The sequence below is a fragment of the Tachysurus fulvidraco genome, chromosome 18, assembly GCF_022655615.1.
Source record: "Tachysurus fulvidraco isolate hzauxx_2018 chromosome 18, HZAU_PFXX_2.0, whole genome shotgun sequence".
Classification (NCBI taxonomy): domain Eukaryota; kingdom Metazoa; phylum Chordata; class Actinopteri; order Siluriformes; family Bagridae; genus Tachysurus; species Tachysurus fulvidraco.
This window is the reverse complement of record NC_062535.1, coordinates 4,023,130-4,084,077: the sequence shown is the minus strand read 5'-3', so window position 1 is coordinate 4,084,077 and position 60,948 is coordinate 4,023,130. Positions and strand designations below refer to the sequence as shown.

The 60,948-nt window shown below is 37.7% G+C and overlaps 3 protein-coding genes across 3 annotated transcripts; all 3 read left to right on the top strand.

Annotated features, from left to right (window-relative positions):
- Positions 1-540: 540 nt before the first annotated feature.
- Positions 541-24,292, top strand: LOC113648957 (mitoguardin 1-like). Its single transcript, XM_047802934.1, has 14 exons — positions 541-1,016; positions 20,327-20,395; positions 20,773-20,862; positions 20,961-21,059; positions 21,152-21,199; positions 21,275-21,355; positions 21,444-21,572; positions 21,683-21,732; positions 21,826-21,895; positions 21,996-22,082; positions 22,175-22,273; positions 22,364-22,444; positions 22,525-22,623; positions 22,742-24,292. The coding sequence occupies exons 7-13, from the start codon at positions 21,504-21,506 to the stop codon at positions 22,603-22,605; spliced, it is 537 nt and encodes a 178-aa protein (XP_047658890.1). The 5' UTR covers positions 541-1,016; positions 20,327-20,395; positions 20,773-20,862; positions 20,961-21,059; positions 21,152-21,199; positions 21,275-21,355; positions 21,444-21,503; the 3' UTR covers positions 22,606-22,623; positions 22,742-24,292.
- Positions 24,293-29,769: 5,477 nt separating this feature from the next.
- cpo (carboxypeptidase O) lies at positions 29,770-34,603 on the top strand. Its single transcript, XM_047803392.1, has 10 exons — positions 29,770-29,869; positions 30,130-30,190; positions 30,760-30,861; positions 30,962-31,066; positions 31,166-31,282; positions 31,970-31,992; positions 32,044-32,114; positions 32,409-32,611; positions 32,750-32,834; positions 33,470-34,603. The coding sequence occupies exons 1-10, from the start codon at positions 29,778-29,780 to the stop codon at positions 33,733-33,735; spliced, it is 1,125 nt and encodes a 374-aa protein (XP_047659348.1). The 5' UTR covers positions 29,770-29,777; the 3' UTR covers positions 33,736-34,603.
- Positions 34,604-37,707: 3,104 nt separating this feature from the next.
- efnb2b (ephrin-B2b) lies at positions 37,708-51,192 on the top strand. Its single transcript, XM_027155943.2, has 5 exons — positions 37,708-38,180; positions 41,627-41,916; positions 46,577-46,669; positions 47,861-47,959; positions 48,716-51,192. The coding sequence occupies exons 1-5, from the start codon at positions 38,071-38,073 to the stop codon at positions 49,081-49,083; spliced, it is 960 nt and encodes a 319-aa protein (XP_027011744.1). The 5' UTR covers positions 37,708-38,070; the 3' UTR covers positions 49,084-51,192.
- The last annotated feature ends 9,756 nt before the right edge of the window (positions 51,193-60,948 follow it).

The following is a 60,948-nucleotide window of genomic DNA, read 5'->3' as shown; positions in this document are numbered from 1 at the left end:
TACTATTTCCACCTCAAAGTTGACCATTTTCCAATAACAGCTTTATTATTTATTATTAACAGCTGTATACTTGTTTTATTCCTCTTATATTGCCAGTAATTCACATTTTTTATTTATTCCAAAGCCCTGACACTGGAGACTCTCTGTGTCTTCCATGAATGTTAAGTAATACATCCTTCCAGACTACGTCCTTATAGCAATTTTTTTAGATTACACAGAGACCATCGTACTTGTGGATGAGCTGTTACTCTCACGAAACGATCATGTATGTGAGAGTGCAAATTAATATGAACCTCTGACCTTCTGAACAATCAGAATCAAAAATACTACAAGAACTGCAGTGACCTTATTTTATTTACTGACGTTACAGTAAAGTTAGCTACTAGAAAATATACCTGCAAAAAGATTTTTTTTAACATTATTGATGACACATTTAACATTTTGCCTAAACTTCAAACTTTTTTTTTATACCTTTTATAAGAGAGTGAATTATGAGTAACTAACTTATGCACTTATAATTATTTCTTTTACTTTCACCTAATTGCTAATATTTTTGCCAATCTACTGTGGCGCTAAACCATGGTAGAGTTTTATTCAAAGGTAATTTCTTTTTTCCTCTCTCTTTCTCTTCTTTGCTATATACTTGCTAATCATTTAGAAAGACCAGCACTTTGATGCTTCACAGTCAGATTTTCAGAAAGCTGTTAGATTTCCCACAAAACCGCACTTCCTGTTAGCAGGAGATGGTAAACTAGGTGTCAGGCAGTGATGCTAGCTGGCCTTGCCAGCTCTGGATCAGTGGATTGGGTGATGTGTGTGTGTGTGTGAGCGAGGTCAAGGCAAGACAGTGACGTCCATTTAAATCACTGGACAGTGTCAGAGACGTGTTTTCAGACCATGCTGCGTTTGCGTCTGCTAGCGCTGAGGTGGTTCTTAGCTATATTTGTCCTGGAGTTTTAGGAACAAGAGCTTTCATTCTTATTGGCACATGACACACCATGACACACTGAACTCCAGTAAGTGGCTATTAATCAAATTTTGACAGAAAGTTTGAGAGATATATTAGTTCTTTTTTTGTGTTTATTTATTTATTTATTAAACCTTTAAGTATACCATGTGTAGTAGACATTTTCAGTTATTTAATTGTTGTTAATTGAATGGAATAAATACAGTTATTTAATAATTATCATTCATTTCACATTTTTATTTCTTATTGTTTATAACAAAAAAAAATCCTAACATTTTTTTCACTTTCATTTTTTAAAGGTTCAATTTACTTTATTAATTTTTTCTTGTTTACAGAAGGTGGTTCTTTGTTCAATACCTTAAAATGCAGTATGCACAAAGCTAGAGCTATTTAAATAAAAATAAATGATGAAATTACATAAAATTATTATATATAATAACATAATATAGATTAGAAATAATTAATTTTGTTTCCCCCCACGTTTAATTAACTAGTTATTTTGTACAGTTCTGCTTAATAGAGTAACAAAAGGAATTCTGGGAAATGCAACACCACCATTTGTTTTAACTACAGTTCCTTTTGTGTGTGTGTTTGTCTGTGTGTGCGTGTGTGTGACAGACAGAGCTGTGCACTTTGACCATATGAATTCGTGCCAGAACATCAGATAAACGTGTTATGATACATGTTTTATGGAATTAAATGAATGAAAAAAAAAAATTTAAAATGCTCATGAATAAAGTGGTGTACTTTCTGAGTCATGTCACTTATATGCATGAATGAATTACTTCTTTTTCTGTCTAGACGGTGGGTTCAGGCCACAAGGATTTTTCACAAGGATTTTTCCTTGCTAGCTATAATGTAGACAGTTAGTTCTCTTGCTACTTTGGCTACTATAAGCTACAAATCTTATGCCTTAATGTTAGGTAAACAATGGCACTAACAACTGATAGCTGCTCGTGGTGGCATGTAGAGGTGGAGCACCATTTTTGTCTTCAATTACAGGTAAACAAAGACTACATTGGAGTAAAAAGTTAAATATACTGTAAGAGCACATGTGACTCTCAAAACAGCAGCTGTATTATGAAACTTTCAATGAAGAGAGTCAATCACCTATTTAAAGTACCCATTCAAATGGAAGTCAAAATGAAATTAAAATGAAAATGCAAAATCGGACAAACTCCGACCTCATTTTAATGAATAAACCTCAACTTTTTCTTCTCCACTAATGGATCGCTGGCAAAGGGATTATCCAAAAACATCAATTATTATTCACTGTTTTTATTATTATTATTGGGGGCACGGTGGCTTAATGGTTAGCATGTTCACCACAAACCTCCAGGGTTGGGGGTTCGATTCCCGCCTCTGCCTTGTGTGTGTGTGGAGTTTGCATGTTCTCCCCGTGCCTCGGGGGTTTCCTCCGGGTCTAAAGACATGCATGGTAGGTTGATTGCCATCTCTGGAAAAATTGTCCGTAGTGTGTTATTGCGTAAGTGAATGAGAGTGTGTGTGTGCCCTGCGATGGGTTGGCACTCCATCCAGGGTGTATCCTGCCTAGATGCCCGATGACGCCTGAGATAGGCACAGGCTCCCCGTGACCCGAGAAGTTCGGATAAGCGGTAGAAAATTAATGAATGAATGAATTATTATTATTATTAAAACTTTTTCTTAATTTACTTAATTTATTTTATTCATTGCATCTTTAGATTCAAACTTTAATATTTTTTAATTGCTGCTTAACATGTTTTATTTAATATCGTACCATTATGTTAATTTTTACCGACTTTTAGTCATAAAAAGTAAATTTCGTTTGCATTTATTTAAGTTAATGTTCATTTCAATAGTTTTTCATTTTCAGCCAGAAAATGCAAGGAACCTCTTCACTGCTGCCTGCAGATACTCTCTCTACAGGCCTTTGGCAAACACCATGCCTCCTGCTACAGCCAAATATTTCAAACTTTGACTAATCAATCCAAAGCACCTGCTGCCATTTTTTCTAGTTTCTAGGTTTTTTTTTTGCATAGCTGAAATGCCTTGTCTACAATTCTTCCATGATGACCAGTTCCGGACAGTAGATGAGCGTACCTGGGTCCCACTGGTTTCTGCCAGTTCTTTGCTGATGGCACTGCTATACATCTTCCGATGTCGAAGGAAAATAAACATGAGTTGTTTCACATCATCTGCAGCTTGGCTGGCCACTGGACCTACACTCCACAACATTGCCCATTTCAGAATCAGAAAGGTCTTTATTGCCAAGTATGTTTTCACATACGAGGAATTTGTTCTAGTACAGGAGCTCCACAGTGTAAACAGAATGGCAATGATAAGAAATGAACACATATATAATAAAGACAGTTGTATGTACAGTGGAAAAATGTGCAAATTGAAATATAAATGTGCAAATTGAAATATAAATAAGTACGAGTAAACAATGTAAGAATAGGGTTTGTTCTGTGTATGTTAAGTGTTCATCAAATGTATGTTAAGTGTTCATCAGATGTATGTTAAGTGTTCATCAGATGTATGTTAAGTGTTCATCAGATGGATTGACCGAGGGAAGAAACTGTTCCTATGTCTGGTCGTTCTGGTGCTCAGGGCTCTGTAGCGTCGACCAGATGGCAACAGTTCAGATGGCAAGCCAGATGGCAAGAGTGAGTGTGCTGGATGTGAGGGGTCCAGAGTGATTTTCTTTGCCCATTTGCTCACTCTGGAGAAGTACAGATCTTTGTGCTACTTCAAAATAGTTTGAACAGCATACCTTGGAACCCTAGTCTGCTTTAAAATCTTTGCCTAGGAGAGGCTTTGCTGATGCAGTATAACTACCTTGTGTGCTGTGCTCAGTCTTGCCATGGTATATGACCTGTGATATGAAACTGACTTCCACAATCTCACCTTAGTAGCAAAGTTTGGCTGTTCCAGTTTTAAGCCTCCTACACAGCTGTTTCTTTTTCAGTGTCTTTCAACCTTGCTTGGTATACATGGTAAATCATACACCTGACTCTGATCCTACAAAAACCTTGACTTTGTGTAAATGTACAAAGTGTGCAAGATGGTGGTTTGAAGCCAAATGGTAGTCAAACCAAAAATTGATTTGATTTAGATTATTCTTGTTTGCTCACTTTACACACACACACACACACACACACACACACACACACACACACACACACACACACACACACACACACACACACACACACACACACATATATATATAGGCTTGCCTCAGTCATATATGTTTCTGTCTGGTACTACTACTGTATAATGCACAAATTTGACTGAATGTGTGATTTTCACCCAGCTGTCACAGAAATTATTTCATATCATTATCTGGTATGAATTATACATTAAAATAAAGAACATTTTATCTATGCATGTGACTAAGCTTCACTGAAAAAACTTTTTCAAAAAGGGAAATGGGAGCAGGTAGCAAACCAAAGTTGTTTACTTTAATCGTATAGTTCTTTGTTTAAGTATTTTGCGTGTGTGTGTGTGTGAGTGTTTGCGCGCATGTCTAAAAATGATGAGAAAGAATTTCTTAGAAGTTAAGAAAAAGAACAGTTTGCCTGTTTTCTCTGTGTAGCGTGTTTGTAGTATTTGTACGGCAACACCTGAGGAAAGTCTAAACAGTGTCTGGAAACATTCAAAGCATGCCCAACCCCCATCCAACACACACACACACACACACACACACACACACACACACACACACACACACACACACACACACACACACAGTGCCTATAATAGAGGGGGTTTGTCCAGAGAACTGTTTGTTGAGACATGCATATTTTCCCATGTTGTTTGGAGCCATTAAGAATTTTCTAGATTCTATTCCTTTATAAATTGCTTGTCACGCACCATCACACCCAAAATATCTAAAAATATATCCTAGTAAACCTCTTGTTTAGGGTATATTCCACAGTAAAATCTGTTTTCCAAATGTTTTGGTGGAAAGCCATGGATATGTATATGTCTTATCCAATATATATGGCTAGACAGTCAGTTTACGATCTTCAGTCATTAAAATAATGACAAATCTGGATGTGTTTCAAAAGTCCCTGTTGAAACCTGTCAAGATATAAAGAACAATAAAGAATATATGTGTGTGTGATGAGTCATGTAGTAACCACTAGTTAGTCAATTAGCTAATTTATAGCAAGATGTTAGCAACTTCCTTATAGAAAAATACCTCAGATTTGCCTGCTTTCTTCTTGTAAAGTTGTAGCTACATACACAGCCACAAACTACTTTTTTTTTTATCACTAACTTGATAGTTATCACACACTATTAGTTTTACGTGAGGACGTGGGGGTAAAGTAATTATTACCAGAGCTTCTCTGTGATTTTAGTCTCGTCTGAATGTGCCATCTCGGTAATCATTACGGACAATAGCACTATTCGGACTGGATTAGTTCTACGTGGGGACGTGGAGTAATGCAAATTTACCTTAGGACGTCTGTAATATTAATTGGCCAATTCGCATGGGACAAGACATCTCAGTAAAACTAGCAGAAGTGGGAGGGGTAGCTCACTTTACGTACCACAGTAACCTCCTTGTCGTCATGTGCGTATGATGTTACCCCTCCCACTTCTGCTAGTTTTACTGAGATGTCTTGTCCCGTGCGAATTGGCCAATTAATATTACAGACGTCCTAATGTAAAATTGCATTACTCCACATCCCCACGTAAAACTAATCCCGTCTGAATAGTGCTTTAGACTACAGCTAGCATCAAACTCAACCCCAGCTTTTATGAATCTAGCTACAGTATGTGATGATAGCTAAGGAGCATATTTGTTATTATCAGGCTTAAGTTGCAGTTAGCAGGCTGAAAGATAAGTCAGCAAGAATTTCCTATCTGGCTAGCCTACAGTACTGCCTTCTTAAAGAAATCGTCAGGTTTTTTTAAATCACACACACTGTCTTCTCTTGTATAGGCTCCAGGTGACTGTGGTCATCCTGTATTTGGCTATGTCCTCAAGTCCAGACATCCAGACCATAATGGTGAGTGTCTGTGCTCATTCAGAGTTGACTTAGAGGGTGAGGAAGCTCCTGTTGATAAAATGGAATTCTACTGAGAACTGTTCATATCAGGCCAAGTGTATAACCAATACTCAAGCCAACAAGGAAACACACACACACACACACACACACACACACACACACACACACACACACACACACACACACACACACACACACACACACACACACACACACACAGAGTTTCATTCTACGGGCATATTTTCCAGTGACAAAGATAATTCTGTGTCCTGGTTGTCCGTTCATCAAAGAAAAAGGTAATGCAGCCAAAAACAGTAAAACTTTTAAAAGATGTCTTAGCCTTGAACTAGAAATCAAAGCTAGTTCGCCTTACCAGTAGAATGTTAGTCATTTGAAAGACAAAAACAACTATTTAAATTATATATATATATATATATATACTATATTTTTTTATGTTGTGTAGGTTTTGACATGTTTTTTTTTCATCACACACATGATTTTTTTCACACTTTATATTTTATTTTGTTAATATCTAAGCACTAGCTTGCTAGAAAACTCTGGCACAGGGATAAGACATTTTTTCTTCTTTTTAAATAATTTAATTGAAAAACAACATGACTAGCATGCTAGCAGTTCATATGAAATAAGTTTGGTGAAACAGTCGTTCGTGAAATATTTAGCTGATTCAGCATGTACAAAAACTAGCTTGCAGTAAATTTTACTCTGTAATCAGTCATATTAACATGAGTTTTTTTAAGTGTTCCTTTAAGATGTGTTCATAGTTGCTGGCCATTTTAAACAGAGTCAGCATCAGGAAGCTCGTATTAAAAAGGCAAAAGCCACAAACCCAGCCAAGGAACAACAGTACGCGCTCTCATACTGTATGCTTACCAAAGCCTGGTTTCTCTAATCAGACTCAACCACATTTGGATGTCTCTTACATATTTGTGCATTTGAATACCGTACAAGGTGATGCTAAGCTCAAAGAGCTGCATTACTAAAACCCTAGCATTTCTTTCAGCCAGACAGACAGACAGACATTAATGTGAATGAAATGCAAGCTCACGCAAAACCCTCTGGAACGTTCTTTTTCAGTTTTCAAAAGGGTTGTAAAAGGTCAACACAGCCATACCAAACACAAACCCACCCACAAACCCACCCACACATTTACACACAATACAGCTGGATAAAGACCAGAAGTCCACAGCAACATCATTAAACTACAGACACAATTCAATGTTTTTATCTCCTCCTCTTCCTCCTCTAACTCCTCCTCCTTCTTCATGATTTCATTTCGTTCTTTTATGAGTGCTTTATATTTACTCATCTCTCAAAACAGCCCCTCCGACAACAGCCATTCCCTCATATGATCTCTTTCTCGTAGTCATAATAAAACAGTCTGCTGGCGGAGAGGGAGAAAAAGGAAATGAGCCTGCCTCACAGTATTTCTCAGGGCTCCTTAAATGGCGCTGCACTTTTCCACGAGAAATACCACACTCCATTAATGACAGAGCGAGCAAGGCTGTATAGACCATGACCAGGCTTAGCTCTCTGAGTCTCTTGGCTAATTTAGATAGCATGTTTTCCCACAGCACTTTCGGCAAACACTTGTGGAAATACAAAAATGCCACTGAGTTGCAGGGACCATTTAGCATGATTATCTTGAATTTCAAGGTGCAAGGAAAAGCCAGGTGAATGTCAATGGTGTTAGCAACCATGTAAGAAAAGGAGCAAATATGGTACTGGTATTTAGCCAACAAAAGCTACAAATTGGAAATTGTTGAATTGAATTCTCACACTAGTATAGTCCAAAAACGCCAATTAAACCAGTGTCATTCATTTCACTGGGAATTCTTCATTCAGTCTTTTTTTGTGTGTCAAACCTCTATGAAATGGTACACGCAAAATTTACCTCAGTATTAATTTCCCATATAGTTTCATAGATACAAAAAAATAAATAAATAAATAGCTGAAAAATAATAATCAAAATAAATAGTCATTAAAAATAATGAAAAATAAATTACTATTAAAAAATAATGAAAAAAACAATTAAAATAAATGAAAGCTGCAACTGCTATCCAGATTTGCATATAAGTTCAAAAAAGAGCATTTGTTGATATAATAACAGCTCTTTTGTAATGCTGTTTTCAAGGAAATAGCATCACAGTAACTGTCTTCCTGTACAAGTTCTGTTTATCTGAGTTAAAAAGTCCACAGTCACAATGAATCTATGCTTCAGGGAAACTACGGGGTCATCTAGCAAACTTCACCCATGCTAACAGACTGGAAATTAGTGTAGGGGTGTTAAAACAGCCTAGTTAGCATTGACCATGAGGCTTTGAAAGATCGAGGTGGTAGAAACACTGAGGTCACCAATTTGGATAGATTTCTAGATTGGAGTCATCTGTACTATCTTCTGACTCACTGTCTGGTCATGAAGTCATGGCTAATTAGTTGTTTGTTCAGCAGCTGTACCTTTTATACAGCCAATGTATCTGCACAGACTTGTTTGGGTGATGTTTCCATCATCTCATGTTAAGGTCCACTGATCATGTGTGGTAGGGTGTGGTTAGGAAATGTGTGTTAAATTTCTATTAAATTAACTAGCAAATTCTGCTAGTTAATGAGCAGTTATCATAGATATGCTAAATGTGTCACCTTTAGCTTTAAGCTAACCCTTTTAGCAAGTAAAATGTAATGATGGTGCATACAAGCCAAACAGACAAAGTCAGTGACTTTGTATCAATCAAAGCTTTCATATTCAAAATTTTTCAAAGCCAAAGTAACAATTTTCATACAACGCGCTTGCTTTCTTCTATCTTCTATCAACTGCTGCCTTCTGAAAAGTGGGAAAGCTTACTCGTGCTTCCTCTTAGACGCACTGAGAGCACATGTTTTTTCAATACTGCATCACTTTGAATTGCAGCTGTCTGTCCTCTTCCGCATACACAAGTTCACAGTTTACCTAGCGTCAGTGTCATTGACAGGGGAGAGGCAGTAAGACCCTGAATGCACAGCTAATTTGCTCCTAGCCACTGAAACATTAGTGTCTGTGGGAAAAGACCAGCAGTGTTTCAGTCCTGTGCTCAATTAATAAATCCGGTTTCTAGCAAACGTGTTTAAAACATCTGTGGCTCAAATCTGTTGCAAGTCCACATTTTCTGGTAATGAATGGATTCAGTGCCGGGATCTGGGAGTGAACAAATTCCATTTGCGTGGCCACACTTACAGCTGTGTGTGCGTATGTCTGTGTGTGTGTGTGTGTGTGTGTGTGTGTGCGTATGTCTCTCTGTGTGTGTGTGTGTGTGTGTGCACTGGTCAAGCTCAACTGGAATAACATCAGTCAAAATACCATACTGTGTCCCTAATGCGGCAACGTGTTGACAGGTCATTTCCTGGGTTCACACACAAACCTGTCACCACACTTACAGAAAGAGTGACATCATCCACCTGAAGTAAGAGTATAAAGCACTTACAGTCTCGTAAAAGTCAAAATGTTCTGTCTTCACGCACCTGCAACTCCCCCCCCCCAATGTTTAAACTACAGCCTGATACCTGAATTAAGTGATTTAATATACTACGATGTCACTGACTTACAGAGATATAGTCATTCAGACGTCCAGCTTTAAACACAAGGTTTGTGGCGACAGAACTGATAGAACTGATAATCACGTTCGCTGGCTCTGCAAGTCTTCATGGAGAGATGAAAATGAAAAGATAAAAAAAACAAATCTGAGCTTTGAAAAGTGTAAATATTTGGGATTTGAATAGTGGAAAAAAAAGACTGAAAGAAAGACTGAAAGACACCACCAAAGCAAAGCATTAAATAAAAAAAGTAAAATTATGAAAGATATGTATAGTGAAAAAAAAAAAGAATGCAAAAGAAATGTGTTAAAAATATGAAATTGAATTTGTTATAAACAAAAAAGAAAAATAAGGATAGATGAAAATAAAGAAACAACAAAGAAAAGTAAAATAAAAAGAAAGAAAGAAAGAAAGAAAGAAAGAAAGAAAGAAAGAAAGAAATCTAAAGGATTAAGAAAGTACATGGACTATTTAGGGAGTGTTTATATTGTCTAAAGTGTGTGTGTTTGTGCAAGCATGTATTCAGAAGTCCCAAACAAAATGTTTTCTAGATGACAAAGGTTATGAGGTAATCTCTCTCTCTCTCTCTCTCTCTCTCTCTCTCTCTCTCTCTCTCTCTCTCTCTCTCTCTCTCTCACTCTCTCTCACTCTCTCTCCTAGGCACACACACCCAGACCTAGGAGCACTGCCTCAAGCATATTGCCATAATTGCCCAAACAAACCGATCTCACCGCACACACACCACATTAAACACTTAGTCACAATGACAATGTCTCCAAAACTAGTCTGTGGAAGAACACCACACTGCCCCTGTGAGTCACTTTAATCATGATGGATTGCGTGCATGTATGTGTGACGGTACTTCTAAGGACAGTACTTATAAGGACAAGACACAAACTGTCCACACTATAATGGACAAGGAACATAAACACAATCTTTGAAGATAATGCCTATGTTTGTTCAGAAATCGCTTAGATCAGCAGTTCTAGTCTTGTCTTGCCTCAGGACCCACATTTATTTTTTATTGCTAACAATTTACTCCCAGCTGTAATAGCTGCTAACATGTTTTCTTACTTGTGACACAAACTGCACAACAATGTTTGTGAAAATTTCCAATAAAGTTGCAGCAGTTAATTTAGCTGTAGTTAGAACTGTACCTTCACAGACTGCAAACAAACAATAATGAAAGTAAAGACAAATAGAACAAAATTTATGGATTGAAATTGTTTTCTTAAGCAATGAAAACGTATTAACGTGATGAAGTTTTCTCTGAGCACATGCTTATCGAAGGAGGCTCCAGTGTCAGTGTTTTGTAACAGTCAGAAGTAAAAGCCAAACGTGTTAATGCTTTGCTGTTTCTCGATAAAGTAACAAGCTGAAAATTCCAAGAGAGAGAAAGAAGATTGGATGCTGAAGGAATGACTTAAAAACTCTCACTCAATCACTCATTTTCTACCCCTTATTTTAACTACGTCAGGTCACAGGGACATCTATGGCGTCATCGGGCATCAAGGCAGGATACACCCTGGACGGAGTGCAAACCCATCGCAGGGCACACACACACACACTCTCATTCACTCACACACTCACACACTACAGACAATTTTCCAGAGATGCCAATCAACCTACCATGCATGTCTTTGGAACAGGGGAGGAAACCGGAGTACCTGGAGGAAACCCCTGAAGCACGGGGAGAACATGCAAACTCCGCACACACAAGGCGTAGGAATCGAACCCCCAACCCTGGAGGTGTGAGGCGAACGTGCTAACCACTAAACCACCATGCCTCCCTGACTTAAAAACTCAAGGTCTTATATTCTTAGGACACTGTATATACAGGACCTCCTATTGCCTGAACCTTATATAATCAGGGTCCCATATTCCCACACCCTCATATACCAAGGGTTCACAAGACCTTGCATACACAAGGTCCAATATTTTCAAGACCTTATATAACCAGCATGCCTAGATTATAACATGCCCAGTATCCTATAAACCCAGGATCCCATATTCTCAGGAAATATATGTAAAGTCCTGTTAAACACACACCTTAAATTACCTGGGCCCCAAATTCCTAGGACATTTAAATATTCAGTGTCCCATATTTTTTAGAGCCATTTAAACCCAGGGTCCTGTATTTTTTAGGACCATATATACCCAGGATCACATATTCCTGAGACTTTCGATATTCAGGGTCCCATATTCCCAGGACCCAATATATATCCCATATGACCCAATATATCCTAGGACAAATGTATTCTTTGTATTTGTATTGTTTTGTATTCCTAGGACTCTATGCACTCAGGATCCAGTATTCCCAGGATGCAATATGCCCGAGGTTCATTATTCATACAATCTTATATTCCCAAGAACATATTTTCGCAGGACCTTTTTTCTGGATACTCACAGTCCCACATTCCATGGGCCTTATATATTTGAGTTCTCGTTTTCCCAGAATCTTATTTAACACAGTCTTACCTTCTTCTGACATTATATACTCAGAAGCTTATATTATTTATATCTAGGGACCCAATATCCCATTATATATCCAGCATTAATTATAGGATCAGAGGAGTAGGGGAACATGAAAATGTAATGTTCTGAGAATATATGTGTAGGGTCCTATTTACTAGGGCCTTATATACAGTGTATCCTATTTTCTGTTGCACGTATATACCCATAGTGCGATTTTATCCAGCCCATATATACCTAGATTTTTGTATACCCACAATAATGGCACAATATTCCTAGAGTCCTACAGTATATCACAATGGACCTAGATTCCAGGGACCTTATTTACCTAGCTTCCCATATTTTCAGAGTCGTATACAAACTTTAGTTGTCAGGGCCATAAATTTCCGGTGCATCCCTAATATATTAATACATACCTGAAACTGTGTTTATTATTAAGTAAGTCTTGAATTAGTTAATATTACTAGAAACATATATTTTAAATGGTCTTTTAAGAAATGACTTCTGATAACATCATGGTTTTTTAATGAATTATATGGAACAGACATAGTGTACTGAAAATACAGGCATGTGGTGTGTCTATGTACTTTAGCTATATTACTTGTACTTACCTGTGTTAGCTGCCTGTATCTCTGATTATCTCTGTCTAGGTCTGCTGTGTTTCAGCAACTGAAGCCTGTCTGAGTGGAAAATCTGTTTTTTGTAAAGCCTACTTCAGTATTTTATACTAAAACCTTTGACAGACAAGGAAGATAATGATTTTTACTATATTTCAGATTTCTATAATACAGTCGTATAATAGGTTGAAGATGTAGCAACAACAGGATTATATTATAGGAATATTTATTTTCATACAATTTGATAGATTTTGCTGTAGTTGCTAGCTAGTTTATTGGCTGCTAATCTTGATTTACAATAGCATGAGTGCTATAATTTCACAGTTGAGTTGGTGTAAATTGTATGTGTGATGAAAGACAAGGCCTGATTTACAAATACTTATTTTTTGCTAAATTGCTAAATTGGCAGCATTTTACACCCACATTTGCATGATAATACCTATGTGGACAACATAAAATAGCACAGGACAGAAACAAAAAAAAAAGTCTTTTGCAAATATATTGTTTATAATCATGCTTGAGAAGTTATTTTAGTCATGACTGGATGTTAGGAAAGTTAAAAGGGAGGGTGTGGGTTTACTTTGGCTAAGCTACACCTGTTATGTTTTGCTAAACAAAACAACAAAACAACGAAAAAAATAAACTCCTTAGATACTGTGGTCTTGTGTTTGGGTGTAAACATGCGTTCATGCTTGAATATTTTTATGTCTGGTAGAACAAAATATGACTCCTACAACCCTGGCTAATTCTACCCATTTGCTAATTCCCCCCATGTCCAGTGGGAGTTCGCCTACAACGCTTGCTAATACTGGAAAATGAGTGCAACACTGTCCTTATTGTGATTGTGAAAGAACCATGAAGAAAACTTTTAGCTGAAGTCTTGTGTTGTTATTGTCCAGCACTGGAAACAAAATGCTGTATGTAGAATGCTGTATAATGCTGTATAATGTAGAATCATTTTCAGGAAACTGTGTGAAGGAGATAAACATTCTGCCTGTTGCAATCCTGTTATAGGCATAAACAAGAGCCATAAAATTACAACTAGCATACACTTTGCTACTGCACATAACTGAACTAGCAGGTTTAAGTGCTGAATTTGCACTTTTCAATTAAAAAAATGTTGCCAGATTGTACTAATGACCAAATTGCTGCACCTTCACATCAATTAGCAAAGGGTTCATTCTTTTCATACCAATGGGATTAATAACATCACAATATGGTGACCCAGAAGTCATTCCAAGAAGACATCTAAACATGTTAGCTTCTGTAATTGGTGTGATTTGAGGCAAAAATCAATGTACAAACAATTTTAGATAAGATAGTTGTGTAATAGCAACATTAGCATTGAAACTTTGTGCACTTAGGATTTTTTTGCATGGTTACACTGAGTCATCACAGGAAGACTAGAAGACAGATAACATTTGTATTCACAAAGATAAAACAGTTGCTGTTTCTTGGCAAGATTATTGGATTGTAGATCTAGACATCACTGCGTCTTAGTACTTTGTGGATTTTGAGTGCAAAAAAACTTGTGTGATTCTTGTTTGACAAAAAGTGCTGAGTTTATATAAAAAGATCTCTTTGAAAAGATTTCTCTGAATAATCCTCTCTGCTACTAAACACTTTCTGGCTGTTAGATACAAAATCACGTTAATCTCTCTCATCGCTAACTAGCAGCATACAGTATTAGCTAGCTACCGAATAGGCAAAACAACTCAAATTTGTAATGTTCTTTTTTATAGACTCTTTCTGGTATATATTTACACTAGTATTTGGGATACTGCCAGACTACTGACTAATTTTATGGATGCCACGTTGATCCTTATATTGGCTAGATGACATTTGACTAGACAACATTTTTCTGAGGGCATGTTTGCCTGTTTTTTTTTACAGAACCCATTGTCTACTCATGTCGAGATATGTATTGTGCTTGGAGAACTTAGTGTGTCTGCACCTTGGGATGCATGGCTTGAACACGCCAGCCCTTTTGTATTCATCTACTACCTGATTAAAATCTCTCTGGAACTGCAGGAAGTGCTGAGAACAATGACCCTTATAAATCTGTGCAGCCTGAGAATAACGATTGCTGGATTAAAATACAGCAGGAAAGAAAGATCAGACATAACTGTAACACAAATAAGGACCAGAAAAAAAGTTTTTATGAAAAATGCTTTTGCTAACAAGTGCTGCAAATGAATCCCAGCTTTTTGGATTTAACAGTTCTATAGCATTGACTCATGATGTCTTTGGATTCTCTGGGGAAACCTTTAAAGAATTACTAAAATATTGCAGTGTTGTCTTCATGTCTTGCTGCCCATCTTCCTGTTTGTCTGGAAACTTCCACCGATTAAATCTGTCTGTACATCTGTCTGTCTGTCTGTCAGCAAACTTTTACCTATAAAATTGCGTATTCCATCTGACTGCCTCATTTTCTGTCCAACTGTCCGCTTGTCTTTTTGTTCAGCTGTCTGACTGTCTGTCTGTTTGTCTGTCTTTTTAGAACATTCTGCTTAGAATTGACCTGTTCCACTAATATGCTCATCTGCCCGCCCTTCTGTCAGTCTGTAACATTCCGCTTCCTAAAATTACCTGTCCATCTGTCTTTCATTCAGCTTCTTGTTCATCAAACTGTCTGTCTGTCTGTCTGCCTGTCTATTGGTCAAACATTCGACATACAAACTGATGTGTTCCACTAATCTGTTCCTATGTCTGTTTTGCCTAAAACATCCCACAAATGAAATGACCTGTTCCACCTGTCTGTCTGCCTGTCTGTCTTTCTAACCATTCATTTATTCCTCAGTCTGTTTGTCCATCTGTCTGTCTCACTGTTTTTTTTGACAGCCTGTTCCCCTGTCTGTCTGTCTGCCCATCTGCCCATTCCTCAGCCTACCAGTCTGTTCATCTGTGTATTCCTCTGCCTCTCTGTCTGTCTGTCTGTCTGTCTGTCTGTCTGTCTGTCAATTTCTGTCTACCAATCTGTCAGTTTGTAGAACAGTCTTTTCTTCTGTCTGCCTGTCTGTCTATCTATCTATTTCTCTCTGTCTGTACATCTGTCTGTCCCACTGTTTGTTTATCTGGCTGTCTGACTGTTAAAATTTTACCAGTAAAACAACCTGTTCCTGTCTGTCAATTGCTCTGTCTCTCTGTCTGTCTGTCTCTGTCTATAAACCATCTATTATCAGACAGAGCTTTTTATTACCACCATTCTATTGATTACATCATATCATATTGGTGTTACATCAGGTCAGAGTTGTATGGTGGTTACGGTGTTTATGACATTTACAGAATTGAGTAATGTGTTTGGTATTCACAGGCTGAGGCAGTAAATGCTGTCACATGCTGAGAAGGTAAAATGACCTTCTTTTGGCATCTAATGTCTCTTTTCCACCGAGGCAGTTTGAGTGCTGGTTCAGATTTTAATTTAAAATCAGTTCTTTCTTTTTCAACACCCAAAGTCCCGGCTCTGAACCAGGAAAAGTGGTTCTTAAGTAGCACCAAAACATTGCTGATCTAGACTTAAGAACCACTTGTGTCAGGGGCTGGTGGCAGGGTTACCGTGACCAACAAGACAAAAGAGAACGTCGTTAGCGCTTTTGGATGCCAATGTAGGTTCGCAAAGCCATGAGCATTAACAGTAAAGCAACATCCACCATTGTTGATGTTGTGTTTGCCGCTGCTGTGCTAACATTGCTGTATAACGTTGTATACAGTGATGTAAGACTTGGCTCTGTGATGGCTCTCTAGCCCATGGAAAGGCGAACCGGTTCTTAGAAGACTTGCCAGTGGAACCAGCACCCGGTTCTTTCTGGTGGAAAGGGGGCATAAGGAGATGGAACAATTTACTGTGTGTGTGTATGAGACTCAATTCTGTCAGCCTTTTTGTCTGTCTGCCCATTTATTTTTTGTTGTCTCTCTCAGATCATTTGTCTGTCTGTTTGTCTGTGTACTGCATGTTTTATAGCCTTTTTTTTAATTGGCAAAAGTTTTATGAAATTTTATGAGTGTGTGTGTGTGTGTGTGTGTGTGTGTGTGTGTGTGTGTGTGTGTGTGTGTGTGTGTGTGTGTGTGTGTGTGTGTGTGTGTGTGTGAAATAGCAATCGCATGTGGTAGCCTGCAGTTTTCTCTCTGTGCCATTAAGATAGAATTATTGTGAGAAATGAATTGTCTTCAATGAAAATGAGAAATGAATGTCTGGAGTTGTATGGAGTTACAAATATTCAGTTACACTATCTTTGATTCATTTTGTGACGTTTTTGAGTTAACTCACTGTACTAAATCTTATCTAAAACTTATCTGATTTAATATGAAATTTAAGGTTTGTTTTGTAATGAAAATTCATTAACTTCTTGATTTGTGTGTGTGTTTGTATTTGGTCAAACATGTTGCATAAGGTCAGAGGTCATTTACAGACACATAGCTTACCCACACCCACACACACACACACACCCACACACACACCCACACACACACACTTACTTTCTTTCCTGGTGACTCAGAGCAACAAGTTAAGACACAAACATTTGGCTTCCGGAACAAGGAGGCCAAAGTGAAAACACACACACACACACACACACACACACACACACACACACACACACACACACACACACACTTACACACTTTTTATGGGATGTGTAGAGCATTGGTAACAAATAATTATAAATAATTAATAATTTAATAATTATTTAAAATTATTAAAAAATAATAATTCATTTTATTCAAAGGCATGAGAAAAATAAATAGATAAAACATTCAGTTTCTGTTCAACGCCTAAATGTAAACTCACAAGTTTACTCACGCTTTGGAAAATAAGACCTAGGTGCGGGAATTCCGCATCTCTCCAGCGAGTCAGTTCATTCGACTCAGCTCACCAAAAAAAACTCGACTCTTTTATTTTATTGCAATTCTGTCGTCTAGTGGGGGAAAATTGAGATAGGTCGTACATAATTACGAAGGGGAATTATTTGCTATATCTACATAATAATAACATAATGAAGACAAACGGCTCGTATATATGACTCCAATCTTTTTAAAAAGCCGACTCTTCACCGAGAAACTGTTTATTGCCTCCATCTGCTGGTTAATAAAGGAAGTAAAATAATGTATTTATTTAATATACATTACTTATTATTTTTAATTATACGGAGCCTAAAACATTATTTTTGAAAATGTGTTCGTTTATAAGTACAGGCATCTTTAATTATTTTTATTAGCTTCTATTCTTAAACTTGACAGAATTTCTAAATGTATATATATATGCAAGAGTGACGCCTCTAACCCCCCAGCGACCCCCCAATAAACAAATAAATGATCAAATAAATAAATAAATGAACATAAAAATAAAAACACAATAATGAGGGTGTTGTTGTGTTTGGTAAGGATCACTGACCACAATTTAACCAAATACAAAGTATTTGTTTAATTTCCATTCATTAATTTGTGTTTGTGTGTGGTTTTTTTCATTGGTTGTTGCGTTAACTCTTACCCAGATAGTGCTATTTTCTGATTGGCTATTGTGTAGCCTCTATTTTTGATTAGCTGATAAGTGTCACGCTCGACTAAGAACTCCAGGGGAGACGCGCTTGATCTCTGCCCGGTTCCATAGAGACAGCGGTACGGACAGATACATTGTGGGCGCTGCGGCTTATTAAATATATGATAAAAAGTCAAAATGTTTTTCTGGGTGTTAAATACAATGTGTGGCGGGAGAGAGTGAGAAAAGACCGAAATGAGGAACAGACCTGTGGTAATGCATTACAATAGTCCAGTCTAGAGGTCATGAATGCATGAACTAGCTTCTCAGCATCAGATACAGATAGCTTGGCAATATTTCTAAGGTGGGAGAAGGCTGTTGCCGTCTAATATAACAACCAGGTCTTTCACTGAGTTAGTTGTAACAGTAGATCTCTCTAAATGGAAGTTGAATTTTGAGAGCTTCTGTTTACTGGCTTTTTGACAGTAGTTTTAAGTAGTATTTCAACATACATTTCAACAGCGGCTACTGCGCCCTCTACTGCTTCCTTATTCGGACAACGAAGGGTATTTATTAATTAGTAATTATCGCAAACATTTTATTTAAACACATTCTTAATACATCATTGTCTTAATTAATGCATATACAAAACATGAAGATAATTATGTTTGTGAATATAAATGTACAAAACGCTGTTGTTTTTTAAACGTACCGCGTCATCAATTTGGAACGCGCCGGAAACAGCGATAGTGTGGATTGTCTGGAGACAAGAGACAAAGCGAGGAGAAGCAACGAAGCAAAGCGAATAAGTTAGAACCGAGAGATGCTGCACATGAAGACTTTTCTTTCCGGCCAGAGTAGCGACACAGTCCGGGGCCTGGCTTGCGCCGCCGGGCTGATCGCGCTCACCACTGCAGGATACTACGCGTATCGCAGGCTGAAGAGGACCAGCGACCTTCGAGCTGCTGAACAGGAAGCTGCTCCAGGCAACAAAAGCTTACTTAGTGACGGTGTGTTAAAACCTAATGACTTAAGTCAGGTACAGCGGACAAACAGGAACAAATCCGGCGTGTAGTTTACCTAACAGAGCTAGCCGAAAGCTAACGCGCGTTGCCGAGCTAACATTAGCACTCGATGCTAAGTGGCTCATATCAGGAGGATTTTAATGTATAAAAGTGATTATTGTGATAAAAACACGCGTTCAGACTCAAAACATCATGATTTTTACACTTTAAATCATTTTAAATAATCAAGGAAAGGGCGGTGACACGAAGCCTGAAAATGAAACATGGTTAATGTTATAATTATTATAAATGTTGTTGTTTATTAGTTTTATTATTAATCACAGATCTTGTGTTGTCTTTTTATCTACACAACTTCAAATCATTTGGGTTCATGACCGTGTTTTCAATTGTTGTTGTTGTTATCTTTTGACTGTTGTTGGCGTTGTTATTTGCAGGGATTCTCATTATTTGTATTATTATTATCATTGGAGAGATCGAGCTGGTTAAAGTGAAGTGAATGTTTTGCTTTTTGCATAAGTTTTACTCACCAAAATCTATTTATGAACTATTGTTGTTGGCGTTGTTATTTGAAAACAATCAAGGAAAGGGCGGTGACACAAAGTCTGAAAAGTGGGGTAACTGTTATAATTATTTTAAATGTTGTTGTTGGTTTTATTATTAATCATAATAATAACAATATTATTATAACATATTTTTATTATTATGTCATCATTATTAATATTATCAGTATTATTATTCAAATTGTTTATTCCCCTTCCTCTTAAATAAGACTTGTTTCTCGTTAATCAGTGATATAACACTGTTTCAGTTGTCAGTGTTGTCAGAGCTGCTGTTACAGACTATTAAACCGGTTTGAGAATGAAACAGCGCTATGGTCTGCTAGAGATCATAAAGACATGAAGATGAAAGTGTGTCTCTTTCAGATCTCCATGACAACCTGGTTTATGCTCATCAGTAAATAAATTATGCTCATCATGTGTAAAATGTTTCACAGGATCTGTTGTAGGTGTTGATGTTGAGGAAGTTCTCGTATGCATTGAAGACCCTCAGACATCAGCTGTTGTCCTGGAAATTTTATATTTCCGTTATTTTTAGTGTTTTTTTTTGTTTTTTTTTAAGTTTCATTTGCACAAAACAGCTTTGATAAGAAGCAAACATAGAATACATTGTTGTGCTTTATTCAGGTCACTGAGACAAATCCCCAGCTCCTGAACACCTTGAGCCTTGACCCTGAGAAGTCAGCTGTCATACTGGTAATTTTATATTTCGATAATTTTTCAGTGTAACGTTTCCTAAACCTTTTTCCAGTTGAGTCCCTTCTACCTAAATTATCTAGCTTGCGTACTCCTGGAGATATGGTTAAAAGGAAGTAAAGGTTTTTGCTTTTTTTTTTTTTATTCCTCACTGGATAATCCTCCTCTTGGTGTTTTCTTTTACACGTGATGTATTGGACAGTTTTAAAGATGATGCTTGGAGCCACTGAGTGTTTGATTTAGGTTGCAGTAATTTACATTTAGCTCTCATATGCAAAGAACCCACTGAAGTCGTATCACATGACGTGACCCATTTAATCAACTCATAATGGTTTCAATTTCTTTGTAAGAGTCACAGTGTGATGTTTGTCCTGCAGCTCTCACATCACCATGGCACACGTCAGCTGCACTCTGCCTGGCAGAACATCCAGTTCCTTTCCTCACAGTCCTGCAGCTTCGTGTCTGAGGTATTGTTCTCATGTCTGTGCTCAGCATAGCAGCAGATAAATAAGTGTTCCCTCTTGTTCTCATGCTGTAGTCTGTGGTGTTGTGTTTCTGTCACTAGTCCCTGGAGGTACGCAGGTACATTGCGTGCTTGGTGAGAGGTCCAGAAGTCCTGCTGTGGTGGATCACCACCACCACCCAAATGTTCGACAATCATTGGGTAACCGCAGTCTCCATTTTGTTTTACGAAACTTTAATTGTGTACAGACGAACGATTGAGTAACAAGCAGTTGTTGGTGTCATTATTTGCAGGGAGCCTTTAACTCCACCACTCAGGAGACCTCGATCACCTGCATACAGGTAAGATCTTGATTGTTGTAGCACCATAAAGCTTTAGTAAGAACAAAGACTTAATTTCTGCATTTTCTCTCAAAGTGAGTCTGCGGGAGCTTGAGAACGCTGGTGTCCTGCCATCACGAGGAGACGACCATCCACGTGTCTTACGAGGATTGCGAGGTAAATTCATTATGCCACCCGGTTCTTTGTAAAGTTTGTCTCTGTTACGTTTGTTCACACTGGTCATGTTTTTCGTTTTTGTTCACAGCAAACCATTTACCAGGTGAGTCGCTCGTACCTTTGCGTGGACGTGGACGGTCAGGTGGACATGTCCCATGAGGAGGAAGGACGTTTCTTCACTCCTCATGCTGACTCTGACGTTCAGTCAGAATTTGAGGTAATTCAGTGTCTCGGGCTTGATGTACAGTACAGCTGCATTCGCTGGAGGCAGGATAAACGTATGTTCTCTGTGGTATTTGATGATCCAATGCTGGTTTCTCACTGCAGGAAAGTGACATGGAACGTCCACCTGAGGAGCAGGAGGTGCCCTTCATTGTGTAGGATCATCTTCAAGTTTTAACGGTGTGTCATGTAAATGTAACAAAGCAGTCTGGTTAAATTAATCACGGTGGTGGTTATTTTTTTTTTAGCTTGTACCTCACAGGCCGTGGCATAACAGACCTCGTCCTGAAGCTGCCTGCTGTCCGCGAGGTGTTCTCTGTGAGTCTTTACTCGTTTAGTTTCTCTGAAGACTCCAACTTACCCCACAAGCAAGTTCCAGACTGTCTCGACTCATGTGGTGTGTTTATGTCGTGTTTAGAGGATGATGGCGAGCATCCATAACAAGAGCTTCTTGTACGTGGCTGGCAAGCAGATCTTGATGCTTCTGGCAGCAGCCAACAAACAGGTGAGTGCCGATTTGTACCCAGTTACGTCTCATACTCGTGCAGAGTCAGCTGAGGAGACAAAGCAGTGACCTGGTGTCTCCTTCCCGGACAGGATCCCCGCGGTGTACAGAGGGCATACGACGAGATGATCCAATTCCTGAGAGAACCATCCTATCAGGAAATGATTGAGGCGGAGGTGCTCGATGCTCAGGTAAGCTTGGAAGTAACTGTCACCTAACTATAAAGCATTTTTAGTTTTAGTCTTTACTTGTAAATTTAATCTAAATTTTCCCCCGTCCAGCTGTACCACTTCAACCTGCTGGATGTGTTCTTCGAACTCGTCTTCTTCAGCTGCTTAATCAACGGCTTGGCGCCTGAAGCTGTAAGTCAATGAATGTTTCTCTCCTAGATGTGGGTGGAAATAACATCACGTAACGTCACGGTTGTTTTTCTTCTCTACAGTCGGACGGGGGATTCTTGCAGCATGTGTTCAATATGAACAGCCAGTGGGATGTGGACATCAGGGAGCCTGAAGCAGAGTAGCTCTTTTTGCTGCTTTCCGTAAGTGAAGTGTTTTTTTTTTTTTTCCAACACCATTATACACTTTAAAGAATCTGCTTTAAATTTCAGTGTTTCTGTGATCTGTTTCAATAACATAATTCTGTAAGTGTGTGTACAGTTAAAGCTGACAATGCTGCTTGAGGAACTGTTCTCGCAGCCTCTGGACCTGTACAGTGACCCAGCAGCTTTAGCCACCGCGGTGCTACGACTGGTGAAGGACCGTGTTCAGGAGATGCTAAAGGCCATGGCGGGAGTCTGAGCAACACCACACTCCTCTTGCACATACATACATACACACACGCATACACACACACACACCTGTCCCTGTTTTCTTTCCCTTTCTTTCTCTTTCTCTTCATTTTACCATCTTTACAGGTAAGTACTTATTACGCTGTCTTACTGTGTACACATTTAAACATGTCTTTCTTTTCTTCTCTCCCTGAGCAGCTACACAATACACACCATCGATGGCCTGGCCTGTAACAACAACAACATCTGTTAGTTTGCTCTCCGACTGCACGAACACCTGCAGCTCCAACGCCAGTATCTTTTTTTTTAGTTAATCTTGGTATAGATTTTATAAGATTTTTCTTAGTATAGTATAATATTTATTAACGATCTTGTATTCTATTTATTAAGATTTTAGTATTCCATTTATTAGATATTTAAGTTTTTTTGTATTTTTAATTGAATTTTTTAATGTTTTTATTACAGATTTTTGTAAGTGTATTTTATGTATTTAATTATATTCTAATAAAAATTTTAAGCATATATTTCAGGCTTCATTGTGATCATTTACAACCCTGCTTAAGCTCATGAGGCGCATGTGGAGGGGAACCAAGCGATCACGAACTACAAGACAGCTTCACCTGCCTGTGATAGTGACATCTCCCACCCAGATGCGCTGTACATTTTCTGCGCTCGGTTTGAGGTGCAGAACAACATTGTGTAAAGGAAGACCATCCCTCACCCCAACGATACGGTACTCTGTCTATCCATGGCCGAAGTGAGCAGAGTTAATCCATGGAAGGCTGCTGGACCAGACCACATTCCTGGCAGGATGCTCAAGGAATGTGCAAAACCGAGAGCATCGTGAGCAGCTGCATCACTGTCTGGTTTGGGAACTGCACCATCTCGGATCGCAAGACCCTGCAGCGGATAGTGAGGACAGCTGGGAAAATCTTTGGGAGTCTCTTTCCTCTCTAACGGACATTTACACCACGCGTTGCATCTGCAAAGCTAACAGCATTGTGGATGACCTCACACACTCTTCTCCCTCCTGCCGTCTGGGCATGCGGGCCCCTCACGACCAGACTGCGCAACAGTTTCTTACCACAAGCCATCAGACTCCTCAATGACTAAACTGAACTGTACTGAGCACCATACACACATGCACACGCACACGTATGGCCCGATCTGCACCAAATACACAGTCTTCCAATATACATCCATGTCTACAGCACCATCCATTTCACGCTGTTTACCTGCTGTTTTGCACATTTTCATTACAATACATCATACAACTGCTGATATTAAGTGTTCATTCCAGTATTTTTGCAAATGTACAGTAAAGTATACAGTATGTAATCTGGTCTGCACTGCTTTTGTCTTGCACCAGGTTGCACAGATTGCACTTTATGTGGCTAAGATAAACTTACTTAAGTCCTTAGCTCTGTTCTATGTAGCTCTGTCTTTGTTCTATGTAGCACCACGGTCCTGGAGAAACATTTTCTGATTTCACTACGTACTGTGTTGGCTAAATATGATTGAAATGAGAAAAACTTATTGACTTGATACTGTGTTATTTATATGGTTCTCCCGACCAAAATTCATTTCAGATGGTGTGAATTGATTGGTAACATCACCTGGTACATTGCAATCAAATGACACATTTAATGTAACAAAAAATGAAAAACACTCAACACGGTTTAGTTAGCATATCCTTTAGTGAGTAAAGCTTCCCAGATGGAAGAGCCTAAATCCTTCGGTTTGGTTCCCAGTCTGTCAGATGACCGTGTTGAACGTATAGTCAATGAAGGTGGAGCAAGTATGATTTTAGTTTCAAGCAGAATTCAATTCAAGTTTATTTGTATAGCGCTTTTTACAATTGAAATTGTTTCAAAGCAGCTTTACAGAACATAAATATAGAACAAAAGGTTATAAAGATTAATATAAAAACAACATTTAAGATTAATATAAGATATATTTAAATGTGTATTTATTTATCCCCTATGAGCAAGTCTGAGGTGACTCAGGCAGCAGTGTTAAGGAAAAACTCCCTTAGATGGTAAAGGAAGAAACCTTGAGAGGAATCAGACTCAAAGGGGAACCTCATCCTCATATGGGTGACACTGGAGGGTGTGATTATAAATATACAGTCTAACAAATGTTGTATTGATGCAAAAGATCACATGGAGTTCACATCTTCTCTTTAGTATCGCAGAGTCTAACGGGCTCAGTGGAAGTCCAAAATCTTCATGGGCCAGAAGAAAATCTGAGCTGGTACAATTTCTGGATGCCACGGGATGGGTAGAAAGAGAGAAGCAGTGGAGAGGGATTAACGTAGCTGCTGTTCCTAATATTAGCAAGCACTAGATGATAATGTGCATTTGGTCAGATGTAATAGAGCACAATATTATGGGATGTATTATGTGTACGACTGACTAAAGAGATAAGTTTTTAATCTACATTTAAACTGGGAAAGTGTGTCTAAGCCACGAAGACTATTCCAAAGCTTGGGAGCTAAATACGAAAACGCTCTACCGCCTTTAGTAGATTTTGATATTCTGGGAACTACCAGAAGTCCTGAGTTTTGTGATCCTAGAGAGCGTGAAGGATTGTAACGTGTTAGAAGACTAGTAAGATACATGGGAGCTAAACCATTAAGAGCTTTGTGTGTAAGTAGTAGCAGTTTGTAATCAATTCTAAACTTAACAGGTAGCCAGTGTAGAGATGATAAAATTGAGGTTATATGATCATATTTTCTTGTCCTGGTACAGTAAAAACTCTGGCAGCTGCATTTTGGACCAAACTGTAGCCTATTTATTAAAGATACAGGACAACCACCTAGTAACAGGGCTCTGAAGTTTTGAAGACAGGCAAGAGTGACATTTCCATTTTTTTTCATTGATTGTTGCATTAACTCTTACCCAGATGCTGCTATTTTCTGACTGGCTATTGTGTAGCCTCTTTTTTTGATTGGCTGAGGCTCGACTAAGAACTCCAGGGGAGACGCACTTGATTCCTGCCCGGTTCTATAGAGACAGCGGGGCCGACAGTGGTAGCCCTGTAAATTATATCTAAATTTAATTCATAAGCATTCATTATAGTCCATGCTAATGCTAGTTAGCTAACTTGATAGTATTCCTAAGAATAATTTTAAGTCTTCTTCATAAATGCAGATAAAATTTACCGCTAACACTAGCAACCCAGCTAATGCTATGTAGATCCTCATACTCTTTGGTGCTAGTGCTAACTGGCTACTGTCTATACACTTAGGTGGTTAGATTTCTCTAAGAATTTTAATAATTGGTAGTCATAAATGTTATGAATGTTATAAACTTCACTGATATCACTATCCAGATAGCTAATTTTAGATAACCTGACAGGAAAATTTCAAGTCAAATAAATAAACATTCAAATATTCAAGTCTACTAGTGCTAGCCAGCTATCTACTATAGGCATACTTTCAGGATTTCTGAAAGGATGTGAATTTATTTTCATAAATATTTATGATCTTCACTGCTAATGTAATTAACATAATCTGATATATAAACTGAGAAATAAAAAAAATATATATATAAAAAAGTAATATAATCTTTGCTGCTCATGCTAAGACACACTCTAAGCTAGCCCAACTGCATTATTTTTTTTAGGAAAGATTTGTCATATTCTTAAATATTCAATAATAATGCTTGCTAGATGTGAGCATTCCATATAAAATCTATTGTGACTCTCAAATGTAACACACAATTGTGTAATTGTGTTAAATATAAATGAAAAAAGGGTTATTAATAGAAGGTAAAGGGTGTGGTTAAATTTAATTCTGTAGCATTTATACCACCTGAACAAGCTACATCATCTAATCTCACCATGAGCTAAGTTTGGCCCACTAATAAATTCTGATAACTAAATCCCCACCCAGGTGCAGCGAGTGTCCTCTTTTTATCCTGGGTAATAAACCAATCCTGGAAAATTATTATGAGATGTTTGTGTAATAAAAGAGAAGCCAAAAGTGATGATGTTATCTCATTTGCAATCTAATCTCAACTGCATTCGCGTAATCATACCTGGAATTTATAGTATATGAGCTCATATCACCTTGATTTTTGAACGGATTGTGTACAAAATATGCTAATATGTTAACAAGCTAGCTAACTGGAGGGTGTTAAAATGGTTCATCTTCCATATTTGTTTGCTAGAAGGCAACAAAATCAATGTTATAATCACAGCTTTGAATTAAATATCGTACATTTTGTCACATCTTTATCAATACAAGCATCACTCAAAGATAACAAAAAACAAGTTTATCTTTGTTTATGATTTGCATACCAACAGTCATTTACAAAAATCATTGTAATTATTATTCTAATCATGTTTAATATAATAAATTCAGTGGTCTTCGTTCTTAAGTACCTTTTGAATATAAGATTTTCAACTGTTTTGCTGCTTGTTCTTCCTTTGACCACTTTTGTTAGGTACTAACCATTGCATACAAGGAACAGTTCTGGAGAAAGATTTCATATCTACCATTTTGGTGAAGCTCTGACCTCTAGAAGTCACCTAGCCATCACAATTTGGCTCTTGTTTAAGATTTCTTGCTTATTTTCCCTGCTTTCAACAAATCAATTTTGAAAACACATTTCACCTACCAATGGTTTTAATGTTAAAGATGACCATAATCAAGTTTCTTGGTGGCATAACAGTGATTGGCCTCATCACCAACAACGATGAGACAACCTACAGGGAAGGGATACCACATCTGGTGTGCCAAAAACAACCTGCTCCATAACACTAGCAAAACATCAGAGATCCCCATTGACTTCAGAAGAGGAAAGAGAAGGCACACACGCCCCATTGACATCAATTAGTTGCCGGTTGAATTTGTCTCCAGCTTCAAGTTCCTGGGGATCCTCATCTTGGAGGACCAGTCCTGGACCACTAACAACTCTAACCTGGTTAAGAAAGCTCAGCAGTGCCTGTCCTGCTTGAGGACACTGAAGAGACATCACCTGTTTTCAGCCATCCTGGTGAACTTTTACTGCTGTGCAATTGAGAGCATCCTGACCAGCAGTGTCACAGTCTGGTATGGAAACTGCACAGGCGCAGACCACAAGGCACTGCAACGGGTGGTGAAAACTTCACTTCCAGCAATTCAGGACGTCCAAAGGAAACATTTTCTGCATTGAGCTTGCAGCATTCTTTTAGACTCTTCTTACCCTGCCCATAGACTGTTTGTCCCCTTTCCCTCCGGTATGCACTTCAAGAGACTCCAGACAAAAACCAGTAGACAGAGGAAAAGCTTTTTCCAAAGGCATGTCTCCTTACTGAACTCTGCCTCTCGGGGATATTATGTCACTATAATATATAACACCCTGTTTATAATATAATATATAACACCCTGTTTACAATGTCTATTTGACATGTTATAAACACAAAGAAACATTTATTTTATTGGGATTTTATGAAATAAATATCTGAAAAGTGTGGTGTGCATTTGTATTCAGCCCCCTTTACTCTGACACCCCTAACTAAAATCCAGTGAAACCAACTGCCTTCAGAAGTCACCTAATTAGTAAATAGAGTGCACTTGTGAGTAATTTAATCTCAGTATAAATACAGCTGTTCTGTGAAGCCCTCAGAAGTGTGTTAGAGAACATTAGTGAACAAACAGCATCATGAAGACCAAAGAACACACCAGACAGGTCAGGGATAAAGTTGTGGAGAAGTTTAACGCAGGGTTATGTTATAAATTAATATACATTATACATAATAATTTCAGAGTTGATGGGAAGATGGATGGAGCCAAATGCAGGGATATCTTAGATGGAAACCTGTTAGAGACTGCAAAAGACTTGAGACTGGGGTGGAGGTTCACCTTCCAGCAAGACAATGACCCTAAACATACAGCCAGAGCTACAGTAGAGTGGTTTAGACCAAAGCATATTCATGTGATAGAATGGCCCAGTCAAAGTCCAAACCTAAATCCAATCGAGAATCTGTGGCGAGAAATTGAAATTTTAAATTGAAAAACGCTGTTCACAGACGCTCACCATTCCAATCTGACTGAGCTTAAGCTATTTTGCAAAGATGAATGGCAAAAATTTTACTCTCTAGATGTGCAAAGCTGGTAGAGACATACCCCAAAAGATTTAGCAGTTGTAATTACAGCAAAAGGTGGTTCTGCAAAGTATTTACTCAGTGGGGCTGAATAAAAATGCACGCCACACTTTTCAGATATTTATTTGTAAAAAAAATGTATCATTTTCCTTCCACTTCACAATTATGTGCCACTTTATGTTGGTCTATCACATAAAATCCTAATAAAATACATATTTGTTTGTGGTTGTAACATGTCAAAATGTGAAAAAGATCAGTGGGTATGAATACATTTGCAAGGCACTGTATTCTTCTGTATATTATCCTGTTCATACTATAAATACTGTACTCATACTGTAAATACTCTACATTTTGCACTTGATGCTTATTGCTCTTCTGGTTAGATGTCACACTACATTTCATTGCCTTGTACTTGTACATGTGTAATGACAATAAAGTTGAATCTAATCTAATCTGTTTAAATTTAACAAAGAAGTGGTCTGTGGGGACCAAGCACCTTCTGTACCTTTTGTGATCAGTGCATTTCCTGCTCTTTATTACATCCTCATTACTGTTCTAATCACAGACCTGGATGTATTGCTGAAATAACCACAATCTTAAGCTTGACTTGTTGTTTTTATTGTTTGTTTGCACACAATTTTCCATTCAGTATAAATAAAATATCATGTAGCATGTACGTCAACTCTTTATTTCATTAGGTGCAAAAGCTAATTATTCCCACGTGATAGTACTCCTGATGAAACTGCTGTGGACTTCAGCTTAATCATTGACTTTATCAGACGTCAAACCCACTAAAAAGCCACTTATTACAGCTGATGCAGATTCCTATTCCTTTTCGAGGTGTGAGCAACATGTTGGGATCGGTTTTATCCATTCTGCTCGTTTTAACCCTGCAAACCCATGACAGGTAATTTTTCTACATTATCATGATCTCAGTGGCTGAGGATAAAAATAAATAAGAGTAAACAGATAAGTAAAAATACTATATTAATTATCAATTAATGTCGCAAATAATGACAGAAAATAGTGCAGTAATCTGGATTGATAATGAAAAGTTTCTCTTTTCTTAGACGAGTAAAGCTGGTAAAAATGAGAATTGTTCATTTGTTCATTTTGTCCAAACATTTACAACAACATTTTAATTCATTGTATGATTTAATGTTCCAGGGCAGTGGAGGGAGCAGAGCAGCGAGCTTATAATTACACCAAGTACCACACCATGGATGAGGTCATTCAAACATTTAAACATTTCTCTATTATTTTTGTGTAAAAATGTGAATTCGAATACTAAGAATACTAAATTGATTTACTTGCTTAGTAAACAACAATAATTTAAATTGATTTGTTCTGTTTTTTTTGTATTACAGTTTATTTTGTATTAAGTCTTATGTATATATATATATATATATATATATATATATATATATATATATATATATATATATATATCGGTAAAAGTTCTGTATTTCTTTTTCTTAGTAAGTAATTTCTTAAAGTTTTATTTTTACTTGCTTATTTGATTCATTAAATCCTTTATTTACCCATAGTTTTCATTTATTTACTGACTATTAACGATTACATTGTTTTTAATAAATTTACAGGTATTTATTGCTTTTAGTTACTTCATCCAAAAACAGCTATTTAAATTTCTGAAATTGCTGATCAGTCGATCTTGTTTGCTGTATAGCACTGCATCATGGATTATTTTCTTTCGTTTATTGGTTCTTCGGGTTGGTCTGTTTTATTTAATTTTTATTGCTGTTTATTAAAATTATCTGTCAAATTGTTCATTCACAGATCTCTGAGTGGATGAAGATGATGATAAAGGAACATCCTGACGTCGTTACCAGCGTCGTCTATGGAAACACGTATGAAAAGAGGAATATCACTCTGCTGAAGGTAACTTCCCTGTAAAGCTCTATGATAACCATCTCACTAATTCTATTTTGCTATAATGAATATAGTTAAGAACATGAGTCTGTGTTTGTGTGTGAGGCAGATCGGTTTGAGCAGCACAGAGAAAAAGAAGATAGTCTGGATGGACTGTGGGATTCACGCTCGAGAATGGATCGCTCCAGCTTTCTGTCAGCACTTTGTCAAGGAGGTGGGATTTATTATTATTATTATTTTAAGTTTATACATTCCATCTAAAATTGTCACAGCCTTTACAGTACTGTTTTTTTATCTAATCTAATCTAAACAGATCCTAGGCTCCTACAAAACAGACTCAAAGATCAGCGAGATGTTGAAACATTTGGACTTGTACATCACCCCAGTGTTGAACATGGACGGATATATTTACTCATGGAAAGACAACACGGTGAATTTACAGCCATCTAAATCTACATCTAAATAAGCCGTACACATAACATATTAGAAAATATATAATATACTGTGTGTGTGTGTATATATATATATATATATATATATATATATATATATATATATATATATATATATATATATGGTTATCTATCTATCTATCTATCTATCTGTCTGTCTGTCTGTCTGTCTGTCTGTCTGTCTATCTATCTATCTATCTATCTATCTATCTATCTATCTATCTATCTATCTATCTATCTATCTATCTATCCATGTTTTACTTTTTAAAATGTATTTTCTTACACAATTTGTAAAGACACTTTCTAAAGAAATATCTCATAAGTTAACATAAAATGGATAATTATATTATCTTATCTTCAAAATAGAGCACTACATACAGTATGTCAACGTTTCAGTTGCTGTTACATAATTATTTCGCCACAGGCACCAATAAAGTTTTATCTAAAAAAAATATCTAATCTATACAAACTTGCACAGAAAACAATTAAGTACAAATGAACAGGGATCCTGATGTCGCAAAGTTGCACTTTCAGCTTTACAAGGCATATAAAAGCTTTATGAAGCTAAATGTTGACAAAGTATTGCTACCAAATCATAGCCATAGTTTCTAACAATCATTAATAATTCTAATTTCTTATGGTTTTGCATGTGCTGTTTTATTTAGACACGGTTATGGAGGAAGACAAGGTCACCTGGATCTGATAACTGACAAGGTCAAGGTCACCTGGACAAGACAAGGTCACCTGGATCTGATAACTGTACATGTTTTGGTACGGATCTCAACCGCAACTTCTATGCTAACTGGGGAAGTAAGTCATGATTTAATGCTTTTACAAATACTACTTATATTTAATTTTTATATAGTGCCTTATTCATCTTATAGATGGATTAGACTAATGGCTAATAGGCACAGAGGCCACACCTTCTTCACTGAGAGTGACATATAGAGGCCTGGTCACCTTCACTGAGAGTGACAGATATAGAGGCCTGGTCACCTTCACTGTGAGCGACAGACACCCGGGCCATGACACCTTCACTCTGACTAATAGGCACACAAGCCATGCCTACTTTATTAAATGCTAATATCATTGTGATTTGCACAGTGGTGGGAATTTCCCGAAACTGCTGCTCAGAGATCTATAATGGACCCTCGGCTCTTTCGGAGCCCGAGGCCAAGGCGGTGACAGACTTCCTGAGTGACAATCGAGACAACATCCTCTGCTTCCTCACCATCCATTCGTACGGCCAGTTGATCCTGCTGCCTTATGGGCACCCCAACATCACCGCCCCCAATCAAGACGAGCTGGTGAGGGCCGTTTCCTTTTCAATATACAAGATTCATAGGATGTCCTTCCATGTTACTGTCTAAACTGCAACTCTCTCTCTGTGTGTGTGTGTGTGTGTGTGTGTGTGTGTGTGTGTGTGTGTGTGTGTGTGTGTGTAGATGAAAGTGGGTCTGGCTGCAGCGGAGGCCATTAAATCTGTTCACGGAATGGACTACACAGTGGGAACATCTCCTAAAGTGCTTTGTGTGTTTAACCTCTTTTTTAAACATTAACATGATTTAACTCCAAGGTGTTTCATTACAAAATGTTTGTTATTATTATTTTTTAATATTAACATTTAATAATAATAACGGGACTTTGGTTGGAATAGGACTGATTGATTCATTCATTCATTCAGTCATTCATTCTTTCATTAGTTCATTCATTCCCACCTCCTGTCCTTTTATATCATTTATTATTTAACAATAGATACATGGAGAATCATTTCAAATATTTTATACAGATGAAAATTTGTTTCATTATTCATTTTTTTTCCAGTCCTAATTTGAGGCTTGGTCACTAAATAATAATAACAATAATAAAAAAGGGTCTTAAATGAGATAAAAATCAACTTATTTATAGGATTATTATAGAATTAATTAGATTCTGTATATAGAGATTTTATTTTCTGGTTTCTATTTTTCCTCTGCAACACTTCCCTGTTTGGGTTTAGACAAAAAAAAGTTTTCAGACATTTGTTATTTTTCTGTATTTAGTTTATTTGAATTTTTATTTTTACTTACTTTTTCAGTTCTTAACTTATTTTCTGATAACTTTTCTCAGATGTTTAAACGTGGTTATTCCTGTGTTTGACAGCATATTTTCCTAATATCTTTCAGACCCCAATTCGGGCTCGTCTCGTGACTTTGCGCGTCTCATCGGCATTCCGTTTTCCTTCACGTTTGAGCTACGTGATAAGGGTCAGTACGGATTCATGCTGCCGGAGGATCAGATCCAACCCACGTGTGAGGAGGCGTATCAGGGCGCGCTGTCCATCATCACGCACGTCCACGATAAAACCTTCGTCCGTGCGGCGGCTACAAGCATCGCAGCCACGCTGTGGAGTATTTGTCTGGCTCTGTGGCTCTCTAGCGCCACCGTCTGAGCTGAAATCAATCACATATTTTAAATAACATGGTTGATTCTGTTATTATCTCCCCAGTTACATAAACAACCTGTAGTATTATTCACTTATAAACAACTCTGGAAATATAAGTATAAATGGTGCAATTTTGTTAGAAATAAATTTTAAAGGTATGTATGTATTTCTACCCCCCATGCTAATATTTATCCATATAATATATAATTAAAACATTATATTCTAAATGTAAAATAACAATAGTATTTTATAAAGATTATAAATACTATTATAACATAGTTTATAAGATTGTCTTTCTGTTCCTTCCGTAAATGATCTGACTTATTATACACTTTTGTAAATGTATTTGGTGCATCATGGGACTCTGGCAGCCTTGTTATCTATTCTAGACAGACCAGTATTTCAGTAGGATAGAACAATTTACTTAATTAAAAACAGAATATATAACGGGAAAAATATAACTAAAGTCTTAATGAATGCATCCTCAAGCCATTAAAACACTTAGATATCGATGAATACAGGTTTATGGGACCCATTAGGCTAAATCCTATCAAGACAATGCAGTATTTTAAAGAAAACGGTTTTTATTTATTTCTCAATTGACCTTCAAATGAATTTATTAATTCTGCTATTGAAAGATGGTGGAAACAGTGACTAATAGGCAATGGTGGGATGTGGTAGCTCAGTAGTTAACGTTGGGCTACTGATCGGAAGGTTATGAGTTCGAACCCAAGGTCCACCAAGCTGCCACTCCTGAGCCCTCAACTGCTCAGTTGTATAAAATGAAATGAAAAAAAAATGTAAGTCACTCTGGATAAGAGTGTCTGCTAAATGCCGTAAATGGTTTGTGTAACATTAAATGAGTCATCAGAGATTGAAATGTCATTGGTTTGAAATGAGAACAAAATCCAGTAATATAGACTTCCACAATTCTTTGATGGTAAATTGGTACGTTTTAAGATTGCTGAAGTCTGGAACAGGAAAATCGTCCTCTGGAAACACAACGTCCACAAGTGGGCAGCATTTGGACAAACATCATTCATTGTAAAAATGAACTAGAAGAATAATGAAATAAAAATAAAGAAATTGAATATAAAGTATTTAAAATAATATATAATATATAGGAGGGGGGGGGGCACAGTGGCTTAGTGGTTAGCACGTTTGCCTCACACCTCCAGGGTTGTTCTCCCCGTGCCTCGGGGGTTTCCTCCGGGTACTCTGGTTTCCTCCCCCGGTCCAAAGACATGCATGGTAGGTTGATTGGCATCTCTGGAAAATTGTCCGGAGTGTGTGAGTGAATGTGTGTGTGTGTGTGTGTGTGTGTGTGTGTGTGCCCTGCGATGGGTTGGCACTCCGTCCAGGGTGTATCCTGCCTTGATGCCCGGTGACGCCTGAGATAGGCACAGGCTCCCCGTGACCCGAGGTAGTTCGGATAAGCGGTAGAAAATGAATGAAAATAGAAAAATGAAAGAAATAGTTGGGATGATTAAATAAACAATATTAAAATTTTTTTGCTCGTTTTCTCACGGCGTGTGCATTGTTAAGTATTAATCAGGGTCCTTACCATTCTGCAGAATGTTTTTGTATTTGATTTTGACTTGCTGCCATGTCCGTTTTAGCACGGTTTTTTAGCCCATGTTTTATCTACATCACACACACACACACACACACACACACACACACACACACACACACACACACACACACAAAGAGAGACACTTTCATTATCAAACAAGAACATTCAATGGAGTCAGTGAGCAAGCGACCTAGGGTTCTTTGAAAGGCGCTATATAAATTAAAGCGATTATTATTATTAGCTCATCTATTTATTCAATTCACTTTTATTTATATAGCGCTTTTCACAATTGTTTCTTTGTTTCAGAGCAGCTTTACATTAATAAAAGCAGGAGAACACACAGAAAAATCGGTGGACGACATAAAAAGCAAAGTACAACGGCTAAGATTAAACCCTATAGTGAGCGTAGTAATAATGTAAGGCTTTGATAATAATTGATCAAAGCCTTATACTGTGTGATAGAGTTACTTTACACAATTTCACTCATATCTGCAGTCCATTTCAATCAAATATTCAACTGTTTCATAATCGGAGTACAACTGCGTTTTTGGAGATGTGAATTAACTATTGTTAATTGTGATGTTTCAGCGGAGCGGTGAGTGTGTAATTGTGCACGACTTACGCATTTAGGCGGTCTCCAATACTTTGCCACGCTTTTTCTCTTTGCTTTATCACTGTGGCGGTGTTGCCTTTCTTCTTAATTATGTATTTTACGGGGAAAAGTACGCCGCTCTAGTTGCTATGGTGAATCTGTGATCGGTGGCAGGTTTATTTGAGTGAGCCGTGAGCGCGCAGATATCCAGGATTGGTTTCACCTGCCTTGATGAATACGTGTCTGCTCATCCTAGCTTGGTCTTTGTGCAACCAATTAAGCCTGGACGCACTTGTTTTGGATTCATTGAGCTCAGCTCAGTCATTTATCCTGGATGTCTTAATTCTACGGGCCCCAGCATACTTTCTTTCTTTATTTGTTTACTTATTTAATTATTGCAATACACAGTTAGAAGAATGAGAGGGGTGAATCCACATCACCGTCACCAAGGTGCTAATGAAACACCAGCTTAATGAGATGATTTACTTAAATACACTTCCGCACGAGCGTCTGTGCGTGTGTTAGCAGACCAGGGTAAAGCCCGGCGCGCGCACTCGCTCACCTTATTAGCCAATCAGAGGCTCAGCGATTACAGCATGCGCATACACAATACACATTAGCCGTTTGTTCGTACCGTGTGTGTGTGTGTGTGTGTGTGTGTGTGTGTGTGTGTGTGTGTGTGTGTGTGTGTGTGTGTGTGTGTGTGTGTGTGAGTGGGAAGCTGTTTGATCTTAAACCCAGACAGGATGGTCACACTCAGACACTATGATGGAGGTTTACACAGAAGGAAGAAACAGACAAATAAAGTGGGCAGTAAATTAATTAAGTTTCGCATTCAGCTGTTCTAGCAGTTGGTCGCGTTTTTAACACCCAAGCACTAGGTAAACGCTAGAGTTTATTTTTTCCAAGAGCAAATTTATACGAGTGATTAAAATCAGTGTGAGCAATCACTGCTTCCTGAGAACTCCACTTGGATTCTGTGGACAAATGAATGAAAATATCTCTCTGTGTACATTTATTATTACATACATCTTTATTCCATACTAGAACTGTGTACTGGTTCTGCTTTGGGCCTATTGGTCCGTTTCCATCATTATTGCACTGTTGTGTGCTGTTTGCACATATGCACTTTATTTTGTCTTATGTACAGCTTTGTGTTGTTTTATGTAAAGCCTTAGTCCTTGAGAAACTTTTTGGCTTCAATGTGTATTGTATCAGCTCTTTTTATCCTGAAATGACAATAAACTCGACTAAATACGTACATCCAAAGTATATACATCTAAACATATATACATGTATACAAACTGTACATACCAACAAAGACATGCATTACATTAAAATTAAGTTAAAATTAAACAAGAAAGAATGCAAGATAGAAAGAAAAAATGTAAACAATAAAATGTAAATATTACATACACACAAAAAATTTGGGTAAAGGAAATTAATAAAAAATAAATAAAATAAACAGAGAAATGGAGGAAATTAAGGAGAGAGAATACAAAATATGAAAGAATAGATAGGAAAAAGACATGAGAATAAATAAATAAATAAATAAATAAATACTGGATATAGGTATTAATTAAAAATAGTTACTAAAAGATATTAGAAGAAAATGAAAGAGAATGAAACAGAAAATAGAATAAAGTATGGAGAATGAAGTAAAGACGGAATACAACATAGATAGCAAGATTTGTAGCACCTTTCATATCATGCAAGTAAGGACCGATGAAGCCCCGCCCATTTCTGGAAGAAGTGGGCGGTGTCAATGCCAACTCGATGGGCGGGGTTTTGTTCGGGTCTTTAACGCACCGGCGGCGAAGTGAACTGCGAGTGCAGCAGTGAGTTCTGCCACGAAACGAGTCATTTTGACAACGTCTCTGATTGTGGGGTTTTCTTTGGGGACGATGTCAGCGTAATTTCATGATTTTTAAGGAGTCAGACGATTCCCTGAAAAACAATTCACACCTGGATTATTTACAGAGTTCTTTATAAAGAGGAAACAATCTGGATAAAGAACCAAGGACGGAATTTGGCGGAATTTGCAGTTTGTTTTTATTTTTTTGTATATTGAATATATGAAATAATCCGACTCCTGATTTGGAGATTACCATTATTTACTAACTTGTCAGGTTGATAATCCCGGGATTGACTTGTAATCCCATTTCCCACCGTCATGGATTTGATGTGGAAAACTCTGCTCGCACTGTTGCTCATCGTATGTCGACTGAAACTGTCCGTGTCCACGATTTTAGAGTCCATTTACTGGAACACGTCAAACACAAAGTGAGTTTCAATCCATTTTTCCATTTCTAGATGTAAAGAGGCATATCTGTTTGATAGGGATGATAGGGATGTCATGTAATATAGCATCTAAACTGTATATTCATGTTTTTTTTTAAATACCCTAAACAATTCATTGCATGTTCAGAACAATATGCTTTTATCCACTTAGATGAAGGATGTAGGACTAATACATTCTCAGAGAATACAACTAAAGGGACACAATTTTGCTTTAGAAATGGTCTACAATGGTTAAATGATAAGAAGTATACATTGTTGTTGTCATGGAATATCATGAATGTTGTCATGTCATTTTTTTTGCATTGACAATCATTTCTAGTGTATTTACAAGAACACGTCGAACATAAACTAAAGCACAAATTTTAAAATAAACTTTGATTTTAAACAAATGAAAACATCAGGTAAAGATGTATAAAACTATGAAGGAAGAAGTTCTGCACACTTGTAAGCATGAACATTCTAGTTTATATCAAGTTCACATAGAATACTATAATTTAGGAATGAATGAAGATTGTAGCAAAATGCTTACTTTACAAAATATTTTAAGTCCCAAAATGACACTAAGTGGCTTGGCCAGTAATTAGTTACATGATATTCTTGCCATGGAAGCTCCATAATATTGGCACCCTGTGCTTTCCATTTGGCTGCCAAGACATCAAGGCAGTGTCCAATTCGGAAGGCCACATAAGGACAGCTGTCTCCTCAGGTTCCTTATTTTGGGCAAATTTGAAGGTAGCATGGCATGTGTCCTTCGTAGAGAAGGCAGTCCCATAATTCTGACCATCTGTTTGCTTCATCAAGTGAAATATCCCAAGGTGTCGAGTGAAGAAAAATACGGGGACTGTTTCGATTTTATGACACTTTTACGATGCATCATTATGAGACCAAATAAAGGCTTCAGTAGTAACTTTCTCCATTCTTCTGGCAAGGTTTGGTCGTACCAATAAACCTTCAGCGGTGACTTCTAGCTGCCCATTTGGACCCTAAACTGAATCCATATTAAGATCTGACTGACATTTAAAATCAGTGGATTAAAATAAGCATTTTTATTAGCTGGGGAGGTCCTGCTGTGTATATTTTTTTGGATAGATTTATTTTCCGGTAATTAGGCTGTCAAAGGAAGTAAGGACGAAAGGGTTGGGACTAACCCGGCTTAAGATCTGGATAAGTTTTTGTTATTAAAGCGAACCCCCTAAAATCCATGAATTCTGTTTTCATGAGCTCCAGGAACTGTTTTGTCATGGGGCTTCGGAGACAAAAGAGTCTCAAGGTTCAGAGATCAATCCTTCCCCAACCCCAACTCTCTCCCCCCTCCTCCATCCAGCTTTCTCCACACGGTCGGGTCTGTATAGTGCAGTTAGAGTTAAAGCCGCAGGGGGGTGAAGGAGGGGCGCTAACGCTTCCTGACTTCCCAGGGACCCTCAGGAGAGCAAAACCAGCCAGTTTTGTGTGTGCGTGTGTGTTACAAGCTCCTGATGGTTTTACGAGGATACTTTAGGCCTTAAAAAGTGGAAGCCTGTCAGCCTTGTTTGTTTTATGGGCTTTTCAAATGGGTAAAGAAATCGCTTACGACAAGTCGGAATCTTTTCTACACGTACAGTGGGTTAAAACATTGACAATCAAGACAATAGAGTACGCACAGCTGCCCTGAATTTTTTTTAAAAACATTTTTAAATTGCAAAACTCACATTTTCAAGGAACTCAGTCTATCATGGGATTGTTTTAAAATTAACCCGAAACCTTTTTGTTGATGGATGGAATTATGGCTTATGGATTATTTTATTGTCTTCTGTGACTCAGACATGTCTCATGTGCTCTTAATTTGGCTGTATTTTCCTCAAGGGTTCTTCTTCGGTTTCACAGAAAAGTTCATAGTTTTTTAAAAGGGTTCACTGGTTCTGATTTGAACAACAGAATTATAAAATATTTATAACTCACTAGGAGAACAGAGGGGGTGTTGATTATGGTGTATTCGATAACTGATTACCACCACATGCTTAGTATAGAGAATTTATTAAATAAAACTTAACAGTTAAAGCAAACTCACTCTATGTACAACTTATGACCCAATTGCTTCAAATCAAAACCAGGCCATTTGTTTTGAACGTATCGTTTTAGCAGTAAGAGCCTGATTTGCTCTGGCTGAATTAAGCTCGGAGCTAATCGGTCTCATTAGTCTAGGAAATGCCATCAAAAAGGAAACAGATGTCCATGCAGCGTATGGGTGCACTCTCGTGTCACGTTCGCTACATGGAAACATTTAGGGCGCAATCCACACCTGTGAATCCGAGAGCAAAGGAATCTTAATGGTCTGCATGCTATTTAATAAGCAAATGTGAGAACTTAAAGGAGGCTCCAAAGTATTTATAGGATTGCAAATTTCTGAAGCTCTCCCATAATTGTTATATGGCCACTTTCTAATGCGGGTTTAGGACAAAAAGTCTGAATCAGTGGAGGGAAATTGCATGGCGTCATTCACCGGGTGGTTTACAGCAGAAGGCTTCCTCCTGGAGTAAAACAAAAGCCGGCTTGCTTTGTTTGAAACCACTAGCTCGTAACAGTCTCGAGGGTCAGCGCCTTGAGTGGATTTGGGTTAAGCATTTTAATCAGCGTGTACCAAAGCCCTTCTTTAAAGCCCAGTGTTTGGACAGGACTACATAATTCAGACTTGTTCACATTCCAGCTTTACTGATCTGATTGATCACAGCCATCCTAACCAGAGACGGGTTGCTGAGGAGTGTTTTAGCCGTGCGATAATAAGCCCCTAAGCCATTTGTCAGAATCATTTCTAAAATCCACTTTTGTATCCTTGTTTATGTGAAGCTTGCATTTATCCACAGCTGATCCTATAAAGATGATTGTGCTCAAGGGCTTTAGTGGATTAGGAGGGGGAAAAAATCTTCCACCAACTCCATATGAAATTATAAACAGACACTCATTACATCATTTTGGTCCAACGTACATCAGTTTTGTCTTAGTCACACCAGGCTTCTTGGACTATTTGCCATCGCATCATCCTGTCTTGTTTCTAGGAGTTCCCTTCCAGGAAAATGCCGGCACACATTGTGGGTAGCGTTGACACAAATTATACGCAAACTAACGTCACTTGTAGTTCGTCGTCTTGGTTTTTCCCTGGCAGTTGTTTAGTGCTTGGACGAGAAACAGACACATGGAGGGGATGTCTGAATAAAAAATGGAGTGCTAATTGACCGATACTAAATTTTGGTTCCAGAGAGAGTGAGGTTCCAGACAAATGACTGTTGGCGCTGTGGGTTTTTTAGCTTGGTAGCAATCTGAAATCATTGCTTGCTGATTTTACCCAGTTGATTAACCAGGTGGTGGGAAGTTACATTTAGACCCTTTAATCATCAAGTTATTTGTACATATAACTACATATTTACATGTTATATTTATTTGTTATTTCCTAGGTTTGTACCTGGCAAAGGCATCACCTTGTACCCTCAGATCGGGGACAAAATGGACATTGTGTGTCCCCGACTCAGGCCTGGCCAGAGCGCTAGCACCCGTATCGAATATTTCCGTGTGTACCTGGTCACACAGGAACAGCTTGAGAGCTGCAGGGTGGAGAAGGACAACGTGGCGCTGCTGAACTGCGACAAGCCAGACCAAGATGTCAAGTTCACCTTCAAGTTTCAGGAATTCAGTCCCAACCTGTGGGGCCTTGAGTTTTTTAAAGGCAAAGACTACCATGTTATCTGTAAGTACTTTACCAAATATACCAGCAAATCTCCTAATCAGTACATAAAGCTGTGTTCACTGTATTTTGTCGTCTAGACCACATAAAGCAAGCAATTTCATGTTTTTTCCATATAAGCCCTGTGATAGAGAGATTAATATAGGTACCTCAGTATCCTAACTGAATACAGGATAAATATGTGTTAATATGCCTTGTTTAATATGCTAGTTTGCTCCAGTTAAAAGTGATGCTTTTTTTTTAATCAGTTATCTTTGCTTGTTGATTATGATAAAACTGGACAAGTAGTAGGTTTGTTTATTATAATCAATGATGGCTCAGAATTAGGTTGTTCACTAGACCTATCAGTGAACCAAGCTTGAAAAATTTGAGGGAGCATGTGTGTGCCCCTTCAGTTTGAATGGGCATGATGCTCCAGATGGCTTCATCCTGTGGTTTTGGCTCTGAGTGCACTTAGCAAAATAATCCAAGGCTCAACCTGGTATTTCTGTTGAGCCCCAACCTGTGGGGCCTTGATTTCCTCCAAACTAAAGACCACCATATCATCCTTGCATAGCGAGCCAAATGTGGCTGATTGGACCTATGTCTAACAAATCTACTGATTTGCGATAAGCGTGTCTTTTCTATGAGTAGGTTGTTAGTCATCCGGTCCATTTTAAACGTCTAGTAGTAACACAACAAATCGATTGGATGAGTTCTTTAATCTTGAAGACATTTCACGAGCCATCTGCTATTCATCAGATATTCAGAGGTTCATCAGTAACTGCTCGGATGAATGGAGAAGCTTCTTCAAGGTTATAACACGTCATTTTGATTCACTAGATGTCTCGACCGTTTTTCTTCTTCTCAAAGGATGGCTTCATCCCGTGTTTCTGGCTCTGTGCACAGTTAGCAAAATAATCCGAGGCTCAGTCTGGTATTTTTGTTCAGCCCTGTGGGGCCTCAAGTTCCTACAAGGCATATGCTATCACATCATCTGTGTGCAGCAAGCCAAACGCATCTGATTACAGGGTATATGCGGCTTCTTTCACAAGTCTTATATTTAATTGAATTAATTTAAGGGCCCAGAAATCTTACATTTTTGTTTTCTCCCCTGAGGTATGTTAGCCCTGTAATGCATTATGTATCAGAGGTATTCATTTACATTGTTTCACTGAAAAAAAAAAAACAACAGTGATGCCTGTATGCCACCTGGAGACATCAAATAAATACAAAAAAAAAAACAACTACTTTGATATAACCAAAAAGAATCAGGCAGCATTACATTTTTCACTACTTAACAATTTTTTAAAACTCAGTTTTGCTCACTATTAGTTTTATACTAAGTCATCTTAGTCTGTTTTATGGAATTTACTAACCTTGTTAGATCTTTTACCTCAGCTTTATCCACTTTGTTAGATATTTTACCTCAACGTTACTCACTTTGTTAGATATTTTATCTCAGCTTTATCAAATTTGTTAGATATTTTACCTCAACTTTACTCACTTTGTTAGATCTTTTACCTCAGCTTTATCCACTTTGTTAGATATTTTACCTCAGCTTTTCCCTTGTTGTTAAAAATTATTTACTGTATACACACCTCATCTTTATCGGTTATGATCTATTGCCTCACCATTGCTCACTTTGTAACTTTCTTCTTTTACTAAATTTGTATATTTTCACTTATAAACACTTGCACTACAGGCAAAGATTTAAAGAAAATAGAGAACATTAACTCCATCCAATGATTGTTGTCCTGATGTCCTTAAATTACATTACAAGTTGTATAAAAGTGTATCAATGAGAATCGTAGGTTTAATTTGCCCAAAAGCTATAGATTACACACTAGCTTTGAGCCAAAAACGAAAGCTGCTGTAGGTCTGCGTCAGCCTGAATTGCAGTAGTAGTAAGTCACGGTTGACTTGTGCTTCAGTTCTCAACTGATAAACAACTGGGTTGAAAAGCATCTTTAAGATCATAACACACCACATGTCTTTTCCAGCATATTATCCAAAAATGGTTTTCTCCTGTTTCTGGCTTTGAGTGCACTTAAATTAATCCCAGGCTTACATGGCTTTCCAGGATTCCTGTATTGAGTAAAGCAATTAACAAGCATGCTAATATTTACATTAGCACGTGTGCAAAGTTTGTACGTCGTCTCTAACCGTGCTAAAAATGTTGCCACCTTTTTATTCAGTTCAGCTCAATTCCATTTACTTCATGCTAACATTTACATTAGCAGGTATTCCAGATTTGTCATTCTTCTCTGAGCATGCTAACAATTTAGCCATTTCAATCCCAGCAATGAATTCAGTTCAGGCTTGCCAAAGCTACTTGGCTGCATTAAGCTTTTACAAAGAACAGCAATCAGAGTAATTATAATGATTATGATGATTAGCATAGTTATAGGATCCAGCTGGGCGGGGGTGAAATACATAGCATGGCGCATCAAAGAAGCTCCACATCGTGATCACTGAGTAAACCTTTACCACAGTTTACGATATTGTCACGTTTTCACGTGGAAACACTTGAAGCTGAAGTTTTGTCTGCTATTGTTCTACATCATTGACAATTGGCCATTTTTTGTTTCTAGTAGAGTGTGTGTGTTTGTGGACCATCGCATGTCCACCCTCATGCTGTCTCAGCTGCACATTCCTGAATGGGTGTGAAAGGGTTTTGCAAGATTTGCACGCCCCAAATCGCCAGGCCACTTTGACGGGATTTGATTTTTCTGACCTAAATGGTATTGATGTGTGTGTGTGTGTGAGTGTGAGTGTGAGTGTAAGTGAGCTAAGAGTTTTAGGGATGGGTGGCTGTATGGATGTGCTAGATCCCAAGGTTGCCTGCCTTTTGCACATCATCATCACACTCAAGTGTTTAAAAGCATTCATGAATGCGCTGACTTGTTCATAGCCAAGAATCGGAATTGTGCTAAAAGTCATTCTTTTTTCATCCTTGCTTTCAATCTCTGTTCTTTCTTTCTTTCTTTCTTTCTTTCTTTCTTTCTTTCTTTCTTTCTTTCTTTCTTTCTTTCTTTCTTTCTTTCTTTCTTTCTTTCTTTCTTTCTGTCTGTCTGTCTGTCTGTCTGTCTGTCTGTCTGTCTGTGTCTGTCTGTCATATTTGCCTCAGTGGTCTGATTGTGGTGTTGTGTGTGATGTGTATGTGCGAGTGTGAGTGAAGGGGTTTGTGTACCTGAAGGAGTTGAAGTGAGTGTGTGTAGTCGTGTTGTTATTGGTGAATGTGTGTGAGTGTGTGTGAGCGAGTACAATTTTTGAGCTTGAGCTTGTGGCTGAAATTACGGCTGCATATGTTTAGTCTAAATGAGCCTTTACTGCTGGAATGTGTGTGTCTAATTACACGTTTCCAGCTTGTGTGTGTATATGACAACACGTGCCTCTGACCAAGGGTGTGCTACAGGATGTGTGTAGTGTGTGTGTGTGTGTGTGTGTGTGTGTGTGTGTGTGTGTGTGTGGCAGCTGCAGTGTGTGCTCAGTGACTTTGCGGCTGACTGCACAGCCTGAGGCGTGTGTGTGTGTGTGTGTGTGTGTCTTCATTCAGGCAGAAGGGTCATATGAACACAAAAGTGAGATCGCTAATAGCCAAGTGGGGCATGTTGGGTGGAAACCTCCTTCTCTCTCATTTTTCCATCTCTTTTTTTCCTCCATTCCTTTCTATCTTTCATTCTTTTTTGTTTCTTTTTTATATTTTACTTTTATTTTACTATGTAATATATATATATATATATATATATATATATATATATATATATATATATATATATATATATATATATATATATATATATATATATATATATATATATATAATTAATTTATTAATATTTATTTAATACAAATATTTGCTGAATATTTTATTTTCTTAATTCTTTCCTTTAACCCTTTCATACATTTAAAACCTTCTTTCTCTTTTGCTTTTTTTCCTCTCTCTTCAGTTCATCTGTCATTTTTCTTTCTTGTACTAATTGTCTTCCTCCTTTTTCTACTTTTCTCTGCATTATTATTTTTACATGTTGTTTTCTTTATTCTTTTTATTTGCTTTTCTCTGTTCCAGTGTTTTTTCTATATATTTTATTATTTCTTTCTTTTTCATTCTCTAATGCACTTTTCTTTCTTACTTTCTTTCTTTCTTTCTTTCTTTCTTTCTTTCTTTCTTTCTTTCTTTCTTTCTTTCTTTCTTTTTTCTTTATCCATTTCATTTTGTTTTTCTTTATCAGTCTCTGTTTCTTTTGTTTTCTTTTTGCCTTCTTTATTTTTATTTCCTTTTCAATCTATCTTTCTTATATATATATATATATATATATATATATATATATATATATATATATATATATAATATTTCTTCCTTCTCAGTACAAGAAGCAGCATGGCAAATGACACACAACAATAACACAACATTTATCAGTCTGATCACTGCTCTGTGTGTGTGCACTTGTGTGTTTGACCTGCCACACACACACACAGCAGTTTTTGTAAGCCTGCTGAGAACAGCGAATTTCCTTTCCGATAAATCAACGAGCTCATTTCCAGTGCAGAGCAGGGCTACCAGTTTAAGCCCATTCCCCCACACACACTCACTAATCCACAGAGAACAGGGCCACCAGTTTAGCCATCTTATACACTACTCTACTCTAACTGTCTCTCTTGTTTTTCTTTTTCCCTGCAGCTACATCAAACAGCACATTAGAAGGCCTGGATAACATGGATGGCGGTGTGTGCAAAACCAATTCCATGAAGCTGGTGCTCCGAGTGGGACAGAGTGAGTGTCACAGGAATTATTATATTCTCATATAAAGAGACAGATACAGTATATGAAAGGATACAGTAGAGGGATATATGGAAGAAAATGGAGGAAATAGAATGAGTAAAGTGAGAAAGTAAGACCAAAAACAAGGTGGAGAGAAAAGTGAACAGAGTGAGACATGGAAAATAGGAGGAAAAGGGAAGAAGGAAAAAAAAACAAATCCAGAATGAGAGAAGAGTGAGATATAATGGAGAGAGACAAGAAAGGAGTAAAAAAAGAAGAAGAATGAAATAAGAGAAAAAATTGGAGGCTTGGAGTCAAACATCGAGTCAGCATGGAGGAAAATAGAACAGGAGAAAGGAAACAGAAAGAAAAAGGGAGCAGGAGAGAGGAAATAGAGTGGGAGAAAGACAAGAAGGGGCAAAAAAGAGAGTAAAGAAAAGAGGGTGAGAGAAAAAAAACAAGGAGAAAAGAGCCTGAGAGAGAGAGAGAGAGAGAGAGAGAGAGAGCAACAGAGAGGGAGAGAGACTGCACAGAGAGATACATTATGAGAAAAAGGTGGAGTAAGAAAGACAGAGGACAAGTGGAAACACAGGGAGACAACAAACGGAGCTTTTTTGCCTAACATGCCCCATTTTACTGCAGGCAAATTTGGATTTTTTTGCCCCCCCCCCCCCCCCCCCCACACACACACACACACAGTAATCCAATGCAGTTAGGATGTAGTGCGTCACTGTAACACATGAACAATGGCACATATTATTCTGCAGTTCATCAGCAATCATCATTTAGCCTGTTTAGTGTGTGTGTGTGTGTGTGTGTGTGTGTGTGTGTGTGTGTGTGTGTGTGTGTGTGTGTGTGTGTGTGTGTGTTAGCCACCTCTCAGTGTGTAATTGAAATGTCATGTGTAGTCGCCTCCTGTAGTTGCGCCGGCTGTCCTCTTCCTCCTCTTTTACGCCAATTCATTACATCTCTCCAACTCATTCTGGAACCTTCAGCTCTGCTCGCTTCAACCCCAGAACTGGGGTAAAGATATACGCAACATTCCGATGACTTTTGTCCATTAAGGGTTACATTTGATGTTACTTCTTGTTCTCGCTTACCTTATAGCAACTAGTCTGTGTAAAAAGTCATTTTCAGTCTCACTGGTCTTCTAGTTATTAAAAGAGATTGTCATGTTTGTAAATGTGTATTTGTGTGTCTCAGGTCCTAGTGATGCAGTCTCAGAGAAAGAACATCCTAAACACTCAGACAGCGACCACCAGAGCACCTCCAGCAAAGACAACGATGTGCTCAGCAAAGTCGGTACGTGTCACAGTTTGACTTTTTAGTTTCACTGTGAACACAAACAACAAGAGATACAAAAAGAGGAAAAAAGAAAGAAAAGAAAAGAAAACATGGAGAAGTCCAACTGTAGAGAGAGAGAGAGAGAGAGAGAGAGAGAGAGAGAGAGAGAGAGAGAGAGAGAGAGAGAAGATAAGGAAAATCTTCATGATAAGATAAGGAAAGAAATAGAGAAAAGAGATGAGGAGAAAGACAAGAAAGGGAACGAAAGAGTAAAAGACATACCGTACAGTAAATGAACTCACTCTGATTGGCTTGTGTGCTTGTGGCTGACAGGGCAGTGGGCATATGCTGTCCCACCCACCCATAAAGCAAGGAAGGTAGAGTGAACTCTGTACTGTTGTGATGCTACAGAGTACCATGTGTGCTGCTTTAACTACAGAACTGAGAAATATGAGACAAAAAACCATAAACCGACATTTAATCCCTAACATTAGACCATATTTTTTTATATAATATACATACCTTTTATCTTATCCATTTATGCTGTACCTTTGACAAACTTCTGTTAATATCATACCATGTTTAATATTGTCTTAATTCACAAGCACCTTTTTTGTCCATTTTGTATATATAGCATATTTCATTTCATAGCATATTAGCATTATTTCAGTATTTATTTCTCTTGTGTAATCTGAAGCAGTCTCAAAAGAATTTCCGCCCGGATGAATAAAGTTGTCTTATCTTATCTTATCTTATCTTATCTTATCTTCCCAGAACAAGACAGAAATGGTGGCGAGTCTGTGGGTGTGTCTGGCTCAGAGGTGGCCCTGTTCACCGGAGTGGCCTCAGGAGCCTTCGTCTTGGTGGTTCTCGTCATCGTGGTTCTGGTGGTGTTCACACGTCGCCGCCGCCGCCGCAAGCAGGCGGCTCAGTGTTCAGCCCCACTGGCGCTGCACCCCATCCCCAAGCGCAACAACAACAACAACGGCTCGGAACGTAGCGACATCATCTTCCCACTGCGAGCCTCCGACAGCTACTACTGCCCCCACTACGAGAAGGTGAGCGGGGATTATGGCCACCCAGTCTACATTGTCCAGGAAATGGAGCCCCAGAACCCAGCAAATGTTTACTACAAAGTCTGAACTAATCAGAACCTTTGAGCCTCATCCAAGACTGAAAAGAAGTTCTCAATCGAGAGATTGATTGCTCAGAATAAATGAATCAGAAATAAATGACTCTTGGAAAGAAGCCATCAACTGTCCAGGAGCACTGAAAGCCCCGGAACGGTCTGAATCACTGTCTGGGTTGGGGAATTACTGCTTCTAAAACATGGACGCCGTGTGATTTGTATCAGTCCGGGACTGAAAGCTTTGAGGCTGTAAGTGTCGACTGAGAGCTTGTGCTCAAGTTTCAGCCTGGCTGTAGAAAAGAAACATGCTCCTGGCTCAAGCCAGTGAATCAGAGACAAATGACTCTTGGAACGAAGTGAGGACTTTCTCTCAGCTCTCCAGTCAACACTTTAATTCATTATGGCACACTGAGGTGCTACAGTATCGATTCATGACGGCGTCTTGCTCAGGGGAGGAAAACGGAGCCAAACCCGCACAGACCTGTAGAAACAAAATCCACAGATTTACATCCTGAAAAAAAAAAAAACTGAGTTAGGGCAATAACTTTCAAGCTACATAATCATTACCCATTTGTGGGAGGTTTACATTTTACTTCTTGTACCTCTTCTCAGTCTCAGGGCAGAAAAATTATGATTGGAGATCTGCAACGGTCAATGAAATGGAGACGCTGCAAAAATTTACTGTTTTCATTTTCTTTTTGATATAAATTGCAAAGTTGCGCTAATTCCCTAAGTGAACCTGCTTTTTTTCACTTGTAGACGTTTTTCTGATACATATTTCCTTCCTCATTTGGATCTGTTTAGACAGGAAGTTCTCCTGAGGAACTAATGAGTGACCTCTTGAGTTCTTAACTTAAATCCAACAAGAACCTCGAGCAGTTTCTAAAGAAATGTTGACGTAAATAAAGTTCAGAGTATGTGTTTATAATTGCTCAGCTTTAAAAATCTTTTGTTGTTTAGCTACATAAACTAGGCAGACAACAGAAACTTAGTCTTACCTTGGAATTGTGTTTTGTTTGTACTTTGCAAAACTGCATTTTTTCGTTAAACGAAATTGAGCTGCAAATGAAGAACAAGGAATATTCACCAAAAAAAATCATGTTTGACCTCTCTTACAAAAACATTTGTTTAAATTCAAAATACTTTCCATAATTTGATCAAAAGAAAAATATAACAATTTGGGAAACTTAACCTTGTAGAACTGTTTGGAAGCAACAAACCAAAAAACTTAGCTAGAGATAACCATTCATAAAATAAAAACACAATTTCTTGCACAATTTTTTTCAATAAAATATGTGTTGAAATTTGATCTAAATGTTTTGTTTTTATTTTATCTCCCATCCCAAAATCCTTAGCAGTGAAAAACACTAGCCTTTTAAAAGTTTATTTTATTTTGGAACTATGTTACTTGACGAAAACTGACCAAACAACAACAAAACAAGAAAACGAGTCAGCGCTAAACACCAGTATCATACATTACCATTTTTGGAGAACTAGCCTTGCTTTTCTGCCCTGAGATGAGATTTATCTTAAATGAATAACCCCCCATCCCCTCCCAGGCCCTTCTTAACATGTTCAAGCAAACTACAACCTTAAAGTCTAGTTCTATAATGGATAATATTATATTTGACAGTCGGAGAAGCAGAAGGTTATGGGAGCAGATCTGTTGGCGTGCACTCCGTCAACAAAGCTTGAATGTTCAGGAAAAATGAGAGGCTTTAAGTCTTAGCGAATTTGCATCACAAGCCAGTTTGGTTGTCTGGTAAAGCATGAAGATTGAGTCATAATTTTGGACGCCATGCAGAAGCATGTTGATGGTAAAGCTGGAAGAGAAATGTTTTCTGCATCCCTTAATGCATATCAGGTTCCTGCTGCTTCTCCTCCATATGTTGTTTCTGCATCAGGGTGTCTGACACATTTAGCACGATTTTCAGACTGCATGTGGTTCTGGATCTCGCTGCCTTGGGCGTCTTGTCATGGACTTTTAATCAACACATAAAAGACATGTCCTCTTTGTTTACCCAGAAATGTAAATACTACCTAAAGCCTTTTTTGTCATAAATTATGTTTTAAGTTATGGTTTGTATAGATCCATAAAGAAGATTGTTTCTTATTTCCTTCCCACTTCTCAGACCCGGGCATTGATGTCACTGATTTATGAATCTCAAGTTTGTTGCTCACACACTGAAAGAATGTTCCATTGCAGCTGAATGAATTATGATTGTTCGATTGAATACATTCATGATGGTGCTGCTTCTGAAGGAGCTTTGTTTAAAAATAAATAAATAAAGTTTTTTTTTTAAATAAAGCTGGTGGCATGGGTACACACAAATAAAATATGTAACTATATTTACTGCATTTACCTCACAAATATATATTATATATATAACTCTATCAATCACATTTGCTTAGCTTTACCAATAATTACCGCTCTAATACTACTTCCTGGATTCGTCTGTTTACTCTAATTCTTTCTTTTCATATTTTATGCTAGTTTTATGGGCTAGCATATTTACAACAATGCTATTTTCAGTTACAGGTCTTAATTTACCTAATTTTGTTTGTTTACTGTAGTGATTGTTTATAATTTAATTTGAGTAATGCTAATTAGAGCAATGCTACTTCCTGAATTAGACTATTAAAGTGTTGATAAATTAGTATGTTTACAACTAAGCTAGGATTTATTTATTGCTACTATGCTTACTATTATGATAGTTTAGAAATTCAGTTTGAAATTCAGTGCTAAATCCTGCTAGTTTCTTGACTCTAGTTTATGACTTACTCTGTAAAAAAAACCACTTTAATTTATGATTTTTCAAATGATGCTAGTTCATATATTACTTTGCTTAACGTAATGCTAGTTGGTGTTTTTAGACCTGTTTGATATTTGGCTAGTTAATGCGTTAATTATTACTATGCTATTATTTGTGTTTGGGTGCTAATTTATGGATTAGCCTGTTTAATATAGCGGGATGTGTTTGTTGGATATAATGCTAGCTTTTCTGGTGCTTACTTTTAAGCTAATTCAACAACAGTGACAACAACTTGAAAAATAGGTTGCACCATTTGTTCTACAGAAGGTGATCTCGAGATGAAACGCCTCACTTGTGCACCAACACGTCAGGGTGTTACAAACTAAGCCATCACACCTCTTGACCTCAAACACGTTTCACTGTCCTTGCTGTTGTTACACTTTCACACGCTTTGCAGAGACAAATTGTCTGCACGCCAATTTTTTCCCAACAGCCCCTTCAGAGGATATAGTCATCTAGAGCCAGGGTTTAGGTTTAGGGGTCAGATTTAATCAAGCTTAATGTTAAAAAGAGCGCCCATGATATGTTGTACACAATGCGCTTGAGTATAGAGATGGATAGATAGACATTTGTGCGAAAAATACAGTAGGACAAAGTGCCAAAATCTAAAACAGTCACAGGGTGCGGTTTATTTTCACAAAGTGAATTTTTCTAAGGATACCGTCCTATTGTTTATAGTCATCCATCTCTGTTAGTTAGCGACACTTTGACAGCAGTATTAGCACAAAAGCTAAAGCTTTTGGAAGCTGATCTGTTTCAGCCGATGAGCTGAAAGAGCTAGACAAGGTACTAAAGTGCTGCTGCATCAGCTGCCCTTAGGTAAAAATGAATTATTGGCATCCTGATAAAATATGTGGACTCAAATATTTTGTACAAATAAAGATCATGTACTGATTATAAATATTGGCACCTAGGATTTTTCTTTGTGGTGATGCGGTGTTGCTGATTAAATGAATATACTAGGGATTATGATTTTAAAGTCTCTAAATGTTGCTTTTTTCTCAATAAATTAAGCATCTGTAAACATGGCTACCAATCCATATAGGACAGATTTTATCTCAATTGCACAGACAGCAAAAACTGTGCACTAAGACAACCAATTCCATAAAACAATTTGGGATTTATGACGATATCGTTACATTTTCCTATTTGCACTATGTGCTCAGGTGTTAAGTCTGTTTTATTATTTTTTTTGTGATCGTTGCTCCTTCGCCAGGCTTGGGCAGGAAAAGGCAGTGTTTATGTTACGCAGGGCAGAACAATGGAGCAAAAAGTGTAAAAATGTTCAGCTCCAGCCGGCTGCCAAAAGAAACATTTATGTCACCGTGGAGAGCCACGTCCTGTCCGCTCTTTGTTTGCTTTTATTTCGACTGTCTTTTATTGCATTAACGGACTCGGGTTTCTCAATATGCTCGGACATGGCCCTAAACTGCAATGCCATCGGAATGAGGCGAAATGGAGCAAAATTTGGCGGTGTTGATTTTGGAGTCCTGACACAGTGGAATAAGCAGCACAGGATGAGAAAAGCCTGGATCAAGTTACACTCTTTTCCTGATTATGAGGCCTTGCTTTAACCTCTCTCTCTCTCTCTCTCTCTCTCTCTCTCTCTCTCTCTCTCTCTCTCTCTCTCTCTCTCTCTCTCTCTCTCTCACACACACACACACACACACACACACACACACACACACTTGAAGCTGTAACTGTTACACCAAATTATCTGAGATCGAGTAATGTGTGAACACCAGCTAGAGTTTGACATCCTAGGAAAGTTGAAACCGCAGGTTGCAGGTGAGGACTGTTAAGTTGAGTTAGATCTCTCGGTTCTGCTGGAAATCTTTAGCTTCTGTCTCCTGGGGAAACAGCTGCAGTTACCAAGCAAAAATGTATTAATTTCGTATACCAGCACTTGCGGAAACATTTTATTCCTCTAAATCTTAAATAATTGAAAGATTTTAACATCATGAAACATCTGTGAAATACGTTAGTCCATGTTCATGTTCTCACTTACGTTATAGCATCTATAATGTTAGATCTGTTACAATCTAAAACAATATGAAAAAAACACTAACTTCTTTCTAGTTATGACTTTCCTGAGGTTTAGCAGGAGCTGACTCTGGAGAAGAAATGTTTTACTAATTTATGTGCAGAGTCCATCATGCAAGTCTCTGTGTGTAGCTGTTACTATAGAAATGATGACGAATAATGTGTGCATATAGAAATAAAGGAAATAAAGGAAATAAAGACTCTTTTTTTTTTCTCACAGACTAGCTGATCAGATGAATCTACAGATTAGATGAATCCACTAAAAATAATAAATGTATCACAAAAGGTCTGTGCAAGTGTTTTTGTATGAGACACTAATCACTGCTTCTTCCACAAGCATACATTTGTTCCATGTTGCTTTCAAGTGGATCTTTTCAACAGATTGCAGAAATTGGTGGTAAATATAGAAACAATCAAAATTTGAGAACAAAATGACTCGTGCAGAATGCTGAAAACCTTTGCATGTAAACAATGAAAGTGTATCGTCTTATTTATGACACACTTTGAAAGAAACATTGCAGGAGATCGCACAGAAAATATCAAGTGACCTGTTCTTTCTCCCTACAGCTTTGAGATTTACAGTAGACTTCAGAGAACTCTACTGCAATCCATACTTTTTTTAGGAATGGCTGTTGTTGTTTCTTGAAATCACTGGGAATCAGAGCTCACAGGAAATGGCAAACTTTTGGGGGAAATCGAGACATCATCGTGGCGTTTCCTCTCAGTCGAGCCCTGTGGACTGATATACAGGACCATCGGTGGAGTGGGGTAGTGGTGGTGGTGGGGGATGGGCTATCCATCAACAGGGTGGAGAAAGAAAAGGGGAGGAAGGGTTCGGAGGCCAAAAGTGTTTTTACTCAGAGGGAGAGCCATACATCATCCCAAAAAAGCTGTCACTGAAGAGTCTGTTAAAATATACTAGAGAACGGAGCGCAGGATTCCTCAAAAGGCCAAGCATAACTCAGCCGAAATCACCAGATACACCTCGACCAGTCCTGAAATTTCTGTTTTATAGTCGTTTAAAACACAGGTCCTGTGTTTAGGACGAAACCATAAAGAAGATAAATGTCTTATAAGGGAAAGTCAGATCCAGGGGGGGTTCTGATTTGATCCTCCCACAAAGCACTGTGGGATATCTGTGAAGTCCCTGTTGACTGAAAATGCCCCTTGCCCTTATGCCCTTGAGCAAAGAACTTCTGTTTGGCTATGTGGATTTCTCAAAATTTCGTAGGCATTTCCGGACCAACCGTAAGTGTGGAAAAAAGCGTAGATAAGAAGCACTTATTGTTAATCAGCATCTATATTTCAGTATGATGGTATAAAATAATAATAAAACAACAGGTAGATGGTTAATGTTTTGCCGCATGGATAATGACTTCACAAATAAATCAGTTTAATAAAAATCTGAAATTCAAATCTGAAAAATCAAAAAGTGATTTGAATGGAAATATACCATAGTATCTATTTATTTAACAAAGAACATTAAGCTGTCTTATGGATCTTAATCCTCTATACAGATCTGTCACCAAATGCAACCAAGATAAGATCCAAACAATAGTCTTGATAGCATACAAATAACAGACGAGCTACAGGAAAAAAGGAAAAAAAAACACAGTGTTCTGATTACTCTTATCACACTATAATCTTGTTTACACACAATATCAGGTATTTAAACAAATGGTGGCTTTGTCAATGTTATCTCACTAAAACAGTAGACTTCTTGGTAGTTTATTGAGCTAATTTTCTATACCCTCATTTACACATATTGCTATTATTCTTATTGTTGGTTAGTCAGTTGATAGCACTTCACAAATACAGGTCTTAAGCAAAGCATTTTTTATTGTTGTCATTCCATACAAGTATATATAGATATTCCAATGATTATGTTAGAGATGTCTCAGTACAGATAATTATGACCAGTGTGGCAAACATAGCTAGATTTCCCCTTTGCTGCCTTTATTTTAAAAAACCTCAATCCAAATGTAGCAGCTCCCCATAAGTCGCCATGTGTGAAAGGTCTGTTGTACTTAATCGCTTATCCCCAATATTCCCAATAACCATTCACTCATCACCAATGTTCCTAATGACCAAACATAAAAAAATTATCATCCTTCTCAACAAGAAATAGCTAATCATTGTTTGCTAATTTCCTATCCCTCATCACCAAAGTTTCAAGTAATCAATCACTGATCCCCAGTAACCAATCCCTCATCACCAATGTTCCCATTAATAGATCACTGATACAGAATATTCCCAGTAACCTATCACTAAACACCAATGTTCCCAATAACCAATCACTGATCACCAATATACCCAAAGACCAATCACTGATCACCAATGTCTCCAAAAAGCAGTCGTTAACCAACAATGTTTCCAAAGACCAATCACTGATCATCATTGTTTTTTTTTTGTTTTTTTTAAAAAAAAAACACTAATTTCCACTAAATTCCATTGTTCCTATCACTTTATTGACTTTTTGAATCAAACATGGCAATATTCCCCAAATCAGAACATATTCAAGTAAGTGAGTTAAGTTTTAGGAATAAAAAAAGTTTGACCTTTTTAAAATAAAAATACATGGCTTGTGTCGTAATGGCATTTCCAATATGTCTTCTGATATACACAGTGCAAGATGTAATATCCTGAATGCATTATAGGACGCTGTAATGACTTGCAATAGAAGCCTTGCCAAAAGACAAAATGCTCTCTGACACACACACACGCACACACACACACACACACACACACACACACACACACACACACACACACACACACACACACACACACACACACACACACACACACAGAGGCTGCTTTTGGCTGCAGTCTTCAAAGCTCCCTCCTCCTCATACAGTCCTTCTTTTTTTTTCGGCACGTCTCTGAGTGCCGTATATCACCCTGATCACGGCAAAGTGACAGCGAAAGTGGAGGAAAGATTAAGGGCTTGCGCACCCAGGAATGTTAAGTGTGGTCTGAGCATGTGAGCAGAGTATGGACTCGGGCACCGTCAAGGCCGAACAGTTTGGAAACAATTAAAGTAATGCAGTAGGATGGAAGAGGGGGAACATTGCTGTTACACCCCCACCTTTACAAAGTACCCCCAAAAACTCCAGACAAGTGACATACAGCCCCTTGGAGCACCATCTTCACCTTCTACTGCTGTTCTAATCCCTCACTGTAGATCTAAAATATAGCCTGGTTTGTTTCTTGGCGCAGTTGGGGAAATGAAGGGATCTCACTTTTTATAAAAGAAAAAATAGTAACCTTGCACAGCACTGGGGTTAAAAGCACAATTAAATCCTCCCTGTCATGGCTACGCCTAGGGGCCAATAGCTACACCATCATGCAAGGTGCCATATACTAACTGAACTCACAGGCATATGTTAACCACCAGATGTGCCGTTCGTTGACTGCTTTCGTCTTGGCAGCACCGAGACTTCTGCTCCAGGCTACGGACTTTCCCTTTTTTTCTCTTCTAAGCCAAAATGACATGACGTCTCAGTCTTTCAGGATTTTTAAGATAGATGTGGCTCCTATAGGCGATGTCTGTAATTTAGTCTATTGTGCTGGGATGTTACATAGAAAAATCGTGACAGACTGAAAGAAGTCATTTAAGAGGGTCTAAGCCTTGGTCTAAAGAAACAATTAAGGGTTCCAAGCCCGAAAAGCTTCATGGAGCTGAACTTTGACCCTTGGGGTCGTGGAACAAAACATGGATTAGTAACCATCTGATTGCTTTTTGTTACAGAACGGTATACAGGGTGATTGGACTGAAAGAGATGAATTTCTAAACAGGCAAAAGCACAATGAGGAAAAGAAGCAACCAAAGAATCCTATAGAAAAATGCTTATAAAAGAGATAGACTCAATAGCAAACAGATTTGCATTTAATACGCTCAAATGATTTTACGGTTTGTTGTCATGTTTTTTAATGAAAGTAGTCATTTTTGTTGTTTTTTTTTAACACAGGAAAAAACTAACACTCATGTAACAAGCTCCAGGAGTTGACAAAGCTGTGTTTCCTTAACAAACATGAAAACACTATGTGACAGCGATGCTCGAGATGCATAAGGCGATTTCCAGGAAAGCAGGTGAAGACCTAAGATACAGACTTGAGGCTCCTCCACCTTCTTTTTCTCCACTTTTTATTTTTTTCCAAGCCAGCTGGTCGTCTGGCCTCACAAGGGCTGTAAATCTTTAAACGGCTTTTCACTAGGCACTGGATTTCACACATTGCTAATTAGAAGTAAGAAAAAGAACCAAAAAAAAAAAGAGTTGAACCATTTCAAACATTTGCTCATAGAGAACGCTTTGACCTTTTGCTTGCCACGCTTTGTTAATTAAATTAGGGGTGTGAAAATAGTCAAATTTTGTCAGGGAAAACAATCAGCTACAGAGACATCTGTTGCAAATGATAGCTGTAAAAAGAAAGAAAACTAATCCTCTCTAAAGATTTCTTTTCTTTCTTTCTTTTTTTTTATAACTTCATATGTGGGGTTAGGAAAGTTGATGGTTCAGTGTTGTGACAGGATGTCGGAAAGGAATGCAGGCAGACACTGAACTGAAGTGAATTCATAACATCCCACATAGAGCCATATATATCCTTCATAAAACCCTCACTAATGTGTTATTTTATGTCTATAACGCTGTACAGAATAAATGTCGATACAGATTAAAATCTGTAGTGGTTAAAACCGAGGCTGTATTTGTATTTACTAGAATATTGTTGAAAATAAATCAGGAATTTGAAAGTAGCAGAATTATAAAAATTTTCTAGGTATTGAGTGTAATTAAAAAAAAATTATGAAGCACCATAATTGCAAATTATGATTTAAATTATGTGAATTGCATGAAATATTTCATGAATCAGGTTTGATTTTTCATAAATGATAAAATCACATTAATTTCTCATGAAATCGAGGTATGAAATTGCATGTGAACTTAAGCAAAAAATGAAAACACAATATGAGTGTAAAATTTGTGAAATTGTAAAAAATAAATGAAAAATTCATTCAAAATCACCCCAAACAAGTGAACTGTGAAATCACATGTAAAAACCCAAAACATGTGTGATAAATGTGAACATAAAGAAGTATATACAGAGGACTTGTGTCATATGTGGAGATCATAAATGAAAAATTGTAAAAACAGACAAACAAACAAACAAACAAATAAATAAATCAACCAATCAATTGAGCTGTGTGAAAGACACAGCATATGTACGAAATAGGACATGTACAAAAATAATTTTTAAATTAATGAATTACTTGAACAATATTGTAAATAAACTTTCATTACATCTAAAAATTAACTGGAAAATAGTTACATTTAAATGCAAAATAAAAACACATGGACTACATATATAAAAGCAGAATAAAACACGTAGCATTCATAATATCAGGGGACCGATAGAAGAACGGATCAAGCCTTGTCGGACTTGCTGCAGGCCGTCGCTGATTATCAACAGAATGATGGATGAGAAAAATGCTCGTTCGGGTGAAGCCCAAATCCTCCATCCTAATCACATTTTCCCTTGACATTTGAGACGGGTCGCGGGTTAACTAGCGTACAGAGACGGCTTGATTTTAATGGCTTCAGATGAACCGTCCCATCCTAGACATCTGAACGCAGCAATGTGGCTCCTTCCGCCACTGAAATTTCTTCTTCTTTTGTTTCTCACTCTCAATCACCATCAGGCCTTGTACAGATGTGATTAAGTAATGACCTCATAATTCATTTCTCTGAGAAATTGAAGAAAACAAGTGATGAAAAGCAACTGATGGAGCTCACAGGCTTTCTTTAGATGGTAAAAGATTCCAGGCCAAATATGGGTGAGTTTTAAGAACCAGTTATGGAACTGGTTTATGAATTGTGGTCTAAAAAGGTTTTTGAACATTTTCACAGTTTTTAATATCCCATCTGCAATGAACCATAGCTAATGTGTGTTCTCCATTTTCGATTGTTGTCTACAGTGAGATAAAACAGACAAAATCCAAAGAAAGCTTACAGGCAAGCAGTTCAGGGTTAAGCATTATGCTTGAGCGCTCAGCTATCAAGCGACTTCTGATAAATAGGACATGACCTTGACCAATGAACTAGCACTATTCACTCCACACCACTACTCATACATATAGACTCTGTTTTTCCATAACAATTGTTCAGCTTTTGACACAACAAGACATTGTCATGTTAAATACCTTGTGTAGCAGAAAGAATAAGTGGAAGTGTGTAAGGAAGTAAATAAAGGAAAAATGAGTGTACTAAATTGAGCAGAAAAAAATAAGAAAGGACCTCAAGAGGAAAAATAGAATACTATTGGAAACTATTGAACAAAAAATTTTTTATGCAGACTTGGGAAATTTGAGTTTGACAATTTCAGACCCATTGTACAAGTGAAAATAATATAAGAACATTTAACTGACAGGTGTTTCTTGTTACCCAGGTGTGGCCTGTTAGATTGGTTGTTTATACAAGAAGTATGTTAACTATGTTAACAAAAAATAAGTGTGAAAAAGAATGGAATTCCGCATGATCCAAAATATACAAGCTTATCTGTGAAACATGGTGGTGGTAGTTTCATGGATTGGGCTTGCATGGCTGCTTCTGGAACAGACTCACTAATGTAGATTAATGGTGTAACTCATGGTGAAAACAGCAGAACGAATTCAGAAGTCAATTCTTTCTGCCAATTTATGGAGAACTGCGTCCAAATGAATCAGGGGGAACTTCATGCAGCAAAACAGTGAACCAAAACACAGTACCAGCAAATCAAAGGACTTCATCAGGAGAAAAATTGGAAGGTTTAAGACTGACCAAATTGCATTTAAACTCCTAAAGAAGAGACTGAAGAGGCTGTGGTACAGCCTGGAAAAGCTTCACAAATGAAGAAACCAACAATTTGGTGTCGTGTACAGTATAAACCACAGGCTTGATGCAGTTAGCAAAAACAAGGGATCTGTAACCAAATACTTAGAGTTCATTATTTAAGAGATTTATCTGTTTCAATACATTTAATTACCC

Excerpts from the sequence above, each read along its gene's own strand:
- cpo (XM_047803392.1), top strand. The coding sequence starts at position 29,778 with ATGCAGATTCCTATTCCTTTTCGAGGTGTGAGCAACATGTTGGGATCG. Across the intron at positions 31,067-31,165 it reads GTCAGCACTTTGTCAAGGAG|ATCCTAGGCTCCTACAAAAC; the intron begins GTGGGATTTATT and ends TAATCTAAACAG. Across the intron at positions 32,835-33,469 it reads AACATCTCCTAAAGTGCTTT|ACCCCAATTCGGGCTCGTCT; the intron begins GTGTGTTTAACC and ends AATATCTTTCAG.
- efnb2b (XM_027155943.2), top strand. The coding sequence starts at position 38,071 with ATGGATTTGATGTGGAAAACTCTGCTCGCACTGTTGCTCATCGTATGT. Across the intron at positions 46,670-47,860 it reads GGTGCTCCGAGTGGGACAGA|GTCCTAGTGATGCAGTCTCA; the intron begins GTGAGTGTCACA and ends TGTGTGTCTCAG. Across the intron at positions 47,960-48,715 it reads CGATGTGCTCAGCAAAGTCG|AACAAGACAGAAATGGTGGC; the intron begins GTACGTGTCACA and ends TTATCTTCCCAG.
- LOC113648957 (XM_047802934.1), top strand. The coding sequence starts at position 21,504 with ATGTCCCATGAGGAGGAAGGACGTTTCTTCACTCCTCATGCTGACTCT. Across the intron at positions 21,573-21,682 it reads ACGTTCAGTCAGAATTTGAG|GAAAGTGACATGGAACGTCC; the intron begins GTAATTCAGTGT and ends TTCTCACTGCAG. Across the intron at positions 21,896-21,995 it reads CTGTCCGCGAGGTGTTCTCT|AGGATGATGGCGAGCATCCA; the intron begins GTGAGTCTTTAC and ends TGTCGTGTTTAG.